At 42.8% G+C, this 72089-nt stretch overlaps 6 protein-coding genes across 7 annotated transcripts in view; 4 read left to right on the top strand and 2 right to left on the bottom strand.

Moving 5' to 3' along the window:
- Positions 1 to 4826, bottom strand: part of LOC134191235 (probable RNA methyltransferase Y17G7B.18) — an 18329-nt gene extending 13503 nt beyond the window's left edge. Inside the window, exons 1-2 of the mRNA XM_062659835.1 lie at positions 4552 to 4826; positions 2495 to 3355 (exon numbers count right to left, since the gene is read on the bottom strand). Of these exons, the coding sequence (XP_062515819.1) occupies positions 2495 to 3355; positions 4552 to 4752 (1062 nt within the window). The 5' untranslated portion in view covers positions 4753 to 4826. The remainder of the gene's footprint in view (positions 1 to 2494; positions 3356 to 4551) is intronic.
- Positions 4827 to 14264: 9438 nt separating this feature from the next.
- On the top strand, positions 14265 to 15343 carry LOC134191278 (vertnin-like). The gene has a single exon (XM_062659910.1). The coding sequence runs from the start codon at positions 14639 to 14641 to the stop codon at positions 15341 to 15343; it is 705 nt and encodes a 234-aa protein (XP_062515894.1). The 5' UTR covers positions 14265 to 14638.
- A 359-nt stretch (positions 15344 to 15702) lies between these two features.
- LOC134191186 (zinc finger protein 862-like) lies at positions 15703 to 17695 on the top strand. The gene has a single exon (XM_062659808.1). It carries the CDS (start codon positions 15703 to 15705, stop codon positions 17536 to 17538), a length of 1836 nt encoding a protein of 611 aa, XP_062515792.1. The 3' UTR covers positions 17539 to 17695.
- Positions 17696 to 20058: 2363 nt separating this feature from the next.
- LOC134183410 (ADP-ribosylation factor-like protein 3) lies at positions 20059 to 22346 on the bottom strand. 2 transcript variants are annotated; one of them, XM_062650936.1, is made up of 5 exons: positions 22188 to 22346; positions 22084 to 22134; positions 21923 to 22021; positions 20513 to 20599; positions 20059 to 20452 (listed from the first exon to the last, which is right to left on the bottom strand). In XM_062650936.1, exons 1-5 carry the CDS (start codon positions 22329 to 22331, stop codon positions 20411 to 20413), a joined length of 423 nt encoding a protein of 140 aa, XP_062506920.1. In that variant the 5' UTR covers positions 22332 to 22346; the 3' UTR covers positions 20059 to 20410. The 2 variants fall into 2 exon arrangements, with proteins under 2 accessions (XP_062506920.1, XP_062506929.1); XM_062650945.1 differs by lacking the exons at positions 20059 to 20452; positions 20513 to 20599 and adding an exon at positions 20629 to 20806.
- A 2415-nt stretch (positions 22347 to 24761) lies between these two features.
- On the top strand, positions 24762 to 38409 carry LOC134191095 (uncharacterized). The gene is made up of 4 exons (XM_062659696.1): positions 24762 to 24875; positions 37751 to 37879; positions 37986 to 38145; positions 38203 to 38409. Exons 1-4 carry the CDS (start codon positions 24762 to 24764, stop codon positions 38322 to 38324), a joined length of 525 nt encoding a protein of 174 aa, XP_062515680.1. The 3' UTR covers positions 38325 to 38409.
- Positions 38410 to 54942: 16533 nt separating this feature from the next.
- LOC134191633 (peptide chain release factor 1-like) lies at positions 54943 to 56418 on the top strand. Its single transcript, XM_062660258.1, has 5 exons — positions 54943 to 55401; positions 55532 to 55633; positions 55801 to 56001; positions 56061 to 56213; positions 56307 to 56418. Exons 1-5 carry the CDS (start codon positions 55390 to 55392, stop codon positions 56406 to 56408), a joined length of 570 nt encoding a protein of 189 aa, XP_062516242.1. The 5' UTR covers positions 54943 to 55389; the 3' UTR covers positions 56409 to 56418.
- Positions 56419 to 72089: the final 15671 nt, after the last annotated feature.

The raw sequence follows: 72089 nt of genomic DNA, 5'->3' as shown, positions 1-72089 counted from the left end.
AAACCAGAAGCAACTTTGACATGCTATTTCACAGCAAAGACTTAAAGGTGCCCGCTGAGTGGCTCAGGAATTCACACGCACATGCAGACACACCCATGCAAACCTGAAATCGTGTCTTTATCCACACATTTACTATTTACCAGTTTGAGATAGCTTGCTGTAAAAAGACAAAGCGATTTCTCAATTTTCATTGTTGCACGTGACCCAAGAATGGGTCTGGAAATTCGAAGCTAGTAGCTATCATGTAAAGATGGATGCTCAATCCACGTTGTCGGTGGCATCCAGCACCTCTCCATGGCTACTTTCACACTCAAGTTTCGGATGTCATTACAATAGTACAATAATGCTCTGGTTTCCACCCATTTCCGGGTCATGTGCAACAAGAAAACAATCGAGAAGGCACTTTGTTGTTTAACAGCAAGCTTAATTTCGCATAGTCAGACTCCTTTCCGCCGCATCATACTTCCGAGCAAATATGGGTCTGGTGAACAGCCTTTGATGTTGCTGTGTGCCGCATAGCCAGAAATCGGCTATCTAACAACCGGATTTGGTTTCTTCAACACTTCAATAAAGACCAGATTGGTATGCACGCAGTGCAATCCTATCTCAATTAGCTTCTCTTGTTTCGTAGAGAACAACTCAAAGACAATGTAGACAGCTAGAGTCATTGCTGTTTGTGACATCTGCATGTCTACAGCAGCAATTAAATGCAGCCATGGGAACGTTGACGTCGACAGAGTTCGATTTCATTCAGCCATGATCGACATCGTACGTCTAGCGTTGTGTGGTCAAGTCACAACGGAGACTGAATGCGAACGTACTGGATGGATGCAAACATAGTCGATGCTGTTTGATGTATCAAGAAATCCGCAGACAGTCCTCAGTGAGCGATATCTGGAAGAGCTGACGTCATCAAAACAAGATGAGTTGTCTTTCTGTGTTTGGGTAATCATCTCATTTGTTTTGTGCATTGCCTTCTATTGAGTACGTTCGCATCCATCCAATATGTTTGCATTCTGCCTCCGTTGTGACACGAGCGCACAACGCTACGTACGACGTGTTAATCATGACAGATTGCCTATGAGAAGGAAGCCTGTTGATGTCAACGCTCCCGCGGCCACGTTTAATTGCTGCTGTAGACATACATGCACATTTCACAAACAGCAATGACTCTAGCTGTGATTTTCTTTGAGTTGTTCCCTACGAACAAGAGAAGCTAATTAAGATAAAATTGCACTGCGTGCATACCAATCTGGTCTTTAATGAAGTGTTTAAGAAACCAAATCTGGTCTTTAGATAGCCGATGTCTGCTATGAGGCACACAGCGACATCAAACGCTGTTCACCGGTCTAGACCCATTCTCGCCCGAAAGTATGACATGGCGGAAAGGATCTGGCTGCGTGAGACCACAGCAAGCTATTATGGTAAATGGTAAATGTGTGGATAAAGAACCTAACACATTTGTCATTAGCTTTCTCAAAATGTCAAGTACGAGGAGCCAAACTGTCATGGCGAACAAGAACATGATTCATCTATTTTTCCCTTACACTAGGAATAGACTATAAGTAGTAGAACGTGGTGCACACTAAGATGTTTCCTTGTTCTGGTTCATTATAACACAACTTAAAATCAGAGCACGACTTCAAGTTTACATGCGGTGAATTGTGAGTGGGTACCTTTAACAGAAAACTCTAAATCTATTTTCCTGTCACAGGGGCGTAGCGTAACTTCTAGAAATGGGGGGCCAAACTTCACAATGTTACGGGGCATGCCCATTTTATAAACACGCCCACTTTTATTGACTTCTAATCGACTGATACGGTATAATCAGTGGCAGATCCAAACTGCAAACAAGGGCAGTGTATATACTATATACAGATTTGTCCTCACACGTATTTCAGTACACAATTTTTATGACCACGCCTAAAAATGATGGGGTAAAGCTCGGTCTAGCCTATGCCATACTACACCCTGCCTGTTATGTATGCACCTAGAACTATCGATTTCCAACATAAACAAATTTTTGAGTTGCAGCTACCCTCTAATCAGCTCTGATTGGCTGCTATGCAAATCTGCCTGACAAGAGTATTAATTGGGTTTAACCAGCAATGATTTGCATTATGAAATTCACAGATGCAGCAAATCAGTGTTGATTGACTAATTACTGATCTTATCAGCTAGCTAGACTACACAGTAGGTGCAAATAAAACACACTTGAAGAATTATCAAAAGTATTTTTTAAACTATATGTACATGACAACAGACAAGCAGGCAACAAGACAAACAAAAATCAAAGATTGAGAAATAACTACACCATTTACACATCTAGTCTTGCATAACCAGACCCTCTCTGCCATCATACTTCCAGCGCTGGTAGTCTGATGGCAGAGAGGGTCTGGCTACGTGAGACTACTACACATCTGGTACAATTACCAACTACATCTTATGTGTGTAGTGAGAAACAAAAACAATGACTCAGTATAGAACAACTTACAGCTTGAAATTTCACATTGCTAGGAAAATATCCATCTCTTTCTTTTCCAGGCAAAGGAAATCCTGCAATAGGTCCAAATGACTTCACCAGTGACAATGGAAACTCCACTTGCTTCCCGTCCACGTCACATGTCATGGGAGAAAGATAATGACGTATATTTTTCTTTGCTATGCTGATCAAGTGACCATCAATATCCAATCCAATGACTAGTTTCGGTTTGAAATCTCGAGCAATGCAAAGAGTAAAGTGACCAACATTACACCCAATGTCAAGACATTTCTTTCCTTCAAACCATTCTGGCTTCAACTTTGCAAGTCTCTCATCCTGCATGCCACCAGGATTTCTGTATCCATAGTAACGGTAATAGTTTCCATATCGAAATCGACATGCATTTTGTTCTTTAAACTTTCGAGCACTACTTACATAAGACAGTTTGCTTGTTACAGGTTTACAAACATCCAACAAAATCCTGCTATCTGCTGGTGTATTCTTTATCTCAACTGAAGAAGTTATTGTTGTTCTTATTACTGCTTCAGTCATTTCAGGCTCCTCACACTCATTGATTGCAGATTTTATTACACACACTCTGTCATTTGTCTCCTCGCGTTGACTTTCGCTAGTTTTACGTTTCCTTTTTCGTTTTTTCTTTGACTTTTGTTCTTTAGAGGTCAGCTGATCTGATCCAACGGAATCTTCAAGTTGAAGCGGATCTGTTTGTAGGTGTGGTACTCTGGGAATGTAATGATCATCTTCACGGTGTGAGCTGCTACTAACGTCAACGTCATCAACACCAGGCAATTCATCTGTCTTCAGATTCAGAGGGTCTGATATGTCCCCACCAATTAAAAATTTGTGCTCAACCTTGCAAGCAGATAAATATTACTGATAGCAACATAATATACATAATTATTACTAGTTAATAATTCAAAGCATTGTTGGGGCGAGCCTCAGTAAGAACAGACACAAAACACGGCGATTTTCATCGCAGAGAACATGCACGTATAGGTATAGCGCTAACGTAAATTTCTTTGTGAAATTATATTTTGGCCGCAGTTGCCAAGCCATCATTAGGAGTTCCAGCCTGTTTGCACATTTTCTTATTAGTCCCGTGGAAATGGCACACAGCACTTAGTTGTAAAAATGCTAACACCTTTCTCTCTTGATGTGTCAGCTAAGAACAATGTATGCAGAAATTTGAAGTAGACACAAACCGATTTGTACACCTCTGCAACACAGAACGCAAACCACTACTACTTTGTTATGTGTATCAGCACCGGCGTAGGAATTAATTAAGCAGGGGTGAAGCCCCTCGCTCAGTGCAGAAATTGAAATTTTCTGTGCCAATGACTTTTGCAAATCTGTTACGGTCTGGTAAGCGAGGTAGATTTTGCTTACTCATGACATCCACGGTAGTCCCCCTCCCCCGTTCATGAACATCTTCGTATGCCACTGCTTGTAGATACCCTGGTAAAGAAATTTGCCTGTGTAAACTTGACCGCTTCAAATCAAGCTACTAGTATTAATTTCATTCACAGCCGGACATGGACACGTGCCTTTAGACATCTCGAAGAACATGCACAGATAAAGAGCTAGCATAAATTTCTTTGTAAAAGCAACATGTTCACATTTTAGTTGAATTTTTGGCTGCAGTCGTCAGGCCACCTCTATGAGCTCAAGCCTGTTTGAACATTCTTTATTAGTCCCGTGGGACTGTGGCACACAGCAACCTGGAGAGCCATACAGCTACTACACTTACACCTGAATTGTGACATCACAAACTATCATGTCTGTGATTGACTGAAAATCAACGTTATTTCCGGCCAGTTGGTCGTACACACATCCCAACACAGTACAGTACACATAGGAAGGGTCTCCCCAAGGCTCCCCCCAAAATATAGACACAAATGTGCACAAATAATACAGTTGATTAATATAAACATGAATGACAACAACAAAGATGACAACAACAACAAATCAATTACAGACTGTTCAATAATACTTTAATAATTTATTAATGACGTAATTCTGAATGACGTAATTCTGTTTTAGCTCGAAACCTGTTCTGATTTGCGTTTACTCAGTTTTCTCTTGTCGCTTTTTTTTCGTTTCGACGCTTCCACTTGCCTTGAGCCGTCTATGCCAATTTCACTATCAGATTGCCAAAATGACCTTTTCCTACTTTTGCGTTGCTTTGATAGCACTTTCGTTGGAGATGCAGATCGAGCTTTCAATACAGCTAATGGTACGTCTTCAGACATTGATAGCTGCAGGTAGCTAGAATTCTTCTTTTCCGCCAACCTAAACGAAACGCTGCAAAACGAATTTGGATTGCATAAATTCCCGGATAACCTCAAGCCTTGTGTGTACATGTACTTACTCGCAGCCAGCCCCTCCCCCTTTTTGACTTCCACCGCAGAGCTAGAGGGTAGGCTGGTTGAGTGAGACTACTCACTGTATTACAAGCCTCAGCTTTCGCCCAGAGCCGTGTATCACCAACGCGGTAGTCACCAACGCGGTAGCGTTGGTAGACCCTGTGCATCTTTCTAAGTCTGGATTCTTCGTGCAAACAGGATCCGAAAGATTTCTTGCAAATGGGATCCGAGCTGCGTGCTGATACCGACAGCTTCAACCTCTTCATCGATAACAATGCAACGTCTCTGCGCTTACTCTAGCAGTTGTGCGGCCGCGCTCTTTACGGCGACGCAGAGGTAACATTTGCATATTGCCTTTCACTGTGCCAAAATTTGAAATGCACCGAAACATGTCACAAATCGCTTTCCAACTATTTTTTGCAGACTATAGAAAATAAAAGAAGACAACAGAACAAGTTTGGAGTCGCTGCGTTGTTTCCTCTCTTTACTACAAAAAGGATCGATCCCGTTTGCACGAAATTTCTTGCAAATGGGATCCGACATGTTCTCCTCTACAGATCGCTTTTCAACAATTTTTGCAGACTCTAGAAAATAAAAGAAGACAACAAAACAAGCTTTGGAGTCGCTGGGTGTTTTCCTCGCTTTACTACAAAAAGGATTCCGATTGCACGAAATTTCTTTAATTAAACGTTTGCACGATCTATTTGTAATTTTTTTAAATTTTATTTTCCAATTTTGATTTCAGAGTTTGCGCTCTCGTGTTGTTTTGCTGTTGTTTTGCACTCGTAGCTTCTCAATGCAGACTCCACCTCATTGACTACACCCAAATTACTAGTTGATTGAGTGCATCATGAAAAATCCACCATCTAAATGCACATAAGAAGTAGACGACGTAAGTACATGTGTGCACGCTGACTATCATTGTAGGCAAATCCCTGAAGTCGTGTCAGAGATTCTAGAGGTTATATTTTGGAAGGAGTCGATCTACTAAGTGGTCTACACGTGTAAGGGGATTTCCCGAGAGGCAATTACACGTAGTCTCCATCTACGTAGATGTGTTTCGACAACCCAATCAATTGTAGTATAGAAATAGAGTGAGTTGCAGCGATTGTCTAACGCGTACGTACAAGCTAGATACGACATGTTGTAACTCTCCAACCGCAGCTAGCAAAGACTACTTACTGCGTGTGTTGACAACTTGTCTAGATTTAGAAGAGTGGGAGAGTAGGCACTTCAGTTGGTTTGTAGAGCTCAAAAACGCAGCCTTGATGCAATCACACAAGAACACGGGTGAAAAATCTTCAAAAACTAGCTACTCTGTAGTAGATAAAATATAATTATTTATATAATGCAGTCTCCACAGTTGTCTAGTAGTGCATGCGGTAATCTGCGGTAATCTCATATTGATGCAGTCTCATATTGCAATCTCATATTACAGTCTCATATTACAGTCTCATATTACAGTCTCATCGCATGGTCTCATCGCATGGTCTCATCGCCTCATCTCATTGTCTAATTTTGACACAAATGGCACGCCATACAATAGTCTCACAAAAATCATTTCTAAAATTACTCTAAGACTGACACTATTCGAATTCTCTTGTCAAGGTTTACTTTTGGATCATGGAGGCAAAGGTGTTTTTTCGAGACTCCCCTCCAGACACCAATATAATATATTAGATCCATTTCATTAAAATAATACAAAATATTCGATAATACATACGTATAAGTCTATCTATTACATATAGAAAATTTAATAGTCTATGGATTCATGTTTAGTGAATAAATATATAAAATAAGAAATGATGTACTTTGTTCTATCATTTGAGAATATTTTGAAATAAGTTAACAGATTTCAATATTTTTAATTTTACAAAAAATGTAATAAATATATGATATAACAGATAATAAAAATATTTAAATACTTAAATATGATCCTATTATAGGTAACTAACCTTTCATAAATTTTATGTAATCGTGTAGAATAATATTATAATTAGATAAATTTTTCAATTGTTACAATACACATTTGTTTTCGAGTACTATTGTTTCAATCTACAATTTTATAAATAAAACAATTAGCCATGCAACGTTTTTACATCAATGTCATTGTTTGTGGTACGTTTAGAGTTTTGTGATGTTTTCCGTAACTGCTACAGTTGTGTTATTGAAATGACTTGAGCCTTCAAATTTAATTTTTGCATATAAATAGTTTTTATAATATAACAAAACTTCTGTTCAGTACACATCAAATAATTCTTTGCTTTACCTTGATGTAGAAGCGATCTCAAGTGGCTTCTCTTCACGTAGATATACTCAATCTGTCTCTAATCTATATTTCAATTTTGTAGCAATGGCGTCCAAGTTATTGAATAACGTATTTATGTTACATATACTAGTTGTACGGATATGTAGGCGCCTCGCGTTCGTGAGTAACACATCCGACGGAGTTTTCAGACCGTCTACTGAAACGCCGAGTCCTAGCTAGACAATACGTATTTGTTGAAACCCTAGCTGTCATGGAAGTAAACATGCAAACTTCCTAGTAGCATGAATTACGTATATAGGCCTGGTTAGGTAGTCGTCATTTTGCGATCGTGATCAAGACAATTGAAATGTACAGTCTAGGTATGCACTCAGTTCCGTTGAAACGACAGTGGCATGGTATTTACTGACATAGAAATTGATATCAGCAAACATTGACTATCAAGAGTGTTATTAGATGCAGCACAGTGTAGTGAAGGATTGATCACACTGCAAGTACGGGACGTGTGAATAGTTGACTGTAGGTGGCATTCAACTCCTGAAGGTGTTTCTTGGTTGTCACGTACACACAGTCCCTAGCTACAATACAAAAAGATGGGGCGACGAAAGTTAATGAAGCGTTTTTGCCGTCGTTTGATCACTTGCATGAATTGTTCCCAGACTCATCTGTAGTCGGACATGGAAACGATTTTTAGGGTAGGTCCTATCATGAAACGTGGTTGTGGGGAGGAGAAATTTGAGATTTGTGTACACACACACACACACACACACACACACACACACACACACACACACACACACACACACACACACACACACACACACACACACATCTATATATATAAAGAAGAGGTGTCTGTCTGTGTGTCTATCTGTATGTCTGTGTGTCCGTCTGTTGGAGCGTTTCTCAAAGACGGCGAGTCTGATCTCAGCCGAATTTGGCTCGCGCACGCCGAATTTATTCCGGTCAAAAGTGAGACTGTGGTCGTCTTCCTGACTTCTCCCACGACGACGCCATTTCCCGCCGATCGCACTCGCTTCCGCTTGCGCGCGAATATCTCCGGAACGGCGCATCGTATCTCCACCGAATTTAGACTGCCCGTTCCCGACGTCGGACGGTACGCGCTGAGCGTGTCGTTTCTTGCGGGCGACGCCGGGAAACGAAAGATGTTTTTGCTGATATCCGGGTCTTGAAAAAATACGCCCACAGTCGTTTGCCAGTCTACGATCGTCGAAGAGCTGCCGTGTTTGATGCACCTGTTCCCCGAAACGCCAGCAACGTCTTCGAAGAGACGACGTTCAGCGGGACTGTCGAAATGACGAGAGTCGGTACGAGTCGTGACTTCGTTAGATACGGGGAACGGATTATCCGGTTGAGTACTGCATGTGACTTCCAGTTCTGCTCTGATAGATTCGTCCAACTGCACGTGACTTCATTTCGGACAGCGCAATATTCGAGAGTGCTATACGATTCGTCTAACTGCACGTGACTTATTTTATTCAACGGGACAGTGCAATATCCGGGAGTTCTATAGAATTGCACGTGTATACGCGACATTTTTATTCACTGCAATCATTCATGGCCAACATCACCTATGATACCATCAAACGCATTTTTAGATACTTTCTGCTATAATCTCTACATATAAAGGCGACCTGTCTCTCCTTCACTTCTGTGTTGTATTGGCTCTATGACAAACGTGTGCGTCAAATGCGGCGCTATGAAGTGGAAAGGAGAAGCACCTGGCATGTTTTGTTCCCCGGGCGAAGCCGGGCATTGGAGCTTGTATATATATAAAGGAGAGGTGTCTGTCTGTGTGTTCGTCTGTTGGAGCGTTTCTCCAAAATGGCGAGTCCGATCTTAGCCGAATTTGGCTCGCGCACGCCGAATTCATTCGAGTCGAAAGTGAGACTGTGGTCGTCTTCCTGACTTCTCCCACGACGACGCGATCGCACTAGCTTCCGCTCGCGCGCGAATATCTCTGGAACGGCGCATCGTATCTCCACCGAATTTAGACTGCCCGTTCCCCACGTCGGACGGTACTCGCCGAGCGTGTCGTTTATTGTGGGCGACGCTGGGAAACGAAAGATACTTTTGCTGATATCCGGATCTTGAAAAAAATACGCCCACAGACGTTTGCTAGTCTACGACCGTCGAAGAGCTGCCGTGTTTAAGTTAGGCCTATCCATGGCTCCGCATGAATTTACAGTTGCTCTGAAGCTATGGCTTGGAATTCCGATTATTTCTCCTTCACAATCAATACGTTGTTCCTGTGGGCGTGTAATTGATTGTTTTGGCGACCATCTTCTTGGATGTGGTCACGGTTCTTTACGTTCTAAACGCCACGATGCACTGAGGGACATCATATATCACGCATTACTGGTGGATAACGAAGGCGCTCAGCTCGAGCAACGTTGTGGTCCAGACAGCAATAGCCGCCTTGGACATATCTTTCATCCAGATTTCGCTGATGGACGACCAGGTTATTTCGGCGTTTCGATAAGAAACACCATGCAGCCGGCGTACGTCGCTAAATCCGCCATTTCTGCTGGAGCCGCTGCAATGGCTGCTGAAGAAGAGAAAGACCATCGACACGACAGCGAAGTCAATGCAGCAGGAGGTTACTTCTACCCAATAATAGTGGAGTCTTTTGGTTTGTGGACGTATTCCAGTCTTGCAACTTTGAAGGTTATCGCGTTCAAGACCACAGCAAAGAGCAGAATAAGTTTTAGTACGGCAGTCAGTAACTTACTGCAACAGCTTTCAGTTCGCTTATTTCAGATTAACGCACGTATGATTTGCACTAGTTTGCGATTTGACACTGAGTTTGACTTTTGGGATTTGTCAACTTTGGCAGGGGACGGGTAGTTGTTATCTGCAATAAGAATATACATATATATATATATATATATATATATATATATATATATATGTATCCAAATATATATTTCAATACAACCAATCTACGACACAGGCAAATCCCATGAACTAAAATTACTGTCATAATTGTCTAACAACAATCTACTGAGAATCATGCGTGCATTATACGACCACAACTTGACTGACAATTGCTGCAACAAATTATTTAAAGACTGACTAAAAGGAATAGTATTAACAGAAACAGTTTTAGATGCTATAGTCTTCAATGTATCCAAGCTGACATCCGACCATGACCCAAATGCTGCAAGTGGAAAGAAGAGAGCACCAGATGAAAACACTTGGATGTCGTCCTTCATACACTTTGAAATTTCTCCTTCTAAAGGCGCAAACCGGCGTTGCTTGCTGAATGTGACACAAATCTTTGCTGGAGCGAATTACACACGGTTACATCAAAATAAGCCGGACAGCCAAACAATAAGTTTGGATGATAGACATCGCCAGGTCGACTATAGTTCCCTGAAGAAGATCTTTGTTTGCGTAGGGTTCCTTTATCCTGTACTAGCAAATCTTGAAAAATGACATCTCTCAAAGCATCATGACGTCTAGAACGTAAAGAAATCTTCTGGCAAGCAAGAAGATGATCACCAAACTTAGCCAATACTTGGCCACAAATGCAACGGACAGCTTTGGAGGTGAAGAAAACAGTGAAAGATCAAGCCAAAGGTGAACAGCATCGTGAACTCATGATGACTCATGGCAAGCCCGAGATTGGGGTTGGAAAAGGCTGTAAGCCATGCTCCGGCATGAGGCTCAGAAATAGTATTCAACCTGGCTTTGCCTCTAATAGAACAAGACTTCTTCAATAGATCAAAATCCCATTTGTCCACTTGGCTCCAAAGAGAATGGTGAGAAGCAACCTTTATGTCAGTGTCCATCTAAACATTTTCATAAGTAGTAAAGAACGTTTCTTTAGCCTGCGATTCACCATTGACTTTGAGAGATAAAATTTATTCAATTGAGGAAACGCCAAGAAAACGACATACCAACGTTCGAGTGGAATTACAACTCCCAATAAAAGCTAAGCACAAGGCTTTATTAGCTAATCGTAAACCAAGACCACCATATTTTGTTGGCAAGGATGCTTGCTTCCAAGCAACGTCTGACAAAGAAGAATGAGACAGGAGTTCAAAGGCACGACGAAGACGTTGATCAAAAGATGACAATTGACGAAGCGCTTCACTGGTGGCACAGTACGAAGGAGATGATTAATTTTGGGAAGAGATAAGCAACTTCGAAGGAGTTGAAATTCAATTTGAGGATCATCAATATCCATGAGATGACTTTGTGCATTGATCACTCTTGAAAAGCGTTTTTGGAAAGCTGATTCAAAAAATTCCTCGTTTCCATAAAGGGAGATCCCAGTAATTCTATTCCTTCTTCTTGTTCTGCCACACGTTGAACTTCAGGTGGAAAAACTGGAAATGTTTGATCTCCAGTAGCCCAGAAAACTTCACATTATTTTAAGTTCAAGCAAAGACCATATTTTGGACCCTTGGATAGCAGAGAATGCAACAGAGAGCCAACTGAACTTCTTTCACCAATAAAAGTTCCATCGTCTAAATACCACAGTTGTAAACGAAGAGCAGCCACTTCTTTGGCGATATCATCCAAAAGGTCCGACAAGACCAAACTGAAAAGCAGAGGACCTAGGGATCCCCTTGTTGAACTCCTGCGTTAGGAAAAAGACGGCGTTTACCAAAACGAAGTTCTCCTGCACAGTGGTAAGACCAGACAGCCCATGGAAACAAATCAGGTAGGTCCTTATGTAGTCGATGAAGAAAAGCATTCCTATTACATTCGTTAAAAGCATTCGTTATGTCAACCTTCAAACAACAAAGATTTTCTTCTGCAGAATGAGTATCAATGAAGGATCTGACTGTATGCACAGCAACTTCTAATCCTTCCCGAATCCCCACTCCGACTTGGCCATAAGGCAACAAGAGCTCTTCAAGACGAGGTCTAACAGATAGGCAACATAATCGACTTGCAAGACGCCTAATTGCTTCACCAACTGCAATGAGTCTAAACCCACCAGACTTCTTTTTCAAGGCAGTGAGAGGTGAACCACAAAGCCAAGGAGCAATGGTAGCGGGCAGTTTTCCTGCTATAAGATTATTAACGAATAATGTAAGGCTATCCAGACATGATTGACCTGATGGGGCTATTGTGCCACAAATAGCATCCAACAAGTGTTGTGCACGAAGCTGTAAAGCACCAGGGCTGGACCCTCTAGGGAAAGCTTTAAGACATTCCAAAACCTGTTTACTTTCAATTACTAAAGGTGCAGGCATCTCCATATGCCCATCAGGAAGCGAATGGTCCCGGTGACGAGAAAGTAACCCTGCAAAAGCTGCGGAATTGCTGTAGTCTGCACATCCCTCTGAAGACAGAAAACGAACAGCATCACTATATCGACCTTCATGGGATAGTCTTATTGCACGTCGTGCGTTTGAAGAACTAAGAGCCGAATCACTGCTATTGTTGTTGTTATAGCAACGAGCATCCAAACGAGCAGCCAACCACAATGATACCAAATCACCATTCTTCCACTGTTTAAAACGAGACAAATGGCATTCCTAACATTATGATGTCTTTTCTTCCCACCACGAGAAGGAACGCGAAGCACGTACAGACTTTGCGAAAGCAAAAAGTCTCATGAAACCCACAGCACCATGACTAACGGACAACTGAAACTCCTGTGAAAGAACTTCTGCCAGTAATGGACGAACAGACTTGGGACATGAACAACAGTGAATATTGGAAGAGACATTACTTCATTTATCACTGCATCAAAAACCTTCAAATCGATTTCAGAAGAGCTCAGGGTTGCAGCCACGAATAAACCATTCAAAAGTATATCAGACTGTGATGAAGAGGAAGAACGGCTACATGTGTGTGTTGAAATTTCAGACTGCAATGGAGGGTGTAGATGCGCACAAGCCTCGGAGTCACCATCACCACAATTGGAATCAATGACTTTCATTCAACCAAGAAGAACAGCTGGATCCATCAAACCACCGCACCGACAGTTACCTTGACCACGAGAGCGACGACAATACCTCCAATGCCAAAAGTACGCAAAACCACATTTGGAGCACAGAAAACGACTATTGCCAGTCAGATAGGCAGCTGATGGAAAGACTCCTCTCGAAATGTGTTCTAGATTAACGTGCTGCCATTTAGCATTGTCGGATGAAAACTTCTTTGAGCAAACTGGGCAAGTAAGCGCCAAAGAACTATCATCGTCCTCATCTTCGTCATCCTCAGCACCATGCAACTGTCAGCGTGTCGTTTCGTGAATTCATCACGAGAGCAGCCAGTGGTCAATTAGAGATCAGAAAAACACTTTGTGAAGCGTATCGGAAAGTTTGTGATCCCCAGACAGCGTTACTAGTGAGAGAAATCCAAAAAACGGCGCGCCATGATGAGGTAGTCCCCATACACACACACACACACACACACACACACACACACACACACACACACACACACACACACACACACACACACACACACACACACACGCACATACATACATACATACAGTGTTCGTCAAATTGGTAGCCCGGGCGCTCCGGACAACCACATATATTGGATGGGCAACCAAAATGCATCTGCAGGTAGCCCGAGACAACTACGCAATGTTTGGGCAACATAGCTGTTCTTTGCTAAGATCCAATAGTTTCTGTTGTCGATAAAGCGTCATACTGTTTTTTCCTAAATGTCTAGTTAGTAGTCGTGTTGTTCTATCTTCGTTTCTTTGTAATCAGCAAGGGTGAAGGGTGTGAATACTAATAGCATCTATTGTTCTCAGTATCAGTTGCGATACTGGTCTAAGTAGGTCATGGGGCAACAAGTAACAACAACTTACGGACAAATAGCCTTAGCAGGTGGCATTCATTTATGAAAACGCCTACCCAGTGGCTTAATTACTGCTGTCAACAGTTGCTGTCAGCAAGCATATTTCTCCTACTTTTCTAGATATTGATATGTCATTGTAGAGGGCATGTAGATAAATCCTGTAGATAACATAAAACGTTTGATTTGTTCACAGTCACAAACTGGTTCTTACTGTAAATACACTGTACAGCTACCACGACAGCAAGGTCAGATTCCTAGAAGCTGACGTGACTTCAAATTAATGGTTTCCTCTTGTGAGCTTAATGGTTGTGGCTAGTAAGTAGAGCAAGTATTGTAAGTTCCACAGCTGAAGCATAGTCCTTTGTTTTATGAGTATTTGCCATTCTCTGCTCTTGGTTGGTTTTGTTCTTCTTCTTACTTGAGACTGTGTAACTAACATTACGTTACAAGAAAAGCTCCTAGTAATTATCACCCACCAGATTACAATTATATAATAGGCAACCTGATATCACATGTAGACCCATGATGCTCCCTCATGTGGATGACTCAACCGGATGATGACTGTGACTCAACCGGATGACTAGAGTCTAGGGTATGCACTGAGTATGGGGCATGGAGAGATAATGATCCAGATGGTCTATGCCAAGTACACAATCTATATAAGAACACAGTTTCTAGCACTAGGATTAGAAGTAGTAGTTGTTAATGTTCAGCAAGCTCAACACGAATGTTAGTAGTGCGGTATGGCTGATTTTTTTGTTTTCAACGCCCACCATTGGTAGCTTTGAAATTGATCATGTTGCTACTCAGTTACTGCCAAAGGATGCTCCTGACAATTCAGTACCAGTGAAAGTGCTAGGAGATGGTAACTGTCTCTTTCGGGCTGCAAGCTTTCTAGCTTATGGCAAAGAGGACCACCATGACCAACTTCGTGCTGCTGTGATGACAGAGGTAGATGACAACGTCGAGCACTATGCTGATCTGTTTCTAGGCCATGCGCGTCAAGCCAGTGGTGACGGTCAATGTGTAGATCTACTTTCCCAAACTCTTGGCGATGGACCAAGCCACACGTTTTCCTCATTGCTGATGCAAAAGTCTTCTCTTCGTGATTCATACGTTGCTGGCGTAGAAGCAGAAGTGAGATTATGTTCAAAGTTGGGTACTTGGTGTGGCATGCTTGAATTAGCTGGCTTGGCTACTGTCTTTGGACGCCCAGTACGCTCTGTCTACCCAACAAAGTTTCGCTTCGCCTGCCATGCTTTCATGAATGCTACATTTTATCCTCGTCAGCTAATGCAACAAGAACTGCAGCAGGAACAAATCCCCGCAATAATCATGTGGTCTTGCATGACAATGTCGGTGGGCAACTCACCCAGTCCAAACCATTTTGTGCCTTTGTCATCCCAATGACGGTCTCAACTGGAACCAAAGGAAAGTCAACGACCGAGTCCTTTGCTAAACCAAGGAAACGCCTCTCAGCAAGAAATAAATCTTCTCATCCAGTTTCAAAAAAGACAAAGCAACAAACTTTGTTTGGCTTTGCAGGACTAGAAACAGAACAATCTCATGTGAAGATTCCATCACCTGAACATTCCATCTCATCACTTGATGAAAGTAGCCATGCTCTACATGACCAGAAATTGCAATTACTAGCAACCTCGCCTACGGCAATAACACAGGCAACAACAACAACAACAACAATAACAACAACAACAGCAACTACAACAGCACTGTGATTATTAACATCAGGGTGTTCTCTTTTGCCAACTATGAAAGGCAAATATGATGTTAAATATGATGCTGTAAAGCGACAGAAAAAGTTTGTTTCGACATGGAGAAATCATTACCCTTGGTTACAAATATGCGTGGAAGAAAAGTACAATGACGGCAGCGTTCGTCCTGATTTTATGCAATGTAGAGTCTGTGTAAACAATCCACTCATTGCCGACAAACGTAGTGCATTTTTTATTGGCTCGACGAACTCTAGAATAGATCCCATCAAGAAACACAACTTGTCAAGACAGCATATTGCATGTGTACGTGCTGAAGAAATGCGAGCAGGACCAGTGAACGTCGAGATTACAAAGATCGAAGCTGGCCTTCTTTCTCTTCATAGCAAAGAACGGCAACATTATCAGTATTTGTTTCGCACAGCATACGCTGTTGCAAAGAAATGCAAGCCTTTTCTTGACTATGAGTACATTTGTGAGGTACAGCAGGCCAATGATGTTGATCTAGGTAAGAACTATCTGCGCGATAAGTCTGCAGCCTTGTTCACGAAGTATATTGCTGATGATCTAAGGTGCAAGACTGCTGATGATTTAAAGCAGTGTCGCTATCTCTCGGTGATTTGTGATGGATCAACAGATTTGACTGTAGTGGAACAGGAGGTTGTCATGGTTCGCTACATTGATCTTACGACTGGTCGACCAGTGACTAGGTTGGCTGCATTGATAGAGTTGGAACACGCTCACGCAGATGGAGTACATACAGCGCTAAAGGATGGTTTGCGAAGAGTTATTAGTGAACAACCCGAGGATACCCTCAGGCTCTGTACGCATGGGGCCAACATTGTTTGCGGGAATTTCGATGGTGCTGCTGTCATGATGGGTGATCGCAACGGTGTCAAAGCAAAGCTGGTCAGAGACTATCCTTGCGCCGTTGTAATTCACTGTGTTGCTCACAAACTAGAGCTTGGCATTCTTGATGCAGTTAAAGCGGTTCCATATCTTGCAGAGTTTGAAGCAAGTATTAAGGAAATTTTCAAAATATATCGGTATTCACCTAAACGGCAACGAGAGCTGAAACAAGCTGCATCTACTCTTGACGAAGAGCTCAAGTCCTTTTCTGATATCAAGCAAGTTAGGTGGGTTGCTAGTAAAGAGCGGGCTCTCAAAGCAATCCTGCAGAACTTGTCATCTTTAGCTGCCCACCTGGAGCATATGGCTGCTGACGCCGGAAACAGTAGCGAAGAGAAGTCTAGAGGTCGAAGTATATTAGATACCATCTTGAGTCTCCGTTTTATCTTTTGGATTCACATGATGCTAGATTTTCTTGCGATTGTGACTAAAGTCTCAAGAAAATTCCAACAGAACGACATTGTTTTAATTGAAGTGCCAATCATTATTGATGATTGCATTGATGCTTTATCAGACCTTCTACAGCAATGTGGAGATTATCGTAAGAAGTTCAATGCTATGTTCAATGCACATGAGAACACATGTGGTACTTTGCAACTTAGTTCTCAGCGATCAACCAGAGGTGGCATCCATGCTAACACTGTTACCACTGTCGACTTAGATGACGACGCAGAGAAGTTTGTGAAGGGTGCTTTGTCATATCTGAAAATGCACTTTGGTTGCTTCAAAAATCCAACCTCGTCACATTTCGCAGCATTAAACTTTAAGAAATGGCCATACGATGAAACCGAGAGAAAGAGCTTTGGTCATGACGACATCAGCGGTTTAGTTAAAGCTTTTGAGTTAGCAATGAAAAATGCCAGCTGCAATGTGGAAAGTGTTCGCAGTGAGTGGGGGATTCCACCGGAAACTGAAACGCCGTGTAGTCTCACTTCGAACCTCTCCTATACTTTCGGTCTACACTGATCTATTGAAAGGTGAATTCAGCAACCCTGACGGTGACCTCTCGAATATTCTGCACCTTGTGCACATCATGCTCACTATGAGTCCCAGCACTGCTGAATGTGAACGCAGAATTTCGGAAGTTTGACCCTGATCCCGCCATAAATGCTTGGATTCTTGGGTCAACTGGTTGGCGACACGTTCATGGCCATCGTCTTCCCACAAAGAAAACAAATGTGAAAAGTAGTGGCGGCTCTGATGGATCAGACAGTAGTTAGGTCTACCTTTATCTTGCATATTGCAAACTAGCTGCTAAGGCTTAGAGCATAACACCTCTTGCAGTCACTGAGCAGTAACAGCTATTTCAGATCGTCTCAATTCTTAGTCTAAATTTCAAAATTGGTAGTCTATGTGCTTTTCTCATTATTAAAATTAAAGGCAGCAACATATGTAGATGTCATTATGGATACAATTAGACATAAATTCTTAATACCCAAAATATTTTGGCTATTTTAATTGGCTAGTAAATTAAGCAGCTTCTGCACTTTTAGGACGGGCAACCTAACATTTTCCCGGCTACCAACACATGGGTACATGGTAGCCCAGGGACAACTAACAGGTGTAGCGATTTGACGAACACTGACCATTCCAGACCCTGATCCGATAACTCCGATGGTAGAGCTCGTGCAAAAGCTTGGAAAAGGTAGATTCTTTACCAAGCTAGATTTAAGTAAAGGATACTGGCAGATTCCCGTCGCTGAGGAGGATATAAGCAAAACAGCTTTGTTACCCCTGATGGATGTTATGAGTTTCTAAAGATGCCGTTTGGGATGATGAATTCAAGTGCGACGCTCGTCCGAGCAATGAGGAAATTGTTTCAAGGATGGAAAAGGGAGACTCATATGTGGACGACACCATAGTTCACACACTGACGTGGCAGGACCACGTAATTGTCCTTCGTGAGGTATTGGAGCGGGTTCTAAGGGCAGGCTTGACAGTGAGACCGTCAAAATGCTTGATCGGAGCTGAGGCTTTAGACTTTATTGGCCATCACATTGGAAAAGGCATGACCGAACCAAACGAAGAGAACATCTCTAGAGTACGCAGTGCACCGCGACCCACAACTAAGAAAGACCTTTGAGCATTTATAGGTCTCGCGGGGTTTTATAGAGATTTCATTCCCAACTTCAGCGCGGTGGCCGTACCTCTGACTGATCTTACCAAAAAGGGGCAACTCAACAAGATTGAGTGGGGGGAACCACAAGAGAGAGCATATACATCGCTAAAACATGCAGTGACGAGCAGACCTGTGTTACATCTTCCCGATCATGACCAGCCATACATACACGTTGCGTACGTGTTGATGCATCAGAGGTGGGTGTCGGAGCCGTCTTACTCCAGGTTCACGACGGCAAATTGTTCCCAGTCGGATATGAAAGCAAGAAGCTCACCGGAGCCGAGCGAAAATACTCGGCTATTGAAAGAGAATGTTTGGCTGTTGTTTGGGCAGTGAAAAATACCTATGCTACTTGTATGGTCGCGAGTTCACTATCCAAACAGACCATCAACCTTTACAGTATCTAAGCAAGGCTAAGTTTATCAACGATCGCGTAATGCGCTGGGCTTTATACCTTCAGGGATTAGAATGCGGATCGAGGGCATCAGGGGACGAGATAATAATGCCGCCGACTTTCTCAGTCGTTCGCTTGACGACGGTGACTGGGAGTGAAGGTTGAAGTCCCGAAGTTTCAACTTGGAGGGGAGTGGTGTCACGTGTCAACAGGCGACTATTTTATTTTTGGGTTACTCAAGTTATCATAACGTTTGGGAGAGGGGGAGGTACTTACATTGACTGAAGCGAAGTGACTGAATGCCGGTGCCGCTTACGTATATATTCTGCTGACTGGTATATTAGAGGTATAGTTGTTGTACAGTGGTGTTAAAGTTAGTGGTGCGAGTTATACGCCTATATCTTTTGTCTATTGCGTGCCTTCCGCTGTGCGTGTGTATCGACTCTAGCTTTCCTTCAAACGACCCGTAACATAGTCTATACGTGTCCATTTGTGTGTACGAGCATGTGTTTCAGGAAGGCAGACGATGATGAAACCGTGATAGACAACCTTACTAGGCTCTAGAGTCCAGCCGGCCATTTCCCTGCTATGAGGCAAAAGGAACAAAGTCCGTGAAATTAGTATATAATGCATAGATTGTCATGTCATCTTCATGTCAAAAAATCACTTGTTTCCTGCAGGTGGGCAGACGCAACAGTTGCACTACGAAGATTTTTGATTTAATTTAATCAAGGAGTGAACTTAATGGGTTGTGGCACTAGAAAGTGAACCTAATGCGCGTACAATTTTAATTAAACAATTACCTATTGGAATGGGTGATGAAACTGAGAAATGCAGGCTTAAGCTGCCAGTGTTCTGGTCATTACACAATTGCAACACGTCTCTTTTGAATTTGCATCATGCCTTGAAGAATGACAGATAATGACACGTGAAATTATAGATGCATTCCAGTGACATGACAGGGAATTACATAGTGAGTTGTAGCTAATATATTGTCAAGTTATTACCCAAGGCCCGGATATCCGGGCTAAGGTATTTTGTTTCAATGTTACACTGACTTCATGAGACAATCCACAGGATATTCACTTAGAAGATAATGGATGTAGCCTGAGGAGAATCATAAATGGTCTTGAATGTTCATGACATGAATATCACCAGCATGACACATCATGACAAATACCAATCACAGTTCAGGTCCCATATGAACAGTACAGCTAAAAAATGTTGTAGCTGTATGTGTTAAAAGTTTGCTGTAACCTACAATATGACACTTAATCCAGTCAGTCTATAGTATCATTATCTACTGACACCCTTGAGTACACGTGTCACTTCTTTTTTACTTTCTTCACTATCCACTCCATGCCATCCTATATCGAATAACAACCTGCATATCAGTTGCCACAGGACCAATGCCAAGATTTACTTACTCTCACTCCTTCCCCACTAAGAGCAGAGCAAGGCTGAATTTGCCAAGCACGATCTCGAATTGTATGTAGTTGCAATCCTGTACTGATCTAACAAATGCAGTACACAATTAGCATATTACAACGATTTTTCTGCATGCCAATAAGCCGGGGCTTACAAAATCGGTTTGACCGGGTCTGGTAACTGTACTGGCACGGCTAGGGTAGCACATGTAATGCTTGTGTCATGGTGATTTGGTGGTCTCGGTGATATGGGTTCAGTCTCAGAGCCCCAGACACAAATTGGCAGGAGATTACCTGCCAAACAGCAAATGTAGCCAGTGATTTGGTCCTCGGTGATTAGGGATCAGTCTTGGAGCCCCAATGAAAAGCAAATGAGGTGACCTAAGACACTTGTTCAACTAGATGGTGCATTCAGAGAATTGCCCTTTTTGATAATGTGGATGCCAGTAAAGTGATATACAATTTTATTGTAGCTAGCTAGTGAGCAAAGAAACAAATTACCTCAGCCATTCTTATTGGAAGATGCTTACTACAGTTATGTTTCCTGTCTAGTTATTACCTTCAGAGCTCAAATTTACTCAGCACACTTACCACTACACTCACTGCAATACCATGGGTGACTGGGTCACTGTGATTAGTAACACCAACATATGGTCGTACAAATTCTCATGGCAGTAACATTCCACTGTGTTCTTGTGATAGGATTGTGACAGTAAATATGTGCAATGCAAAGGAATAAATAGACACCTTCCAGAATAGTTTCCAAAGTGTCACTATCTTGCAAAGTTGGTAATTTGGTTCACAAGATCTGGTAAGGCTCTGAGACTGAGCCCATATCACTGGGCATACCAAACCACTAGCAGAGGTAAGGGACGAGCTGGGTAGGTGAGGCTATCATCTACCCATGCTTCAAAGTAGAGCACAAACCGCCCACATGGAAGACAATGCAGTAGGTGCAGTAAATGTAGTATCAATAGCATAGCATTGACAAATTATCAATAAAGAACAATGAAGAAGAAAAGGAGGAAAAAATGGCCAAGGACAACGCTTTAATAGAGTAATACTATTGAAACAAAACACGCATGCTAGGTTAAAGGGGGTAATTTTACATTATGTAATTAATGGTTACAGTTTGAATTGTTAAAGTTCTGTTGCATATTCATGACATTGCTGTATAAAATTTCAGTGGAGCATTTGCACAGACTAATGCTTTCAGCATCTTGCTCAAAAGCAGTTGCGATTTGTAGTTTCCACTCAGTATTTTATGGCATGCTGGAAAAATTCAGATATAAGCCCCAGCCTTGTAAGCATGCAGCAACACAGTGATACTGTACACTACACAAAAACATATAGTGACTAGCCAGAAAAACAGTTTATTACAGTCCGATATTCATTAGGTCCACAACTCACTTCTGAAGCTGGAGCTGCACTGAAGAGATCCTGCTTGTTAGCAAACACAAGAAGAGGCACACCTTGCAGTTTCTCATCTTCTAACAAATGTGCAAGCTCCTAGTAGGTACAAATGCAATCCATAAATTTGTTCTCGTAGTCTAAGCAAGTTGTTCTCCTACCTCCCCTGTCTCTTCAAACCGTTTCCTATCTGCACTGTCAATCACATATATCTATTGAGATTCCGTTGACCACAAGAAACAGAAGAAGCTGACAATTTACTAACCAATATATCTGTACAGTCAAAATAATTTCTCCAGTAAGGCCGGATCTTTCTCTGACCTAAGATACAAACATTCATATTAGAATTGGACACCATAAACATGTAACCATCTACAACACTCATCTTGTACAGTTTATCAAGCCTCATTCATGACAAAAGTGAATGGATGGTTACGGCTTTCATCCAAAAGGTTAGTACAATCACTGCCACTACATCGTAATTAAATGTAGACAACTGAAGGCACAATTCAAATTCCATACAAGAATTGAAAGAAATCTTAATAATTGATTGAAGACAAACATTCTCACCAAGGTTTATAAATAAAGTATATCCGGGAATCAGAGGCATGCTAAACACACCGACAGAGATCAGATGCTGTGGACAAAGTGAGTTTCTGTACGTCTCAGTAATGTTTTAGCCAACCCGACTATTCTCAAATTTCAAGTCCCCTTTAAAGGAGTGAACCCTGAAGCGATTTGCTGTCCTGAAGGCTACCTGGTATCTAAACTCACCTAACCAAGAGTTACGCCAACATCTGATAGCTTCACTAATCAAAAAATATAAGAGTACAGGAAAACAGGCACATTTTCCGGTGTTACTGTTCTTGCAGAAGATTTTCAACAAACACTTTGTCATTCCAAAAACAACATCGTGCAGACATTTCACACATATAAAAGCACTTATCTGGGTATTTTCTATATAAAATACTAGCAACAAGAAAACATACTGAAATAATCAACCAGGTTCCTGTTTAAAGACAAGTTTGAATCGTCCATGTGCTAATACTGGCCCTTTAAGGACTGTATAATAGTAAATACATATCTAGTAAAAGTTGAGTGTTTTCTTGCAAAATGCAGTCTGTCATAATGCCTCAACTCAGTAGGATATCTATCGACCATTGGCATGTCAACAAATGTGTCCACGGTGGTGGGCATAGCAGAAAGTGTTCTTCTGTAGCTCTGACAACAATAGGCTCGATATAGCTCCATATTCGCTTTCACATGCACACATTTCAAGTATGGACATGTAGAATAGGCAATTTCTGTCTGGACCCACTGCTACTGGCAGTGCTCCATCAAGTAGATATAGAGAGTAACTGACAGCACACACTGAACTCACGTTTACTGCCTTAATAGTGGCTAGCTTTCACATTAGTCAAATAAACCTTATTCAAGACTGTGCAATACTGGTGGATTTATATCCTACTATGATCAACTCATCTGATACACATTCATCTGTAGAGGTGCTAACCTTATCAATTACAAACCAGGTGTCAGACCAGTACCTGTCACAAATACTTGCAGGTTGTTCTGCTTGCTGAGCTTTGGCAAAGACAAAAGAAAGCAAGCTGGATATGTCCAGTACATGTACAATGTCAAATTACTTGCATGGTCAGTAAAACACAAACCGATTTGCCGATGACTGACTGTTATATGGTATTCTTCACTTGCATGTGAACCAACAAGAGTCAATTATGTCATTCTGCATTTTTCTCTATGCAATAATTATGTCATTTTGCACTTTTCCCTACACAATACACTACAATTAAGTTTGAAACAATTAATAAAAAGCAGTTACACAGTTTCAATGGCTTACAAATCAGAAAATAAGCAGATTCTTTAGACACAATGTACATTGACTTATGGTTTGTCTACCAATATACCGTACATGTCCAAAAAAGAGCCATGGGCACTTTTGTTTTATAAAAACATATACCAAGGATTCCAAAACAGCGCCTGGGCAGCAATACGGAAAATGAGAATTTTATTGAAGAAAATCTGTTCTCAATAATCGCCCAGGTGGTTTGAAGGAAACGCTGGAAATTGGCAAAATTAACTTGAGTACCTTGGGATCATCTTGCAATGTACTGCATACTTAGTCATCATTAACTTAGGAGTGTGAGTAGACAGGACTGCCCTCCTACGCTTCTTGTCAGGTGTTGTTAGAGGTTCCTTCTTAATTTATCTCTCCATTTCTTGTACGTAATCTAGCTCTTTCGGTCAATACCTAGCTGATGTGACGCAACTAAGGCTGATATTGCTTCCAAATTCTTCTTTCCGCCTGCTGACACAGCGCAACTTCTGTTCCACAGTGTAAGACCACTGTTCGGTTGCCATACTCGTACATGTACACTGTAGTATAGTAACTTACGTTACTAATACAGCCTCGGAATATCAACCAACTTTGGGCCATGAGGTCGAATTGCACATCACAATCTTGATTCTTATTAGCGACCATGGGTTGTAAATGAGAACGGTTTCCAAAAGATCACCCAGTAGGTAATCGTTTGTCTGGGTGCTGTTTCGTAAACTCCGCGGTATCATGTTTTACATGTCCAAATGACCACAGGAACCATCATTTGGGCAGAAGTGGTTACTGTGTAACAGAAGCAGCATTGTAGACAAACATCCCATGTTGACAAAACGCAGATCAAACCATGAACTTATGCTGCTCATGCCCAGTTTACACTCTAAAGGCTGACAACAGCACTTGTGAGCACATATGTCTGCCACGACCCAACAGTCCCCTAAGTGTCTGGACACCTGTCTCGAATTACAGGTATTTCCCATAGATGCCATGGCACAACAGCAGTATCCTCACCTGGGAGGTCTAGAGAACTTGATGACATTCAACATGGCGGCAGAAGAGTTTAGTTTTTATGCTTGTGACCACGATTCTGATTCCTCAAAGGTAATTTAAGTGTTAAGTGCAGATAATTGCAATTACTGGCATAGAATTCATGTAGTACAGTGTGCCCATGTGATTGCCACAGCCAGTAAAATATTCCGGACTGTGTATTGAGGAGTGCGCTAGCACTAAAGTCTGTTCGATAATTGGAGAGAATGTGGGAAAAACCCGTATCTCATGGAGTGGACGTCCTAGCTGGTTGATTCCAACATCATTGGAAAGCTCACAAGGAGGTTCCAGATCAGTTAATAAATATTGTGATTGGTTCTTTATTACGACACAATTGATAACTTCCTGTATGACATGGGCTTGGCCCTGCCCTCCTCTTGCATTTACACCAGGTGTCAGGTAAGTTCAAAGTCACTGTTATAATGCCAACTAGTTGAAGTACTTCATAGCTCAACGTTTCTAAACTGGAACCATTTATTTCACTAGCAGAAATTAACAATGCCCATATCTGCTCTTCAATTCCTTATCTATTAATTAACCGCAGTTGCCACGTCCTCTCCAATTATCGAATGACTTTAGTAGGGCTGGCACAGGTAGTTAATATTAACCCCAATTTTTACTTTGGGATAGCATAGCTCTGAAATGCTTCCGTAAAATGCCACAATTTCTACACCACCCCGCATGGCTACACAGGAGCTATGATCTTTGACTATCGCTTTGGCGCTAGCACGTTTGGATGACACTGGGACAACGTTTTTTACTGTAAAATTTGCCACGCTGTTTGCCACGTCTTCCTCTGCATGTGACATAAAGTCGCATGCACCGGCTAACTTGCCAGTTTCATGAGATCTTCACCGTTCTCAAGTCTCTCACAAGATCTTCGCTTCTCCATTCATTCCGTACGACTCGAAACACTCGCCGATTTAGCCTACTCACGAGACCTGAGTGCCGATCGACTTGCCAGTTTGGATCTTCGTTTCGCTCTCGGGATTTTCGTGTCACTCACAGGATCTTCGCTTTCCCGTTCTTTGCCTGTTAGTTGAAATGTCTGTCGATTTACTCGCGAGATATGAGCGCCGATCGACTTGTTGACAGTTTCGTTGGATTTTTCCTGTTCTCTGCGTGGGCCCACAAACAGGATCTCCGCGTCCCTCACAAGATCTTGGCAGAAAACGTGCACGTGATAGAGACCATTCTTTCTAACTGGTAGAAGAGAAAGTACAAGTCCTATTTGCATGGGACTGGAACGGACATGCTGATTACCATATCATAATCAAATTAGCTTGTGGTATGAAAGTCAAAAGGGGAGGGGCTGACTGCAAGAGACTACTGTATTACATTGCCTGGTACCAATACAATTAAATCTTAAATATACTAGAATTTTAAAAACTTTTTCTCTGAAAAAAGGAATAAATGTAGGGATTGTATAAAAAGTAATAGAAACAAGATTTAGATAATATGAACCAAAGTCAGACATCATTAGTGAATCCTTCCAACCCAATAAATGTAAAATGTAGGGAATGGGGTTGGAAAGATTCACTAATGATGTCTGACTTTGGTTCATATTATCTAAATCTTGTTTCTATTACTTTTTATACAATCCCTACATCTATTTCTTTTTCAGAGAAAAAGTTTCTAAAATTCTAGTTTGGTGAATTTTTAGGAGTGCGAAAGTGCAACCTACTCTATTAATTAATTAAACAAAGATTCTATAGCGTAACGAAAATACACATTTCCTATATCATACTTGGTATACACGTATAGTCACACATCTCGAGCATGTGGTCTTACGCTTACAGTGTTCTCTACTTGCAAAATATGCAAAAAAGCTGTACAGTGTTTGTGTATAGATAATCATGCAGACGTTACATTTACAATAATATAATAATAATATTTATTTCTATTGCATCACACACAGTAATGCAGTTCCCCACTTCTTATATAACTTACCACTAATAAATGAAGCTGTGTTCTACTGACTTGAGAGCTACGAGCATATGTACATGTATGTGGTTGTGTGTGTGTGTGTGTGTGTGTGTGTGTGTGTGTGTGTGTGTGCGTGTGTGTGTCGGTGGGGAAGGGTGTGGACGACAGACTAATTTATAGGCTTAGTACATCTGACAGGCAGGCGCACTGGGCTAGCTTGCACTTGTACTGTACCATTTGAACACGTAAGGGTAGGACATAACAACCATGAAATGCCAGTTTCAAAAGCGACAGCTTCTTTGTCGTCATCATTGTGTTGGTGTTAGTGGACACTCACGCACATGCCGACATTTGCGCACATACACGTGACCACTAGCGCGTCTGTACGCGTGCTGACTGTCTTGAACAAAAGCTTCTACACGCAACCGGCTTGCACGCACGAAGTCTTTGATTTGCGGCTTAGAGAGGTCGGCGTTTAGACACAACAATACGGTAGCTCTAGTCAACTCACTTTGTGCACAAAATTTCATCGCCTAGGCCTAACAAATGTACATCACATTCAACGTCGACATTTCGTGATGGAAGCGAGCCGAATTTGCTTTTGCCTTCTGCTTGAAAGTGGTGGTGTTCCAATTACGGCAAGGAGAGGTATATCGCGTCTGCAATTGCGATGGCATTCAACGTCACTACTTCTAGAGTAATACGCACTTCCGTTTGCTAGTGCGATTCAAAAGCATGATTCTTTGCCTAACTGTAGGCTTTAATTAACTAAGACTGTGTTTCCACTAGCTGCACCTTAAACTAGTTTAGCTTAAATGCGTTTAAAACTAAACCAGTTCAAGAAAGCGACTGTTTCCACTAGGAACTTGCACATCCAGCATGTGCTAAACAAACCATCTAGAAACGCATTAATTTGAAGTATTGGGCTGGTCTGTCATCTAGTCAGGGCAATTGTTGGTTGTTACTGATTCAGCATCTGCTAGTAGGAATTTGCATGAGGATGACCAAGGACACCGTCTTCTCTCTCTCCGTAGCTGCTGATTTCTTTCCCCTAGCTAACGACCCTTACATCTTCTAGGGCAACCCTATCCCGACAAAATAGTCAATATCATCAAAACAACGTTGTCAGAAGCCATCTAAACAAGCACGCTACTGTCACGTGACAGTTAAACCTAAACCACTTTGCTAAACCTACTTCAAAGTACGTTTAAGAAACAGGTCAATTCTTAAACTAGTTTAGCTTAAACCACTTGGTAAACTGGTTTAGGCACTAGTGGAAACGCGCCCTAAGGTTCTTCAACCACAGCACGTGTCAAGAACTCTTGTCACCTTGTCCGTACCTAGACAACGTACATCAAAGGGTACCAGGAGCTTGTGATTGGCTGCCTGGTTATTGTTTGATAACAATTGCTTACAACAATTACGTGTAACGTAGGTAGGGTAGCAGGTTCAAATCCATTCTAAAAATCTTTTTTTCGTAGATGTTTCTTTTTGCTATCATCAAAAGAATACAGGTCGGTTTATTCTACATTGTTTCGCACAGTTTTAGCTTTAGATATGCCGTAGTCAAGGAGTTATGTGAGGAGGAGGAGGAGGAGGAGGAGGAGGAGGAGGAGGAGGAGGAGGAGGAGGAGGAGGAGGAGGAGGAGGAGGAGGAGGAGGAGGAGGAGGAGGAGGAGGAGGAGGAGGAGGAGGAGGAGGAGGAGGAGAAGGAGAAGGAGAAGGAGAAGGAGGAGAAGGAGAAGAAGAAGAAAGAAGACAAAATCCAGCAAAAACTCCAAAATTGACTAGCATTTTTCTAGTTCTGAAGACAAGCTGAGATCAATTCCGAAGTAGTCAAGCGTAGTTGAACTTATAAGCTTTCCTATTTGTCGTTTTCAAGATATTTAGAAGTGTTTTAAGGTGATTTCTGGAGGTCTAAAATATGACCATGCCCACACAACCTTGTCAATCCTACATAAAGGGTACTACCATAGCCTGTGACTATGAGTTGTAACAACGCATGTGTAGAAGCAGACTCAGAAACGTGGACTTGTGTGCAGCGAGATCGGCAAAGGTGCGTGTTACCCTCGAGATTGCACATGCTCTATTCATTGCCACACCTATGAGACATAACTGTTTGCAACAAAAATAATTTCATCATTTTAAAAACCAACGACACTAATTCATATCAGACAGGAAGCAGCTGGCTGGCAAAGGCAAGACTTTTAAGGCAGTCTATCTAGAGACAGTTGGATCTTTTCTGGGCTATAAACAGTGCTAATACTAATTAAGTGTCCACAACACAGTTTAAGATTGAAAAATCAGACTAGTCTACATGTTATAATGGTTCTTCCACAGATTGTTTTTCCATTACTTGTGATTTGAGTCCGTGGATTAGATGACATTAGAATTCTCTATAGATAAGGATGTAAGTAAGACAAAATTATGAAACTAAATTAAGTACTAGTAAAAGTAAAGTTGAATCACATGTTTCAAGACTAGTCTTTGGTCATGCTGATTAGACAGTTATTCACTATTAACTAAATTAAGTAAAGCTGCATGTACTGATCCTTGTATCAGAGAGTAAATACTGTCAGTACAGGTACTACTGCAGTGTTACTGAATTATACATGTACCACAAAACTACTAGTAGTGCTTGTAAACAGTTCCCACCTAAGCTTCCCAATCCTCAATAGAAAACTCTCAACATCATCACTATTGTTATGACTTTCTCTGCAATGCATTACTCTCCCTTAGCTATGACTTGAACTCAGAAGTCAATAATAAGAATTCGCCCATCAGGTGTCCCATCCTGTATGGTCTTTAGTGCACCATTACGGCTATTAGCTACTCCACAGAGGTCCACAACTAAACACTTAGAAGTCCACAACTAAACATTAGCAGCCATCTAGAACTTCCTGTTTAAGGTCAATAAAGGACTACTTCTCAGCCTTAGTCTCTGAAATGCAGTTGTCGTTTTCGTAGTTTCTTGTAGCAGATACAACCTTGGAATTAAATCAACTGTACCAAAATGAAATGGCAGAACATGTGGTTTCGAATGACACTAACCAGATGGGGAAGTATAACCTATAGGGCGGATTTTCACTAGAGCAAACATAGAGTGTGTAGTAGATGGAAGAGCAACAAGAGACCATCGAAGAGAAATTTACAGCAAGGAATTTACAGCAGACCAGTTTACGACGTGGTTTACCTTTGGAGAACATCATGCATGTGACTAATCCATTTCACAAGACCGGTTGGTGAATTGTGCACCTCTTCTGACTAGCCCAGAATTCTAACCAGGACTTTGCGGCAACCAAAACCAGTTTTAATAAAACCGCAGCCACAAAACCGCAGCCAGAAATACGCAACTCTAGGTAATGCTCCTCACTTCCTGGTCTATTTCCTGCTTTGTAGAATGGAACGTCTGGTCAGGGACACTTCTGTATACGTCTTTACTTAAATCACCTGCTGTAATCTCTCCAGTAGAGAGATAATTTGCGAACCCAATTCATAATGCTTCAGACACATTAGGCTTGCTGGTGACGCAGCTGTCACTCCTCTTGGGTATATCTGACACTTCATTAGGATTAATTAGGTAAACAAGCTTAGAATTAATAGGATATTCACTGGTGACTGACGGAAAGACTCACATTTTTAGTGTAGATATGATTGCAATACAACACCTGACGTTGTTAAGTGCTTTTACATAAACTTAGTGCAATGTATTTGTACAACCTAACCCCATAAAGAAGGTGTTTCCTTTCATACCCAACCTGTTACACTGTTTCTATAGTGACATCTGTCCCATTCCTATGTAAACATGCTGCTTAGGCAGCAAACAAAACTGCTCCTCATTAGGACAATGATGGTCGGAACCTCCCCATCCACCTAGGAATGCTCCCAACCATCAAATGACATTCGACGGTAAAGACGATCCTAGCTAGAACCCTGTCTAAGCCAATACACGACAAACACCGACCATACCACTATCCTCTGGTGTAGAGATAAGGCACATCGATCATATCTGCGACCTGCAGCTGCCTGCCTTGGAGCACATGTGACCTGTGACTTGTTCGTACAACGTAGTCTATTAAATTCAATTATCAAATGAAGAGCGGCGAGTAGGCAGCAATATCAACTGACACTGGTTGTGCAGCTAGCTGCAGCTGTAGTGGAAATAAAAGTTATGCACCGAGAGCAAGACAATTCTCTTTTACGGCAGGTTTACAATTGCATTTGTAGTTTGCTTAGAGACTATGCAGGCATCTTGTCTGAAAATTCTCGTACGTGATCAGCCAAACGACAAAAGTGTTTGAAAATGTCTGATGTCCAACCACTATTTTGAGCACTGCACACGCATGCATGCAGGCACGCACGCATGCACACACGGATGCACGCACATGCACATGCACGCACACACACACACACACACGCACACACACACACACACACACGCACACACACACACACACACACCATGCAGGTGCACACACATGCATGCACGCACACGTATGCAAGACACAAGTGTGCACTAACAATACTAACAATACAGACTAGCTACACACATAGCTACATCTACAATCTACGTCAAGTCACCAATAAAAACTGCCCTTGAATAAAGGCCTCTTAATTAACCTACTACCCTTTACATATAAACCACAGCCTTTTAATATTTGATATTTAAAATTTAGCACTTAATAGTATTCATCTGTCGTTAAAGGAACATTACGGCCACATGTGCTCGTAAATTACGCCCCAGCATACACCTTTGGTTGTTGGTTACCAACAATCAAATTGAGATATTTGACGCATTTGCAGAACGAGGTATGCCTACGTACGCTTTCAACTGATTAAAGGATAAATTCTATCAGACGCATTTGTAACTTTCTTGATCAAGGCTCCAATATCTCAAATATCTACCATAGATCGCAGCTTGCAAAGCGTGCTGTTTGGTTCAGTAGCTGAAACACTTATGCACAACTTACTCATACTTATCAAGTGGGCAACGCTTTTCTAACGTGACGCTGAAGAGGGTTTTCTCGCCATCACATGTAACATCATGTGACATCAACAGCAGTCGGTGAAGCGCGGTGGACGCTGAAACAGATCCAGACGGCGAAACAGATCCGGACACCAATACCGCTCGCCTCTTTATCCTTTTAGTTGTGTTCATGTGTGACAGACCACGTATGAACAGCTGTTTTTACCACACACCGAAGGGGCCTGGTCGTAGAAACTGAACTCAACTGTAACTTCGCGTAGCAGTTCTTGTCACTTCCATCAGCGCACGCAGCCATTGCTTTTTGCTGCAAATGTACGTTAGCGTGCGTCTCTGAAATGTTGCATTAACGCAAATCTCCGAAATGTCTCTTTAATTACGATCTATATGTATATAAGATCAACACAGTTGCACATGGTACTTTGGCTAACATCCTGCACATAAGCAGCCCTCGAATAACAACGGCATCTAGGCCACAACTTATACAGACTTAAGCCATGGTGACTCACAGTATGGATTGCAATGCTCAGTACCACACATATCCATAATTAAAATGATTGAGTACAGTATACTTCCAAGAAGTGACATATCGCATAAAGACAACAATACCTGTTGAGTATCATTCTTTATCGTTCTTCTAATCATTAGGTAAGATACAATCAAAGTTGCTGCTTAAACAATCCGGAGAAGTCCATAGCATCTAGTGCTCAACATAGTGCGCAACCGAAAGCAAGGTTCAGTGATTGAGAGCGTTCGAAAGTGTTCGAAAGCGTTCCTGCATAGGGATGAGGGATGAGTGCCTCGTAAACTGTTAGAAGACAATCGATGACAGCGACCATTGCCTTAAACGCCAAAGTATCTCTCAAACACCGATACTCTTGAACGCTGCCAGTCGGAGATAAATCGTACAAAAAGGTCTGTCTCTAGACGGTCTGAAAGTAGCACGACGGTTGCCACTGTGCTTAGAGCGACGGAAACAACAGAGAGACCATTTCCAGGAGCATGACTGCATCAGGAAGGCTCACATGATCTGATCACGCGCCCAAAAAAGCTACACTTGGCGAACGAAGTTCTTGAAACATCCCGTCAGTTTTAAGTTTTAAAGTGTTCTTAATATTCATTCGTCGGGTTTGCTCTCAGGCAGTGCCCAGATACCCAACTTGGTCACAATAACTAATTGCAGTACTGCATACGAAGTACACTCTGTCTGTGTCAGCTGTAGTAATATTTTGAACTTCCAGTAACGACACAACATTTCCTACAGTGATCCAAGACAGAGGGGGCACGGGGTGCTCGAGCACCCTGAGCACCCCTCTGGCTACGCGACTGCAAAGCTACATAGAAATTTAGCTACGTAAATTTTACAGCTAGAACTGCCCAGCAAGCGTGTTAGTTGATTGATTAGCAAGATCTTGCCGTCGCTTCTCACCACAAAAAGTATTCGTCATTCTAAAATTCAGTGCAGTATTCCGTACTTTACAATGGCATGCAACCAAAAGTATCCAATGCATTACCGCTGAGCCTATGGAAATAACATGTTGCACATGTACTAGCTGTTACAGAATTTCTGAAGGTAGAAATCTTCGTGGAGGCACTTAAGATAATAATTATAACTAATTGAATTAGTGTTTGGGGACTATTAAAGAATGCTATTACATGCGTACCACCTCTTTGTCAAACAAGATGGTGTTTCAACCAGACTTCCACATATCACATTGTGGAAGTTGTCCGTTTCTTGCTACTAAAATCATATCTACCTATTTCGATCTACAGGATTTACCTTTTTTGTCTCCACTTCCTCACGTGCTCTCTGGTCACAAAACTTCATGCCTTTACTCTGTCAGAATCCTGAGACCCAGCAATTGTTCTACGAGACGCGTTAGATATACACCTGTTTACACTGGCAGTCGAGAACGGATCTAGAGTTCTAGAATAGTTCCCAGTAGCAGTGTAAACGCTCTGTTCCCTGGCGTTCTGTTCCAGAACAGAACCCAAAGAAGAGTGGTTCCAGAACCATTCCAGAATAGTTCTAGGTACAGTGTAACTCTCCCGCACCCCAGAACAGTACTGACGCAAGCGCAATTCTTCTTGTAGTTTCCCGGATATCGCTATGGCAGCGTGGAGTGGTGATGAGACGACGAAACTCATCAAATTGTGGGAGGAGAACTCTATACAGCGGCTCTTTGAGTGTAGCCATAGGAACAAATGTAGACGAAAACTTTGCTAGGGACACGAAGGCTGCTGGCTACACTCGAAGCTAGAAACAAATTTCTTCCAAGCTGAAGAAATTAAAGTATGAATATCGTAGAATAAAGGATGATCACAACCAGGAAATAGTTGAAAAGCAGTGACTCGAGACATAGTAACGTGCGTTATCTAATCAATCACATGACGGATACAACAAGAAGCGTGCGTTACGTCTTTCTCTCCTAAAGGTCTGGGAGTTCGAGGACATCAAGGCGTCAGAACGGCTAAGCTGGATGCAGTGTAAACGGGCGCCAGAACAGCTCCCAGAACAATTCTTAGAACTGTTCCAAGGAACCGTTCCCAGTGCAAACGAGGTAATAGACATGGCTCTCGAAATCCCAGTTAAACTCATTATCTGAGATATGAGCAGTTTCTCAACTTACGCTGCTGGTGTATTACGTGTACATGCCATTGTATGACAAATGTCCCAATGCAAGCATCAAAGCGGCACATGTTTCAGTACAGAACAGCTATCTGCCTGCATACTGAGAAAGCCATTACAAAATAGTCTTGGTTTGCTAGTTGTCATTTGACGACCTAGGTTACAACGTTAGTCGTCAGTTGTAAAATTTAACCCGTCAAATGACGACTTGACAACCTATTTTTCGAGCCCTGTTTCTAGTACCCAACGTCAATGCACTTGGAACAAAAACCAGAGAAAACTATGATGCATTGCAAACTATCATATTCTCTAATATTGAAGATAACTTGGGTATTTCTTTGCAGCGCGCTTTTCTGCAGTACCCATAATTTCTTTGTTGTTGTAACTTTCATCTAAGAGAAACCTTGAAACTGTCAGTCACAACTTCTGCCTATGAAGTAGGTATAACAAGTCAGACAGCCATTCATCAACATCAAATGATGCGAACAATTCATCACATAATGAACAATCAGCATATGGCTCAAAACAAAGAGAGTTCCACAGTTTCACTCTTCTTGCTTCTTCAGATGACAATGCATATGGCCTGAAAACTTGCAGCAGTTTGCTCGATGAAGAATCCAAGAATGATACTTCCATTAAATCGATGCTGGAACCCCTCTGCCCGCTAAGATCGCTCTGAGTTCCATCTGCCCAACACACTCACAATGTCTCTATAAATAACAGCACTATTGTGCCTCGATTGACATCAATGTGCTAACACTGCCCCAGCTGTTCCAGAAATGGCAATGCAGATATAACTTTAGACTGCTTTCATACCCTTTGACGCTCTTGAATACTTGCAAAGAGCAAAAATAAGTCTTTTCATTTAGTTAGAAAAATTACTACAAGTATGATTTTTGCATTGCAGTGGCTCTTTAAAGTTTGTTTTACATCCAAAAGTTAAACACATGACATCATCAAACCAACATCCAAAAGTTGAATAATTACAGCATCAAATGTATAATGTCATCAACATATATGTCATAGTCATCACTCCTGGATGACAAATTTTCTACAAGCCTATGTCATAATATTGTCTCTGAGCTAAACAGCTCACCGTGCAACATGTACACTGCATGCCACTGTCATCCCCACAGTATTTTTAGCATGTCGCCCATCATTTTGATATGATGTCTAATCTAAGGGCAAGCATCAGTTCAAAGTTCAAGCATAATTGGCTATAGATGACAATTCACTTCTACTGTTGCTGCTTTGGCATCGTAGACACTGATACCAAGCAGACTGATGCATGCAAACAATACAAATACAGCAACAACTGGCTGCTTATCAGCAACGTTGGAAGGCAGATTTTACCTCTGATTGAATAAAACTGCTCACTTCTCTAGTAAGCAGCTCAGCTACTTCTTCCACCTGCCACTGGAGTAAAACTTGACAGCAGTGGTGTGGCAAAGATACCAAGTGACAAAAACAATGTTCACATCAGCAATAAAAAAGAGTTGTCAAGTTGTCATTTGGCAACTAACTGAGTTAATGTGATGACCAATAATTATACCAGCGAGTTTGCCATCCAGACAACTAAATTTAGTAAAGTCACTCAAGTTATGGTGGACCCAATAAATTTTGTTTTTATGCTGTAGAGTAGAACAGATTAAAGGGTAACTCTCACCAAAATCAACTATCTCTCAGATGAAAGCTGTCACTTCATGACGCAACCCTTTGCAACCGTTTACTGCAGAAGTTTAACGTAACGGAGAACTAAAGCATTGAAATTACCTGCATAGGCGTGTTTAGTACCTGTATATGGCATGAGTGTAACTCTGATTGTTGGTTAGCAAGGAAGACCGATATCTGTGCACATTTCAAGGTAAGGACTGTAAGACATATGGTGTCAAGTTGTGATTTATTGACTAAAGCAAACTGGGACCCAAAGTTATCACGCAAGTATCTACTGTGTCAATACAACCTCAGAAGGAGAACTTTCTTAGATTAGTTCATAGATCATGTCTCGCTGAATTTTGGGTGTGTTAGGAGCACTTGGTATAGTTAAACCTAAAGTAGTTACTTCGAGAGAGTAAGACTCGTTGCCGATTCTCTGCTTCTGTGGCTGTCTGGACAGTAGGTTTCCTGCAGGAAGATACCAGGTCTTGTATCTTTCTTTCAACAAGTTTTAGTATTAGGTGAGAGTTGTCCTTTAAACTGAGAGTGATATTGTCCTGGGATTTCATTTACTTGCCAGAAAAATTAGTATAAATTAATTATTTGATATTTATGAAATATACGTAAAACTCCTAGACTTCTTAACGACTGAAACATTTTGTGAGGTTGCCAAAATGATGATGACGTTTGCCATAAAATTTTGAACACTGTCACATATTGCTGCTGAGCTTGAAGGCAATACTTTGACCTAGAACTTAGAATGTTAGGTTTCAGTGACACTTTTCTGTCACAGCTGCTACTGTTTGCTTATACAGTCAGACCTCACTAATCCGAACCTTGCCAATCTGAATTCTCACTAATCTAAATTACCTTTGCCTCGCATACCCAGATCCTATTGGGCAGCCTGATCCGGGTGAGGTTATCTAATAAAAAAGTTTTCAGCAAATACACATACCTGACTATTTCAAATCCTGACTGTCACATTATTTAGAAGTACATGTAGTCATTACAGTGGTGTCCTTTACCACAAACATGACATATGTGTAGCAATAGTAAATGCGCCAGTGGTCTGGGTGTTTGAGGTATGGTCTGAACTTTTAAGGCCACTTTTAAGGCTACCGTTTTGGCATTTTTGGTAATCCGATCAACTTCAATAATCCGAACAGGACTTGGCACGGGGGGGGACTGTTCGAATTATCAAAGTCCTACTGTATGCATGAAGGCACGGTTGGCATGTGACCAACTGCCACTGGAGTACTCAAGCTACAGTACCAGACACCTAGCCAATATAATAGCCTACTTCCATTCACTTTAGGTGCATCCCAAACTTCTAACAAAAATTCGCACATCTAATATTCCACAACATTGACAGGCAACGCTTAGATGCTGACACTTACCTCCAATATCCCATACATTCAGTTTAAACCCCTCAGACTGCACGGCTTTGATGTTGAAACCCTACATCAGTGTCCATAGCAACGGCACCAACATGTCCACCAACAACCTAGACCCTTTACCTGCGTTGGTGAGATATGAGAGACGTCTTCATTCGCTAATATCTTCAAAATTGTTGTCTTGCCGGCGTTATCGAGTCCCAAAAGAAGAATCCGCAACTCGCCTTTTGGGGCTCCCTTTAGTTTGCGAATGTACGTAAGTAGACCCTGATCAACATAAAAACACAGAAGTACATACATAACTTCGCAAACAGCTGCAATTTCAAACTCTACCATCTAGATTGACTTGTTGATTGCAATAATTTCCAAGGCTGATAATCCGGGTGTCACACGAGCACACGCTACTTTTCTTGTAGGCGAAATTCTTGTCAGACAGACAGTTAACGTTTCGGAACTAGACCTGAGAGCTGTACGTACTCTACATTGTGCTGTGCACGCGTGGGTTCGAATCCCATCCTCATCCCCAATGTGATATATTCTTATTCTATCTAATCTACTACGTTGGACCTCCACAGGTACAACACTACCCCGGATCTGCCTTGGAGTCAAAACTACTACAACTCTGGACACTGTCAATCCAGTTACCGTTGCAAACAAGTAGTTGCGGAATCCCGAATATAAATGCGAAGCCAACGATGAAACGACTTATTCGATTCAAACCGAGGCTGTACCAGGGTACCTGTAGACATTATATTTTTTATTATATAAACATAACTGAATATGATGTTGCAGTTAGTAATTGGTGGAGAAAGCAGGCAACGCTGTCGCCTGAATTGAAGTATTATGTGCGGAGACTAGTGAACCACTACGACAATGCAGAGGAAAGTCTAGCTGACAAGAAGGTAGATTACTAGTAAATTATGCGCAAACAGAGCCAATGTTTAATTAATTAATGTAGTCAATTTAGTTAATATGGTAAATATTTATATATGTCACGTAGCGAAGCCTCTCTAGCTTGGTTCACAATATTGACGCTGAGTTGGGGTCAACATCACCTTGATGTGGGCGTTTGACGTTGACTTGTTCACAATATTTGCCTGACGCACAGATCAAATGGTCCTAAGCTTGAGTCCAGCGCACTCAACATAAGCGAATACCCCTAGTATATGTGACTCTTCTGCTGCTATTTCTACTGGGTCAAAGACGCAAGAGAGTTCAAACTGCTGGAAAGAGACAAAAGTGGATTAGAAATATATTTTAGCGATGCAGGCAGCAAAGACAATTTCACGGACATTTTCCTTCAGTTCTGTAGTCATTTTAATTAATCATTCAACCGGATTTTCCAGTACCCTCATGGATTCCACCAGCGCTTAATTAATTTCATTCACTGCTGGTCCCGGATATCTGTATAGCTCGAGGAGGAGTGCTTTTGATAGGTTAAAAATGATCACGTGCTTGTAGTTGACACTGAGTACTTCCGGTTGTTGACGCTGGAATAGAGTTTGGTTCAATTCCAGTGTCAACATCAACGTCGTGACGCTGGGCTCAGCGTCAGTGATGCTGGTGTGTTTACAATATTGACGTTGACTTTGGCATCAATCAACGTCAACGTCAGGATTAATATTATGAACCAGTCTTTAGTCTGTAAGAAATGGCCAAGTTTGGCTAAGGGTGGTACACTTTGGTGTGGCATAGGGTGTGGTACCAGAAAGGCATCTTGGTGTCCAATGGAAATAATACACCCACGTAGACATACACATTTACACGAGACTGGTTTGAGACATACCTACTAAATCTTTGCTAGATCAGCCTCTGCTGCCACCTGTGCCACCATAGTGCCAGTTGGCCACCCCTGTAGAATCTTTCACTGCTTGCAGAACAGTTTGAGACCTTTCCTAACTGTGTAGACCTTAAACGTACTCTAGACCTAGGACCCTTTGTTTGGTGCTGTTATTGGTATTATTTCTAAATAATTGATATTAGAAATGGTAATTTTTTAATATACTTACTTTACACTAAAAAGTAAATTTTGTGAGCAGGATCTATATCTATTATATTATATTCCTCAACAACAGTCAAGCTCTGAAATCTTGTTATACTGATAACTATTGTATAATAATTGATTACTTATTCCTTTTGTTTGAGGCAACAATTTGCCCCATCACCATGAAAATGGTAACTTTATATGTCAGTTTCACAAGTGTGCTAGTCTGCAGTCTTTGTGGTGTTAAAGGAGAATCTCACCAAATACTAAAACTTGCTGAAAGAAAGATACAAGGCTTAGTATCTTCCTGCAGGAAGCCTACAGTTCAGCCGGCCACAGAAGCAGAGAATGGGCCACGAGTTGTTCAGATGATTCCTTGTATGACTTACTCTTTGTCCTCATTTGGAAGTAAATATCTTAGGTGTAACCGTACCAAGTGCTCCTAATGCACCCAAGATGCAGCGAGACATGATCTATGAACTAATGTAAGAAAGGTCTCCTTTTGAGGCTCCATGGTTCTATTGACACAGTCGATACTTGCGTGATAAGTTTGGGGTCCCAGTTTGCTTTAGTCAATATATCACAACTCCCCACCATATGTCTTACAATCCTTACCTTGAAAGTGCACAGGTTGTATTGTATTGTATTGTGGTCTGGTGTACACATGTATAGTATACGATAACTGTCTATTGTTAAGATCAACCCTTACATCCTTTTTCCTCAGAAAATGGGAAAAAGCATATTACAGCTGCAAGTTGACTATGTACTAACAGAATATTAGCATCTTGCAGAGCAAAACACAACACAACTCGTACGATATCTAAAGTCATACATTAGTCGTTCAAATAGCCTTGTTGTTTCACCACACAACCACTTCTAGTAGTTTATATCTGCTGTTTGGGGGTGGTATGTTGTGTAGTCCCTGGTGGTGATGGTGGTTTGGCTTGTTCTGCAGATTTTGCTTTCACTGTTGTGTCTTGCACTGTGGTATCTTTCATGTTGTGTTTTCGGAATAGTAACAAGTGTAGAATCCTGGCTCGTGTCTCTGTCACATGTAGGCACAGGGGGTGCTGCTTGGGATAGGCTTAGATGTTTCCTGTTTCTGCAATATTACTGTCTACTTGGACTTGTTATTTTATATGATCTATATGGCATCACTCTTATAACCACGGCTTTCGCCCACACCTTGCCTGACCGTAATGGCTGTACTCTCACTGTTGCTCCTTTCTTTAACTGTGGCAGATCCTTTGCTCCCTTGTTATATGTTGCTGCCTGTTTTGCCTTTGTAGTCTTCAGTTGCTGCCATGTATTCCTTTGTACTTGTGGCTGTAACAGTTCTGTAGTTGTTGGAATCAAAGTCCTGGTTCTGCGACTGAAAAGACGTTGAGTTGGTCTGGAATTCAATCCTTCTGATGGAGTATTTCGAAAATTAAGTTGTGCTAGAAGTGGTTCTGTTCCAGCCAGGAGTGCCTTCTTGAACAAACGTTTCACTGTTTTCACTGCATTTCTAGCCTTGCTATTTGCTTGTGAGTGATAGGTGATGTGGTTATATGGTTGAATTACCCGTGTGTCGAAAATTCTTTGATCTCTTCAGACAGAAACTGAGAACAGCTGTCTGTTATCAATATGTCTGCTATTTCGTGTCTTGCAAACTGTTGCTTTAGTTCTTTAATAACAGACCTTGACTTTGTTGTAGATAACCGATCAACTTCTATGAAGTTGCTGAAATAGTCAACAGTGACTAGGTAGTCCTTGTTGTTCAGTGTAAAGAGATCAACAGCCACTTTTGCCCATGGCCTATGCAGAACATTGTTTGAGATCAGTGTTTCTTCTGTTGTTTGTCTTCAATTGAATGGCATATCGTGCATTGGCTGACATACTCTTTGACTTGGGCTGACATTGCTGGCCAATACAAAGATTCCCTTGCATGTCTTTCACATCCGTTCACTTCAAAATGTGAGCTATGTATTTTTGTTAGTGTATCTGCTCTCATTGGTGGTTGTATTATTCGATCTCCTTGAAATTTAAGACCATCTTAAGTTGTCAATTCATCACGCACATGAAATATGGCTTTACACAGGCAGGCAGTTCTGCTTTTTCCTGTGGCCATTCCTGCATGACTACTTTCATTAGTTGACACATAGTCTGATCTGTTCTTGTGTGGTGCTTTATTTCCTGGATCTTCTGACTCAAAATTGGAAGTGTATGCATCACGTCTACTACTCCTAGTTCCTCATGAAATTGTAAAACATCAAGTTGCTCTTCCAATGGCTCTGTGCGGGAGGATAATATATTTCTTGAAAGAGCATCGCTTTGCCGCTTTTATAGATGATGTTCATGTCATATTTCTGCAGTTGTAGCAACATTTGCTGAAGGCATTTTGGTGCTACTTCCAAAGGCTTGCGCGTTATTATCTTTAAGGGTTTGCAATCAGATTCCACTGTCACTTTTCTCTCTTAAGTATAATGATGAATCTTTCAAAGGCAAATATGATAGCTAGTAACTTTTTCTCTATTTTGTACATAGTTGCATTTGGTATTCATTAGTGCACGGCTTGCGTATGCTACTGGTTGCCCTTCTTGTAAAAGAGTGGCTCCAAGTCCAGCATCCGAAGAGTTACGATGAATAATTACCTCTTTCTTGGTATCAAAGAATATCAAAACTGGTACACATCCCTTTGCCTGCTTGAGCTTGTTAAATGCTGCTTCTTGCACATAAGACCATTGCCAATCGTTGCTTTGCTGAGTGAGCTGGTGTAAAGGCTCACACATGTCTGTCATGTTAGGCATAAACCTTGACAAATAGTTGACCACTATTGCCTTGACCTTCTGTGGGTCAGGTCGTAATCCTTCTCTTGTGTGTAAGTGTCTCATATAGGATACACTAGACAAGCGTAGACGAAATTTCTCTGTATTCAGCTTTATTGTGCTAATAAAAGTTGTATCAGCATGAGCTTCCTCATCCGTTGCTCCATCTCCCACTATTACTCTCTGTTCGCGTTGACATTGCGCTTTGAAAATCTGTAATAACTTCTGCGTAATAACTTCTGCGCAATAGGGCTGACAGTGACGATCTTGGTATCGTTCGAAACCGCAAGTTCCCGGATTTTCTGTAGTTAGGGTAATGACGGCGTATGTATGACACATGCGGTTTGATAAGACTTTTGCATATCAAGAGTCGTTAGGATTCTTAACTCATTAAGAAGGTTTGGTCTTGCAACAAGAATGCTGCTAATAGAGGAAGTAGCCAATTAACAAGGTCAGTAAACGGTCCTCTGCCTTGACATCAACGCACAATTCCTCTTGTTTCACAAGTAGCTGCTTGATATTTCTGACTCTTCTCATTCTGTTTCGTCTTGATAGCCTGCGACTTCCTTTACTGTTACCTTTGTATTGTAATATAACATCTTTGTATTGTAATATGACCTCTAGAATGTACAGTTAATGGGATATCTCTTAACATCTGAGTGTGGTAAACAAATACAGCTGTATCATTAGTCACTTCCGAGCGCAAAGTCAACGCGAACAGAGAGTAATATGTCGTCTGCAATGGGCAACACACCAGGAATACCATTAATCGCTGTGTTTAGTTTCATTTGATTATCTCAGGTGCTAGGGCTATTCCGAAAGGCACACGGGCCCACCTATATCTTCTAAAGGCATTCCAAAAGTAGTCAAATCCTTTGATTATCTAATTGCACATGCCAAAAGCCGTTTTGGACACCAGCAACACTGTATACCCTAGCTTGTGTAAGCTCTGGCAATATGTTATCCATTGTTGGAATCGGAAAGTGACATCTCTTCAATGCTCGGTTTAACGGTTTTGGATCCAAACATATTCGTAGAGATCCGTTTGGCTTTTCGAACTGTTACTAAGTGTGACATCCAATCAGTTGGATGAGTCACATGCTTGATTGTACCCATAGATTCTAGACGTTCCAACTCTTATTTCATTTGATTCTGCATTGCCACTGTCATTTCTTGCAGTGGTAGATATGGCTTTGAAACTGTGGGTCAACATCTGGATGAACTGTGTCTGGCTGTAACTCTTCTGTTACGTAAATCAGGTTTTTCTTCACTTCAATTAGGCCCATTTGTTGAACAAATTTTGCTCCTTGGATTGCTGTTGGAGCATCCTGCACCACAATAAACTCTCCAACCTAGCGTTTTCCGTTTTTGGGATTTCTCACTCGTAACTGGCATTTTCCCAATGGTTTGACAGTGTCCTTGTTGAGCATAGCCAGTGTCTGGTTAGTAGGTATGATTTGCTTGCCTCGTGGAATGTCTGATTGCCTCACAACATTGCAAGTCGCTTTGGTATCAAGTTGGAAACGTCACTATCAAGTTGGAAACGTACCTGACATCCTTCCACTTACATGACTGCAAATAGTTGTCTCGGGTATGTCTGTTCTGTCACTGTGTGTACTTTCTCTGTTTCAGGTTGTAAACTCATAGTCATCATCTGCTCATCTGACTGACTGGCCTGTGATTCATCTGTACTGTCATCGTAGAGCGTCTTCGCACCGGACCTAATCATGATTAGTTTGGCGTTAGTGCACTAACGCCACTCATTCACACCAGTCCTAATCATGATTAGTGTAATGCCATTCTAACGCCATTCTAATGCCATTCTGGTAAAGAGTAGTATTACAACCGCATTAGTGGCGTTAGTGGTTACACGTGGCTCGGCACATGAGGTAGTATACAAGAAGAGCATGCCGCCGATGTTTCTGATGTGGTGTTGTATGTTTAAACGTACAAATGCAGCAACAACATGGCGACATATACGGAAGTGCAGGCAGATGTCTACTACGTGCGTGCCTGTACATGTGACAACTTCCTGCCGTCTCTGAAGGAGCTGCCTAATTATAGGTTAGTCCAAATGTCGGTGTGAACACGCTAATAGACTTGACATACCTTCTATTTAGCCTTGTTCTTTTGTCGACATTTCCTTGCATAGTGGTTCGTTTTCCACACTCTGCACACTTCTTACCTTACGCCGGACATTGCACTGGACCATGCTTGAGTCTGCACTAATCACAATCCTTGTCCTTGTCCTTCGCTGTCTGCTTGCTAGTCAACTTCTTCTTGCTTGCTGTTGCTTTCTGCTTGCTTTTGCTTTCTGCTTGACTTGGTGGACGGTTCTTCATTGCCCATTGCCTTCAACTGAGGCATTGTGCTCTCACTTGTTCTGCATACCTTGATGCATGTTTCCAGCGTCAACCCTCGTTTCTGGAGTTTTTGTAATGCATTATCCTGTTCTCCGCATACCAATCGATCTTTCATAAGCTCTGCTTCCTTGATTCCAAAATCACAGCTTCTAACTAACTATTTCAACACAGTGAGATACTTTTCAAACGATTCTTGCTCACCTTGGTCTATCCGGTTAAAGAGACAACGCTGTTAGGTAATGTTTGTTTCTCCATGGCATTGCTTGTTCATGAGTTCCATTACCTTGCTTATCTTTGTTTTGTCTTCAGGTGTTTCGAATACCAGTCTGTTGTATACCTTTAGTGCCTCTGCCCGTAGACACGTAACAAACGTAGCTATGTCATAAGCATCATGTTTTTGTCTAGCTTTGCTACAACTTCATAGGCTTCCCACAGCTGCTTCCACTCTTTCCAGTTTTGTGAAAGGTTACCCTTGACCTTCAAATGTCCTGGAGGTGAAATTCCTGTAAGTTATGTCACAACGCCCTGCTTCCTCTGGAGGTTGCTCCACAACAGCTGCATCTGCCTGGGGTTTGTACATCCTCCTTGTGTTCTGTTCACGCTCCTGTCACCATGTATTGTATCGTGCTCTGGTGTACATGTACACATGTGCAGTATACAATAACTTCTATTGTTAATATCAACCCTTACACAGGTATTGGTCTTCCTTGCTAACCAGCAATCAGAGTTACTTATATGAGTTTTAAACACACCTACACAGGTAATTTCAATGCTTTATTTCTCTGTTATGGTAAATATCTGCAGTAAATGGTTGCAAAGGGATGTGTCATGAAGTGACCGCTTTCATCTGAGAGATTGTTGACTTTAGTGAGAGTTCTCCTTTAACACTGCATGTTTTTATATTAGTTACTAGCTCACTGGTCCATTCTTCGCACGGGCAGATTAGATTATTAGTTTTTAGTTAATTAATTTATCATTGTGTACATTCATGAAGTATATCTCATTCACAGAATTAGCAGACGCAGACAGAATTTTCATAAAGTTAATTAATTTAACGTTGTATGCAAATTTATTTTGTTGCAAGAGTATGCCATTCTGAGAATTTATACATGCATTTTTCAAATTCACGTTATCTCGTTACATGTATTTTTACTCCATTCTGAAGAATTAGCAGTGGGACAGAATTCTTATGAAAACTTTTGTTCAGAGTTACATCCCATTCAATGATTTCTCGTTCTGAGATTCATTATCTCAAAGTAGAATATATGCCGTTGCAGATCCCGTTCTCTGCCTGGGCTGATTGCATTATTTCTTGTTAGTTAATACCCCATTGAAGACAAATCAAAATATAACCAAATGTCTTGTTTCGAAAATCCCGTTCAGAAATATATACATCCGGGGAATGGGAACTTGAAAGTCACGTGTAGTTACTCACCCGTATATAATGCAATCAAATGTCTTGTCTCTTAACCATTGCCAGTCCCATTAGACATTGTTGCTTCGAAGACGTTGCTGCCATTGCAGGGAACAGGTGTATTGAATGGGGCAGTTATTCGACTCGCCTTCATGGGCAGATCTCATCTCGTACTCGAAAGACCCAGATACATGCAACAATATTTTGCCTTTTTCAACGTCCCAGCAATAAACGACACGCTCCGTGAGTACTGGCAGATGTCAGGAATGGGCAGTTTTAATTCGTTGGAAATTCGATAGGCTGTTCCATAGAAATTTGCACGTGAGTGGAGGCGGGTGTGATTGGCATAGAGACATCACAGATCACAATCTAGTGCACGTTCCCTTTTACTCTAGAAGCGGAAAGAAGCTTGCCTGTGCATAGTTCTATGCATTGTAAGTTTCTAAGACATTGAGAAAATGGTGCTTGGTTTCAGTGCCATTTTCGAGGTTTCTAGCGAGTTTTTTCCTGCTTGAAAGGAGCTGAGGCGACATCGACGGAATGTGACCTAGTACGACAAAAAGGTCAAAATGTAATTATATGCGAGACCTACATGAACAAAGGCCTAAAAATGTGGTTTGACAGTGACTTCGTTTTGTCACTTTGAAGACGTTCCAGGCGTTGTAGGGAACAGGAGTATCAAATGTGGAATGTGCCAGGTATTTAACGCGCTTACTTGAGCAAACCCAGATAGTGTATTTTGCAAGCACCCGGATATATGAGATATCTTGCCTTCTTCGATGTCCCCACCAATAAACAACGTGCTCTGTGAGTACGCGAGCCAAATTCGCCGGTGCTACGACCCGCCTTTTATGGAGATCTTATTTTATATAAAGACTAGCTCACTGGCCTTTCTTCGCAAGGCCAGATTAGATTATTAGTTGTTAGTTAATTTATCTCGTTCGTCAGTTTGAAACTCGTTAGTGTGACCTGTTTCAATTGAGAAGAAAATGAGATCCCGTTTTTGGCCAGGCTCCTTAGGTTATTGATTGTTAGTTTATATCTTGTTGAAGACAAATAAAATTGTAACCCGGTGTCCATTTGAAAATCCTGTTCAGAAATGTATATCCGGGCAGTAGGTTGTTAAAGACAAATGATAATGTAGGTAACCAAGCGTCCCGTTCCGAGAAATTAGCAGCTATTCTTCCTTCTTGAATTAGCTCACTGTTTGCTCTCCGAGAACGTCAAAGACAAATGGAAATGCGACCGAGTGTCCAGTTCCCTGAAATTAGCAGTGATTATCATGTATCAGGGCAGCAGGTACTGCGAAGTCACTTGTTATTTCTTAATCACCCATATATAATGCAATCAAAGGTCTTGTCTTGTAGCCATTTGACAGTCCCGTTGTACGTCGTCATGTCGAAGACATTGCGGCCATTGTGGAGAACAGGTGCATCGAACGTGACAGGTATTCGATGCACGTAGGTAGGTGGTTTTTCCTGTCCCCAGCAATAATGACACTGTCTGCGCATAGCATCCAAGGTCTAGAATGGACAGTTTCTATTCAGTGGAGATCTGATGCAACATTCCAGAGAAATTTCCGTGTGAGTAAGGCGGGTTCAATCCCGCAGGAAATTGCGTCTTCGCCGCAAGAGGTCTTGAAGATGACGACAACCTCACTGTTGAGCTGCATGGATTTGGCATGCACAATCAAAGTTTGGTGGCACTGCGACTCGCCTTTCATGGAGATCATATTTTACATACGAACTTAAATGTGTGCGGGCACACACACACACACACACACACACACACACACACACACACACACACACTCACAATTTCTAGGTGGGGCCTCCTGTGCTGCTCAGAGTTTCTGCTCGCGCTGACGTACCCCAGATCTAAGGGCATTGACTCTGGCACAGCCTCGGGACTGGACCTCAAGCCCACACGTACCCGTGCTGCATGATGTTCTGCCAAGTCAGCAGTCTTGTCTACCCCCAGTCAATGACCTGGTACTCATTCATACTCCTGAGTCAAGAGAGGCAATTGCATGTGAGTTTAGGCTTGTGGCCATACTGTACTTGAACTCATGATCCAAAGGTCTCGGATGTTCCATTCTCTAAATGCACTCTCGAACCAATTAAGCTACAGACGCCAAACACACAGACACCCACACTCACCCACACAGACACACAGAAACCTTGTACCTTGAACCTTGAATTGGCCATCTAAATACAATATGACAACACACACACACACACACACACACACACACACACACACACACACACACACACACACACACACACACACACACACACACACACACACACACACACACACACACACACACACACCATCATCATCATCATCCATCCATTTGCTGCTTGTGCTCTGTGATTATCATGAGGGTACAGGAGATGCAGGCCAAAAACGTCAAGTCTACACTGCTCGAGGTCGGTCTCAACTAAGTGCTGGTGATTATAAAGACCTTGTTGTTTGAAAGTCTGATGACAAAACTGACTTGGAATCCTTGAGGTGGTAGAATGACAACACTGGTGACTAATCAAACCTGCCTTATTAAATGCCTGAGATGAGCAGCCATTGTGGATACGGGGCATAAAACTCATAGTTTTTACGAGTCTTTGTTCACGCCGTTGTTTTCTGCCATCCCTGAGAATCTTGTCTTTGTCTTCTGCTTCCTTGTTGAAATGCTCTGCACTAAGTTTGATGATGGAGCGCCAAGAGTTGTGCTATTCAGCTTTCTCCTCCAGGATTCCAACAAGTTACGCTGTTTGAGGTCACCAGATACAACATCCTTCCAATGACACTTCTGTCCACCAACGTTGCGCTTGCAACCAACAGGAGCAGACGCAAGAAGTTGCTTGGGTAAGTGATCATTGGACATCATCGAGAGATGTCCAAGAAAACGGAGACAATGTTGTAAGAGAATGACATCGCACACGCACACACACACATGCACAGGCACACAGCTCTTTTGTATATAGACTAACCCTCATCCGCCCTATGGGTGGTAGGAATTGCGCTAACACCTAGATAGGAGCTACCTATAAGCGAAGAAAACGTAAAAATTAACTTTCGGCAGTCGACTATTATTTGGCACATAGAGTAGCCCCATCTCACAATCTCACAGTAGGGCGGGTCCACGTGTTACTCTAGCGACAAAATGTACACACATGCACACACACATGCACACGCACACACACACACACACACACACACACCACACACACACACACACACACACACACACACACACACACACACACACACATGCATGCACACACACACACACACACACACACACACACACACACACACACACACACACACACACACACACACACACACACACATTTGGCAAGTTTCAATCTACTCAGCTGCAGTGCTTTAGAACGTACAATAGAAGCACCCTATTGCTTTAGTCAAACTCTGACTGCAGCGGGCGCATCTTGCATTATACTATACCATTAGAGGATGGCGTGACCAGCGAGCTCACGTCACATCGCCCTGTCCTATGGGCGGTAGCAATTTATCTTCACACGTATTACTCTATGCATCTTACACACTCCAGACAGCACAGTTTGGATTCCCCGTCTCAGACTCTTCCCACATAAAACGTCATGATCTATTCGTGGAGAATGATGCCACTTCCACAATGAAGACGCACTTCCGTGACATACTATATATATATATAGATATATATATATATATATATATATATATATATATATATATATATATATATATATATAGATATATATATATATACACCGTATTACCTCGCCTAGAACGGCATGCCATTATAAGCGAATTTTACCAGAATCCGCTACAACTCCAGCTGGTACCTATAATGGTGAGGTGCCATTATAGAGCGAGTTAAGGTAGTCACAGTAATACGAGGCCTATCTTTTGATATTAATATTGCGGTAATGGAGGAGACAGGTGTCAAACTAACGCATTGATGACAGATGTCATGAAACAGCTACTTGCTTGCGAAGAACCATTAGTAGATGACGAACCATCAGGTCTGACAGATCAAGACAGTGATGATGATGAGGAACACGAAGAAGTAGAAACTGATTAGTGCTAACCGGTAATCTCTATGCATGGCATGTTCTTGAAGACTTAGTAGTAATTAGTAGTACCGCTTAAGAAAGATATTAGACTTTGTTGGATGTGCAACTTGAGGCACTGGTAAAATTCCCTCATTTACGGTATCTGTACGGACAGACGCATGCACGAACACGTGGCCCGGTGAGCCAGCTTAAAACTTCTGACTGCAGCGGGTGCATCTTGCACTCTACTCTAGACCAGAGGATGGCATACAGTGGCTGGCGAGCACACGTCACATCCGCATACTCGGTTAATTGAACACACAAACTCCGGCGCATCTCATTTCAGGATGCCAAAGTGTTGTTTCTGGCTGTCGGAGGCAGTACAGGCAAAATCTGACTTGACCATTCATCTCTGACAGCTGATCTTGACCTTTATGCGTGTTTCGCGACGATCAGAGACCGGCGTCGTGTCGATTGGCACGTTACAGACATCCATCCATTCATCCAGACAGCCGGAAGCATGGGTTGGCGTATTATAGTATAGAACTAGCTCACCATCTTGTTCTCCGCACAGGCAGATTAGCTATTGATATTACAAATTATTAGTAAAGTTTTTATTATTATTAGTTATTAGTTAATTAATTTATCTTTGAATGCAGTCATGAAGTATTTCTCATTCACAGAATTAGCAGCTCCTGACAGAATTTTCATAAGTTAATTACTTTGTAATTGTATGCAAATTTATGTTATTGCATGAGTTCATATGCATTTTACTCTGTTCTGAAAATTAGCAGCCAGACAGAATTCTCATTCACTGATTCAGACTTATATCCCGTTCAATTATATCCCATTTTGAGAAATTAGCAAGAATCTAGTATCCTAGTGCATGCAAATTTATCTGTTGTTGCATGAGTATTCTGTCCTAATTTATCATGATTCATCATGGAGTGTATCTCTGAATGAATTTTGTTCAGAGTTATATCTCGGTCAATGGTATCCCGTTCTGAGACTATTGATTTTTATATAGCTAGTATCCCGTCGAAGACAAAGAAAATGCAATGGATTGTCCTGTTTCCTAGAATCTCGTTGATTGGATTATTGATTGGTAGTATCCTGTTGAAGCCATTTTGACAGTCTTGCTGAACGCCGCGTTACTTCGAAGACGTTGCTGCTATTGCGAGGAACAGTTGTATCGAACTTGGCATCTATTTGACGCGAATCCAGTTTGGAAATATATCCAAGCAACAGGAGCTTGGAAGTCACGTGCAGTTATGTACTCACCCAGATAATCTGTTCCCTGTATATATACCAAGTCACGACTCGTCTGACTCTAACCATTTGTCAGTCCCATTGAACATCGTCACTTCAAAGACGTTGCTGGCATTGCGGGAACAGTTATCAAACTTGGCAGCTCTTTGACGGGCGTAGACGGGCAAATGACTGTGGGCACTTTTTTCAAAACCCGGATATGCGCAAAAACATCTTATGTTTCCCGACATTGTCCACAATAAACGACATGCTATGTGCCTACTGGTTGGGCGTTATGGAGATATTCGCGCGTGAGCAGAGATGAGTTCATGGTGAGTTCCATCCATGTGTCGTCCTGGGAAAAGTAAGGAAAACGACAACAATCTCACTTTTGACTTGGATGGATTTGGCATGTGCGAGCAAAATTTGGTGAAGATCAGACTTGTCATTCTTGGAGATCCTAATTCACACACACACACACACACACACACACACACACACACACACACACACACACACACACACACACACACACACACACACACACACACACACACACACACACACACACACACACACACACACACACACACACACACACACACACACACACACACACACACACACACACACACACACACACACACACACACCACACACACACACACACACACACACACCACACACACACACACACACACACACACACACACACACACACACACACACACACACACACACACACAAGTGCAAATGGATAAGGAGCTGCCGTTTGTGATAGTTACGCCCCCAGCCAGATGGCTAGGTTTCTGTGCAAAACGCAGGAGCTATGGGCCGTGCTGAGCAATCTTCTGGAGCCTGGCCAGGTACTCGCAGGAGCACCGACTGCGACGCCAACTGGTGTGGGCACTCGAAGTCCCACCTGCACCCCAGTGGCTGATGGGCTTTGTTGCAGTTGGGGGCCTTTGCCACTCTAGTCAATGACCAGGTACTCATTTATACTCATGAGTCGAGAGAGGCAATTGTGTTTGAGTTTCTTGCCCAAGGAAATTATGCCTTAGCTTGACATCACTGTGACTTGAACCTGCAACCCTGCAAGGTCCCGGCTGTTTCCATTCTCCAAACGCATTCTCTAACCAATTGAGCCACACACACACACACACACACACACACACACACACACACACACACACACACACACACACACACACACACACAACAGCTCTCCTTTATATGTAGATATTATTGACTTGGCTACCCCCAAGGTCATGCAAGTCAATCATATCCCATAATCCAGCTCTTCCATGTAATAATGGTTTGAAGTATGTTGTGTTAGGTTAGAAGGTCAGTGGTTGTAATTAGATAACACTGCAGCGGTGGTAATACAATCTTGTTGTTGGATCATTCTAATAGCAATGGTGACTTACTGCCACTGTTACTTGGTGCCTATAGCAGGGGTGTAGTAGGGCAGGTAAATACCATAGCAACATTACAATATGCTTGACAACATACTATAATATTCTAAAATTAAAATGATAATAACTAGACCATGTAACATAGATCGTGCCAGTCCGCTGCTTTATTGCTGCAAGCAATCTTTGCATTTTTCTGTACAACTTTCAGTGAGACCTTGTGCTAAGCTGTTTTGTGTACTTTTGTAGGAGCCAAGGGTACAAGTTAGTTTTAAGACTTTAATCTGCTGTTATTTGTTTCAAAGAAAATTTTTTGTAGTGTTTTACGTCCCAAATTGTTGTTTTGAAACTCACATGTATTCTAGAGGATGTCCCGTATGTTTCTTAACACAGATCTTGGATGCCATAATTATACTGCTACACACTGGATCATCGTCATAAACTTTGTTGTTGGTATCAGACCTCGAAACAATTGACAGGCTGTGTTGTACTGTCTAGTTCTAAGTTGAAACCTCACTCTGCCACTACACAGTGTTAACAAATACTGTAACAGTAAAGTAGCAGTTCCACCTCATTGCTAGTTGCGAGTGTGCACTGTCGTCAACAAGCAGACTTAAAACTCTTGATGATACAGAGATTTCATTGAATGAGAATGTTAGCAACCGTTTAGATTTTTAAACCAAGTCTTGGACAATTAATTATCTTATTTTGCAAATATTAATTTGTTTCTGTGCAGGATCCATAGGGGCGTGATAAATTTTTGAAAAGCTTGTTTCCAAACTGATAACTTTCATATAATAATTAATTACCTTTCTCTTTTGATTGCATGCATGGTGCCACAATTTCCCCTTTGCCATGGAAACGGAAACCTTAGGCAATTGTTTTGCACAGTTTAGTGGACTTTAGATCTGACCTCAAAGTAACTGTGTATATATCGTCTCCATTTCCTAAATATTGTAGATATTGAATTTCATTTACCCAGTACAGATGCTGTATTTGATACACCTCTGTTCTACTCTGTCAAAGTAAGTCTACAACGTGTTATATAGATGTATATGTTAGATGTGTTCTCCGCATCCAAAGATGCTTGCATTGAGACAGAACATTCACCAGTCGTTTTTTGACGCGAACCCTACTTACTGCATGGTCAATATATAAGGTAAAGAAATGCTAATACAAGAATAGACAAAGAAAGGCGTCTCATGATAAACATGTACTTAGAATATGCACGCTGGATTGTTCTGCACTTCTGCAAACCTCCCGGAATTAGCAGGACAAGAGGTTTCGTCTGGCTAGAGAGGACTATGATGTACACATTAGGGAAGTCCTATACCGTGCACATTTCCTGCTACAATTAAGGACTACAATTCACCCAAAGCTTTGAAAATGTTGCTAAAAGCAAACGATATAAAATTATCAGAGCATCTAGGTGGCTTTCTAGAGGCAGCTGTTGAAAACTGTTCTTGTACAAGTTCAGCAATTGTTTCTTTGTCGAATGTTTGCTTGATGTACAAACAGTGTCTTTCTGCAGATTGACATTCTGGCTATGAGCTGAGTAGCTCACGCCTTAATTAATTAAAAATTTGAGTAATTAGACATTTTAGAAACCGCTTCATTTTGTACCAACTGCAAAGCAATTCAAAGTCCACTACCTGTATATCTCGTTTACTACGTTAGCACCGCCCCCTTTCTGCTCCTCGCGCGCGCGTTAAGAGGGCTGTGCAAGAGACTACAGCTAAGCATGCAACTAAACTATTTAATTAATATCATTCCAGCTGCCAGAATTGCTGCTATATACGACACTAACACAAGAAGGGCCCTTGATAAAAAGACTTGGAAGACATCAAAGAGTTTCAGAATTGTTTTGTGTAATATTTGTTTAATATTAGGCATGCGCACAAACTAATTAGTTAAATAACCAGAGCGTAAACATAAACTAACTTTTTAACTGTAAGATTTATATGTAGTGGTGCAGTAGTATATTCCACTGTTTTCAGTTACACTGGAAGTCTAGAGAACGAAAAAACGTGCAGCACATGCTTGTTGCTATGGTAATGCTTAGCGTTTTCCCATGGATAGATACGAAATTGCACTTTGGACACTTATTCAAAAATGAAAAACAACGTTTCCTTTAGCTGCATAAAGAACAACTTTCAATGTTCAGATTTAAGTTGTACTTTTGGATGCAACAAAAGTAATCGCTTTTCAAGGGTGGGCCCAGGCACCATTTCAATTTAATTGCATTTGATTAATTTTGACTTGTAAAGAGTGACGTAAATGTTCAGCAAAGTTTTTTAAATATTACATGGACAATGCTACATTCATTGCATGAGATCTCACGGTTTTACAAACAATACCATTCTTATGTAATTTGGTAAATTGAAGTTAGTATGAACTATTCACAACAAGTCCTAGTCAACGCCTCACTAAATTAGCAGCAGTCTAGCTGGAAGAGCTTAAACTAAATAGTTTACTGGCGAAAAGCACATATTGAATCTGTTATTAATTGCAAGTTTATTTGTTGCATGAATACTATGCACTTTTGTTGTTTGTGGAGTTATGAGGTGTCTTAATTGAATTTTGTATTTGTGCATTTTTGGTATGATTATTGCACTCAGACTCAGGATTACAAAGTGCTGAATAGGACAGTTACTGAACTTGGTCGCACTGTGGAGCTATACAAACAGCTTGAAATGAAACAGAAAGTGAGACTTACTTGACAATTTAAATAATGTAGTTACTGTTAAAATAATTTCAATAAGTGCAAACACTTGTTAGTAGCAATATTTGCTGTTGAGTTTACATACTGGATGTTAGACCAACTTGGCTTTTTAGGAGCTGCATGAAGTACAGACCATGACAACAGATGATGATGTTATGAAAAGTTTGGTGGAAGAAGACAAACAAAGACTTGTTACTGAAGTTGCAGAATTAGAGGTACTACCAGTAGTATGTGGTATGTTTGAGAAATTTTTTCTGACCATTCCAATGATGATAATAGTGTTTCTTGTAGCCAAATTATATGCATAAGAATTGATGTAAACTTTTATTAATTTGCTTTTCATTTTGTTAATTGTAACTGCAGTCTATTGTTTTTTCACCAGGCTAGTGTATGTGAAGCATTAACTCCTTGCGATTCAGCAGATAACAACAGTGCTATTCTAGAACTTAGGGCTGGTGCTGGAGGTGAAGAGGCTGCTTTATTTACAGGAGAGATATTGATGGCATACCAAAAACTTTCTGCCCAACTCCATTGGAGCTTTGAAGAACTCCATCGCAGTGAAAGTGAGAAAGGTGGAATCAAAGTATGTAAAATTGTGTTGTTGCTATGGTATACAATAGCATAATGCATGTTTTTCTGAAGGAAGCTTGTGTGTCTATTGGTGGGCATGGTGTTTATGGGATGTTAAAGTATGAGTGTGGAGTTCATCGAGTTCAGAGAGTTCCTCGGACAGATGGATTTGGAAGAATTCACACCAGTACCATGACAGTTGCTGTGCTCCCACAGCCAAGAGAGGTATAATGATCAGATGATTGAAAGAATTTAGAATGTTTATAGAGTTTTGAGAGGTTATTTGCATTGATGTATTGATTCTCGCTTGATGTACAGATTGACTTGCAGTTGAATTTAGCTGATTTGAAAGTGGAAACATTTAGATCTAGAGGGTATGGAGGCATCTGTTTTTGTTTTGAATCATTGTTGTGTTTTTGATCTTGCTTACTAATTTCTTGTGCTATATGTGATGTGCATATGTCTGCACAAGTCTGTATATCTCAGCAAAGCTGCTGGTCATCTGTTTTATATTTGTGTTTCTATACCCACCAGCCGACTTGGTCTTTAGTTTGGCCATCTGTCTGTTTGACTTTGACATTCAAGCCCAAGCCCTTTAGTTAATCTATGACTTTGTTGGTTGCAAGGACTTGTTTGCTTTCACAAAGTTCTAGCATATATGTACAAGTGGAGTCTGTCTGTCAAATAACATTTATTTCAAACATACATCTATAATACAATGCTAGCAAGGTAACTATATAAAGTTCTGTAAATGCGAGAGTTTACTTGGACTAGATTTTAAAAACAAACAAACATGTAACACTTAAAAGAGAACAATGCAGACTACCCGGAGCCAACTTAGTGGCTGAAAAACTGGGTAGAGCAATCTACAGTACAGTCAATGTCATTTGTCACAGCTGGGAGTTTTCTCATGATGACCTTGCGTTGCACTTCTGAAGTTGAGTTGTGAATCTCTTTCTCCAGATGTCCAGAAACTCAGCAGCGTTAGGTCGACCAAGTTCATCACGTGACTTCTTGGCTAGCCTTTCCAGAAAGTTTTTCCCACCTCACCCCATCGTCCAAAATGTTCTATAACTAAAGGAATAAAACTGACTGTTGATCCACCTGGTAGATTTTCCTTTGCATATTTTGCCTTCTTCCTCTCTTCTCTTCTTTCTGCAGCAGCACCATCTGACTCAGATGACCTTGGAAAAATATCAGAGCTCCAAGGGTGTGCCAGAGCTATATCCAGGTCAACGTCGCAACCCTTGTCGGGGTCAAATGCCACAATGTCTGGTCTATCATTTGAATTTGAATAGTGATGTCGTGGCTCTCTTCGGTGGTGCACATTTAGCTCTTGAAGACAGTCAGACCAATTTGATGCTGTGGCTTCATGTGACCAAACTGGCCCACCACCAGATTTACATGTTAACAGATGGTACCCACGGCCATGTAGGGTGGCTCCACAGTTACATGTGGTCATCCAATCGGAAAGGTGGATGGACAACCCCAATCTCAAGAAGGTCGCCAAAAAAAATTCGCTTGTATCAAGTGCGAACACTTTTGACGTTCGGATTGCGTTAAACCAAGCTCCAGCTCCCTTCCCTTTTGAGGAGCGAAGCCGTGCGACGTCACGAGCTGTGGGGGCTTCACTAATCAACTGCTCTGCCTCATGTTTAGTGATAGTTGTGTATAGCTGATGTTGAATCTTTCCAGTACATGAAGGGAGGGAAGAAACAGTCTCTCCTACAGGAATGGACTGTGTCAATGCTTTACCTAAGGCTTGACTTGGTGAGATGACAAGGCTGTCTGTGGCAGGAATAAGAGAAGGGAAGCGAAGTGCTAACTCGGCTGTTGGATGACACCAAGAAGCGACAAAAGCAGGTTGGCTCACGGTGGCCAAAGAAGTCATGCGAAAACCACCTAGCCTAATAGGCAAAACGGCTTGGTGCCACTTTCGATCCTCAATCAGGTCAAGTCCAAGAATGCGGCAAAAATGTGATTCGTGTCTGAGAATGGTGTGTTTTAGCAGCTTTTGTGAGTAACTCAGGACTAATTGAGCGTGCCAGGTGATGCAGGCAGGGAGCGCGAGAGCCTCTTAGGAGCAGCATAGCACTTTGCACGTCTCCCAATTTAACAAATTCGTCACACAAAGAAAAGCTAGACTCTGATATATTTAAGCAAGAGGAGACGACATACAATTTTGTGCTGATGGGTGTGCCCAAAATGATGATTCCATCATGAGACACTGATGTGTTGTTGAAACCTTCTAAGGAAGCAGAACTTGAAGGGCAATAGATCTCACACTTGTGGTCGGTGATGGACAAACCAATAGCGGAAAACTTTGTTTCAGCGCTTGGAAGGCAGGTTGCATGTCAGAATGATGGCCCATGATGAAGACGTCATCCAGGTCGGCGAGGAAGCAGACCTTTGAATGCTCGTCTTGCAAATTGATGAGATTGGAATGAATTGCTGAAGCAAAGAGAATCGAACCCAAGGGGTCACCTTGATGAACCCCCTCAGCAGATGCGATTATGACTGGAGTAGAACCTTGCATGAAGACAAGTGAACTAACTTTCTCGTACATCTGAACGACGTGATTATAGACGTCTGGAATGATTTGGCTACCTGCTTCATTATTTGCTGTCTGCTAATGGAATTAAAAGCATTTTTGACGTCAGTTTTCAGCACCAGCCAGTCTGGATTATGTTCGAGGAGAAGCTCAATATGATGGGTAATTAGCTCAGTGCCACGCTCTGTCGCCACACCATGTTGGATAGGGCTGAAAAATCTTGAAAACGCTTCCTTCTTCTGTTGGCATATAGCTCGAGCTGTTAAACGCTGTAGGACTTCACCAACTGTGATAGGTTGAATGTCACCATTGGATTTGGGCAGAGCAATTAGCCGAAATGAGGAAAGAGAGTAACTGCAGCAGGAGGCAATATGTTCTTGGCCATGGCTGAACAAGCAGATAGAAGGCAATCTGCTGTGAACTCATTTGTTAGTAAAACTTTCAAATGCTCAAAACGCCAGCTTGAAAGGCCAGCCCCCGAGTCTCTTGGTGCTCTTCGAATAGCATTGCACAACACTGAGCTGGACAAATTAATTGTTTCTTGAGACGTGGACGGAACATCTAAGTCATTAACTCTTGACGGATGCTTAAAGGCTAGCTTTGTGGTGGTGTCTTCAGAGGCAGGAGCGAAGTCTTTGCTGGTTAGTACTAACCCTAAACGCTCTTGAAAGCTCTCCACGTTTCACCAGTGTAAGGGCAGCAGCTGTCCGAGCTCCCTCGATGTCATGAACGGTCTTCTTTGTTGATGACTCATTTAGATGAAACAGCTCAGACCACTGTCAATTAAAAAACTTTAGGTACCTTATTTTGACATCACGAAGACCATATTTCCCTCCTCTAACCAAAGGCGTGAGAATCATGCGAGGGATAAGAAAAAGCAACTTCCATGACACTTCATCACCAGGGTTGTTGTGTATTTCTTGAAGAGCGATTGCACAGCAATCGTGGCAGAGAGCTCTTACTGCCGGGTTGATTGTTTGAACAACTCATGGAGGTGTGGCCTTGAGGATATCGTTAGTGTTTAGGTCCGCGATGAGACTCCATGCCGCAGACCCATCTTGGCTAGCAAGGTGACTAGCTATATACAGGTGCTGTAGGCGAAGGCGGCAACACAGAGACTCTTAGTGGGACATTCTTTTCGCCAGGTGTCAACACGACATCGATCTTGTCTAGGACTTAGACCACCAACAGACGAAGATTTACCATGACGGCACTGAGAAACATGTTGATTCAACTTCAGATATCACCGTTTACAAAACGTGCATTGAAGAAGGTTCAAGCGGGCGATGAAAGCACCTGGGAGGAGGTTTGGATCCTGAACATCACGGATATGAGACAGAACTCTCTTCAGCGTATCCGACACATGACAAGACTCATATGGACACTTCTCTTTCGAGGACATTGATAGAAAACGATCATTCCAAGGAGAAACGGCGAAGCGCGAAATTTGAACGCTTTCCTACCAACATCCGGGGTCTGTCTGTCTGTCTGTCAAAATTTGTTCCTTCTGCAAATATCTGAGTATTCAGTATTAAGTCCATGTTGGAGAGGTTTGAAGTATGTTGAAAAGCTTTTTTTGAGTTGCAAGCAGATTGGTTTAGTTGTAATATCCCTAGAACTCATAGGTAAGGTGATGAGACAATTATATAAGTTGCAGCAAACAATTAATAGAAGCAAGCAAAGAACATGTCATTGCATGTAATACGGTTGTCCGTATAGCAATAATATGTGGCCAACGTGCCAGCCAGATGGACCTGGGCTTAATCCTCTAGGATGTCGGTGAATAGTTGAGAGAAGATGTAGTTTTGAGAGGCTAATCGTTTTCTTGTTTGGATTTAGTCCATCGTCTAGGTTACCCGACGTACGTCACTGGAGAGACGACAGCGACTGCCGACAAAGACAAATTTCGCTATCGAAATGTTTACGTCACTAAACGACGTAAAGAACAAGCCAACAACTTATAGCGGTAGTACAGACCGCTACAGATCACTTGCGATCGTCTCTGACAGCACACGAAGTACATAAGACAGACTTTTTCGCCAAGTCTTTACTTTACGCCACTGGTGTTAACAATTACAAATTGCTGAACCCCGGGTATCAACCCGCAGTGCGAGTTGAAAATAATAAAATCATGCCGTATAATAGTAATTACCGGCAAGACTACCGAAATTAACAATACAGCTCCTATATGGGGTTATGTACTTGATTTAGTTTTAACGTTTTTGTTGGGGCACCGTTGTTGTTGTCACGATCAACAACATCCGGTTGACTGTCCCGCAACCAAACTTTGAAAACATGCCATATCGCAGAAACGACCGGCAAGGCTACAGACTTCATATGACTTGACTGAATCATTGACAACGATGTACGGACTTCTAACACGGCCTTTCCCTCCCAACAAAATATTTGTAGATTTGTATTTGTCATTTTGTGTTTTTCGTTATTACCAAATTGCAAAATGGTGAAAGGAAATGGAGACGAGAGGTTGCACAGCTAATTCTAAGCTAAACGCAGAGGAGGTGAAAGGGTGATGATCAGTTCGTTGTACGGGGTAACGCGACACAGATCGCTATTTACAGGCATCTACGTGGTCTTGAAGGATGTTATAGTGGGCAAATGACGACACCACAGGCGTACCAGTCGTCCATAATTCTCGTTTGTAGCGAGACCGCAATCTTGTTAGCGATCTCACGGGCGTCCGCCGTCGACTGCCGCGCCCAGTAGACGACGACAAGCTTCCACACAACAAACGACGCAGCCGGATAAGTGAATAGGTTCGGTAAGAATAGAGCAGACCAGAGAGTGACGTTACCGGGAACTGGCAGTCTGTATCAAGCGGCAAAGAGCAAACCGCAAAGATCGCGCCGACCGAATTCTTGGTATTGGTCGGCCGTACCACAACCGCACACCGAACACTGCAAAGTAGGCAAAATGCCAAAGCGATGTTGACGTTCGGACGTCGGAAGTACCATGTACAAGAACTTAAAAGCCATGTCGCGCGAGTACGGGTTTTGGGAGGCGAGCCGCCTGGACAGCCCACCACGCCGACTCCCAGTCACTGAATGGCGTCGGTAATCTCCACCGAGCAGTCGCCAGAGGGGGCTCGTCACGGAACTGGGCGATGACGTGATACGTCGAGTGGCATTGTAATGGCGTAGGTGGTTCCAGAGTCAATTTGATGGTTACTTCAAGCGGTCGGGATGGACTTTGCGGGAGTGCAAACCACGTGCTCGGCACCCCTTAGCGTGCTGTAAAGACCACTTGTCGTTGATAAGACGGAATTCGTTTGAACAGTTCTGAAATAGGTCTCTCCATTCTCCGCCGTTTCTCAGATCGGCGACGTTGTTATTCCTGCGCGAGCTAACCTAACAGAGTTGAAACATCTCCCTCTGTCCCCTGTCACCCAAGGGTTGCCACACAGAGGTTGCGCTACGGCTTCGGTAATGGTGGCAGGTGCTCTCCTATCAGCCCCGGCCTAACTGTAGTATGTTGCAAGGATCACAGAATAGAATGTCGGCAGCAGTCCCTGCGCGATCGGCGAACGGTTGCCAGACAACACCCACGATGGTCCGTTTACGGCTCCGCTGCACGATCGAGCCAGTACATGGCAAAATATTTCCACTTGGCTGGACTATCGTCGAGGAGACGAACTATCTACTCCAGCTGAAACGCGTCGACCTTTTTCTTGACAATGATGCCCCCGGAGGCCTCTCTTTTCCACCGGACGGCAACAGATCCGACGATTAACATATGCACGGATGTCCGCCTCAAACGAATTTCCAGATCGCGGTATTCAACCGATCAAGAAGTCGCCGAGGCGGAGGGACAACCTGTGCAACATACCAAGGTTGCAAGCGTTTTGGCGACAACGGTCTTGCCGACGAGAGAGACTCTCCGATTTCTCAAAGCTCGAAGGACGGCGTTCATCTCATCAACAGCCGCTTTCCAGTTGTCTTCACACAAGTCGTGAATTCGTTTTGACGCGGATACCTAAAATACGAAGGTTACCACACGTCCACTGCAGCTCTAATAGGCGGTCAACACCGGTTTTCCAAGACCCGAGAACGAGTCCACGGGATTCAGCAACGTTGAGTCGAGCACCGCTTCCGAGTTCGTACGTGCCAATGCACTATCTAACGACATCGAGGTTCTCGTCCGAAGTGACAACGACATTGGTGTCGTCGGCATACTGACTGACCTTGAGACAGTCATCTGTCCCAGGCAAGGCGAGTCCCGACTCGAGACGACCGAATCAAAGCAGTAAAACGTCGCAGACACAATGACATACAAGATAGGTGACAGCGGACATCTCTGCCGTACTCCACGACTAGGATGGATACGTCGCGAAAGGCAGCCATTTATAATGACGCAGCTGGAGATGTCCGTGTAATGGCATTTGACGCATCGACGAAAGTTTGGACCAAATTTGAATCGCTGTAAAGCTGGATTTACAATATGCGACGCCTGAGCGTCGCGTGCGTCACGTCGTACTAAATTCAAATTGTAAATGACTCGACGCGACGCGTCCAAATAGAACCGAGTTCTATTTGAGCGTCGCACCGGAAGCTGAGCACGTCGCGTCGGAAGTAGCACCTTGATTTCGACCAATCAGAGCCTACTAAAAATGCGTGCGTGGCTTCCGTGAGTGATGATTACTGATTTCGGCGCTGTACTCGACGTTGAGCAGTCTATAGATTGTGTAGGGAGCTGTCCTTGCTCGTGGATGGTCAGCTGCAAAATGTACAAAAACTAGCGCGCTAGAGGAAACGCACGGAAATGGATTTTGAGCAAGCTGGGGGTTTCGGCAGATTTCTGCCAGTAGAAAATCAAAGCGCGAGTGGTTAGTTCATGAATTCATGCAGCGACGTCTACAGGGCGCTGAAATCATATTGTAAATGGCACAACGCGTCACGCGCGACGCGTGCCACTCCCACGCAAGTCGACAAGACCCGACGCACGCGACGCGACGCTCAAGCGTTGGCATATTGTAAATTCAGCTTAAGACACCGTCCAGGAACGAACAAGACACGCAATCGAAGGCTTTCTCCTGATCAAGACTAACCAAGGCAGCCGAACGATGAGCCGCGTTGCAGTAGTCGATTACATCGACTTGCAACAGACGACAGTTGTCTCGGCTGATGCGACCGGGTACGCTGTACATCTGATCCAGATGGACTGCAGACGCCAGCACCGATGTAATCATGTTGATCAACAGTTTGGCCAAGATCTTTTAGTCCGCGGTCAGCAGCGATATTGGACGCCAATTTCGAAGATCGCGATGATCATTCTTCTTATACAGAAGACGCGTAATGCCAGTTTTCTGACTGGGACTTAGTTCTCCGTCGTCGACGACGGCGTTAAACACCTCCAACTCGTAGTCGCACAACAAATCCTAAAACGCTCTATAGAATTCCACCGGTATCCCGTCTATACCTGGTGACTTGTTCGACTTCATGGATTGAACGGCCCTTGCACTCTTCGAGCGATAATGGCGCGTAGACAGGCTGTCTGTCGTCGTTGTCATTCAAAGTAGAAGTCAGTGAGTCTAGAAGAACTTCCTCATATTTCAGTGCCGTAGCCTACGCACGAAATGAGTGGTCGTAAAGCGTTACGGCGACATCCAGCATAGCAGACGGTGTCTTGTGTGCAACGCCGTCGTCGAATTGCAACTCCATTATAGACGATTCAAGCCTTCGCATTCTCTTTTACGATAAGAAGAAACGAGATGCTTTTTTTGCGCTCCTGAAACCCCTGGATACGCGAACGGATACGGTCCCTAGTTAGGGAGACCCGGTCTAATTGTCTCAATTCTTCTTCACAGCAACAAAGAGAACAGACGGCGTCGGAATCCGTTTGTCCCTCTGCCACGAGCCTTTGGAGGGTCTCCATCCGCCGTTGAAGCTGTATATGACGCAGGTTTCGCGACTTGCTCTTCGCCTGACAGAAGTCGATGGTGAAATCGCGGACGTACGCCTTGCCCACGTCCCACTACGCGAGCAGAGACGCGAATCGTTGGTGCTCATCAAGCCACGTCTGCCAGAAATTGCGTATAATCTGGCAGTAGTCAGGGTCGTTCAGTACGGACACGTTCTTGTGCTAATATTCGGGTCCCCTAGCGGGTCGGTCGTGAAAGGCAAAAGAAGCTTTTACAAACGAATGATTTGATCACTGCCAAGGACACACGTCGGAAGCAGTGTGATAACGGGCTATGTCATTGGACACCAGAACGTAGTCTATACGCGACATATGACGTGCATTGGGTCTTCTCCACGTAAAACCACGGGTCGTCGGGTAAACACTAGGATATACGTCACTCGGGCCGTTGGTTTCGAGCAGGCTGTCGAATAACCTCGTCGATATCGCCTCGTTAGGTTGGGAGGCAATGCCGGACAGTCTGTCTTTCGACACATCTAGTACGATGTTGAAGTCGCCCGCCACAAAGTGATGCGATAGATCTAACGTCGGCTCAAAAACGTCCTTAGAGAACGTCCTGCGCTCTATTTGTGATTAGGACAGTAGACGCTCGTGAACATGTATTCGACTTCTTGAATAGACAGTGTGACCGGCAATAGTCGACTCTCTTCATCGCGCGCTATGGACATCAACCGTGCATCCAGCGAAGGAGACGTGAATATGGCCTCCCCACGCTCTTGAGCAGTGCGGTGGTTCCAATAGCACGCGAGATGACGAAAGTCTTTTTCCCACTCGTTGCTTTTCGATCGAAGCACAGTGAGTCTCCTGTATACATAAGACATGAATGTTATGAATCACGATTAATTGTTGTGATCGAGTGTCTCTTAGCCGGTTGTCTCAAACTGTTTACATTCAGACAAGCAATATTCACGACAGCCGTAATCAATAGAAAAATATATAGGGTGGAACAGATCCGGAAGTGATGTAACATAAGATAATCAACGAGGCGACTGGGCGGGAGTACGTACTCCAGTGGCCTTGTCTTTCGGCTGTGGAGAGCGTGATCTTGATTTACGCCCTTTCCCCCTTTTTCCTCGGTTTCCTTTCTGGCGGCGATCTCGATCTCGAAGGCGAGTTAGTTCGTCGGGAAGCACTCCTAGTTTGGCGTTCGGGACGCTTCGTCTTTTCCGAGGGGGTAGAACATTCTACCGGCACATCAATCTCGCTAGTCTGAACACTCGTGTCTAACTGGGTCGCTTGTCCGTTATCATAGACTTCTGTCATAGACACCACTGCTACGCTTTCGACGTCGACTGTCGATGGGACTACTACTGAGCGTGTAGCGACAGCACTAATGTTATCGCCGCCAGCGGTCTTGACTTGTCAGTCCGGTTGGTATTTTCAACGCCGGCGCTTGGTCGGGGTCTTTTCGTCGTCAGGATCAGGTTCGTCCAAGCTGACGTATACGTCGTCATTGTGTCATAGCCGCGGGTGACAAACGGTTTTTCAGGAGGCGGGACAGACTGCGGTACGGATTCCGAGGCCAACGCTTGACCTCCGACCATGGCGATTTCGACGGCAGTCGCCCAACAAGGTATTCTCTCTGACGAGAAAGGCAGGTCTTCGAGTGCTTCCTCACTAGGATGCTCGGCAATGTCAGCGGTTTCTTCTGCGTTACTCCATACCTCGTCGTCGACCTGATCCGGTGCCACGTAAGCGGGTTGCTCGCTTTCGGCTGCTGTCGTCTCTATCATGTCGCGAGTCTGGTTGGGGGCAGTCTTTCAGTAAGTGGGACATATCTCCGAACCGGAAACAACGTTTGGTATACTAACCACAGTGGCACTGACACGGAGTGGCATTCGGTAAAAACCGATTACGATCACACTGGGTAGTTGTGAATCGGGTTTCACGTTTGACAACGTGAAGGCTTTTGCTCCGGTCTCAATCTTTGATTAATTCTTAAGTGAGTCGACGCTCGCTTTCTACGATGGCGTAATTTGACAACAGATGTCACGTGACAACTGTCTAACTCACAAGGTATGACACTGATAAGACGGCCTTCGATCTCGAGACCAGCTGTCATGACAAGTTGTTTCGCCTCGATAGACGTGAAGGTCACCTGATACCTGTTGTGAATCGTTTGCGTGACACAACAAATGTGTTCACGATCTAAATGTGGCACTTTGAGGAGAGATTCAGTCACGTCATCAGGACGTACAGTACCCTCAAATCCGTCGAGAAGTACGAAACGGACCGAAAGGGGGCATGACACGGCCGCAATGTTGTGCTAGCTGCTACGTGGCACGTCTAGAAAATTCTAAAACTTTTGAGAAAACGTTCCTGCAACAGAAACGGGGACAAAACAGAGTACCGGCTAGTCAAACCAGTCGACAGGGAATACACAACAACCACTGGATCTATTAGGGATACGACAGCGGCGGCCAACAAAGACAAATTTCGCTATCGAAATCTTTTCGAAACTAAACGATGTAATGAACAAGCCAACAAGTAATAACAGTAGTGCGAACCGCTACAGCTCACTTGCGATTGCTTCAGACAGCACACGATGCACACAAGACAGACTTTTTCACCAAGTTTTTTATTTTACGTTACCGGTGCCATCGTATGTACGACTTGAAGCCTATCTCGGCAAGAGACAGGCCCGCTCACCCACAACGACACTACTTTTCGAGACTGAACGCACCCGTATTTCGGTCTCTGTAGGCGATACGCTACAACTCTCCACCCATCTATACAACGCCGACTTCAAACAACTTGTTGCAGACTTCCAGAGACGAGCAGTACAGATAAGTCGTTTGTCAACGATATCTTTAAGACCTCGAATATCTGCCCACCAAACAAAAGAATCGGATCCAAGAGTGGTGCGACCAAGTCCCTTTGCTAGAGTTCAGTTGTGGAAATACGATATGACCCTCATACGAGAGCACTTTGTCAGAAAGATCACCGACATAGCCAAAATGGTCAAGGTAGCCAAAAGTGCCAACCAGACCATGTTCCTACTGACCCCCATCCGATTCCTGGACGTATTGAACTAACTACCTTGAGTCGGGCACCAGCTACTACAAATGGGTCAAACCTACTACTGCCGATTGTAGAAAAGCTGGTTCTCCTACGAGTGGTTCGATCGACAGTCCCGACAAACTGCAATACCCTGGACTACCCGTCTATCCAGGCTGGTACTGTAAAATAATAAACCAGTAACCGCTGACCCTAGAAGAATGAAAATCGTGCAAGCGTACATTCCGAGACCGAGAGATGACCACCTTTGCCGATTGGTTGCGATACTACAACGATGTCGATGTCGAACCCTTTGTAGAAGCACTGAACAAGATTAGAAACTTTATCATCAGTATGGAGTACACATTTTTAACAACGCTGGCTCGCTCCCTTATGTGTCCCTACAGTGTCTACTCCGAGGCACCTTTAAGCAACACAAAACACCAAATGTCTTCGCCCTTAACAACGAGGACTACGACATGCTGAAAAACGCGGTTACCGGCGGTCCAAGTCTGGTGTTTACGAAGTATCACGAGGCCGAAGTGACGCGCGCATTAGATCCCATCAATATGACAACGTGCGCCTTTGTCAAAGGTTGTGGAATTCGATGCCAATGCCCTATACCTCTGGACGATGTTCAATGAAATGCCCTGTGGACCAGGAGAAGTCCGACACTACGACAAACCCCAGCATGTCAAATCATTTATCGATAGACTGCTCGCATAGTTTGGTTTCGCAGAGGAAACATCCGAGTCCCACCACAACTTCGCGAAAAGTTCCTAGAGATGTTCCCTATTCCTCAACCGAGAGGTTGACGAGGTCGACGTCCCCCAAGACATGTTGGACTATCTACAACACAACGGTAGAAAACGTATAAAATCGGAAAAAAACTCGTTACCATGTCTGTCAACAGGATGCTCCTGATGTTCTCATGCCCCGATGGTACATCGAACACGGGCTAGAGGTCACCACCGTATATCGCACGATCGACTACAACGCCAAGAAGATATTCGAGTGGTTTGTGAAACAGGTCACCGAGGCGAGACGCACCGGAGATGTGGACAAAGAAAAGGCCTTATTGGCAGGAGTATTCAAGCTGTTTGGTAATAGCCTATGGTAAACTCATCGAAGCACTGGAGCGCAAGACCAACGCCACCTACACCAAACGAAAACGTCGTCGATCGAGCCCTGAGAAGCGCCTGGTTTGACGCCTCGGAGTACGAGGAAATCGGCGAAGCCTACGAGCTCCATTCGCGAAACCTCGGCTCACGATCAGACGTCCATTCCAAGTGGGCATCGCGGTGTACAAACTCGCCAAATTGAGGATGCTCGAGTTCTACTACGACTTCCTCGCTAAGTACGTGGCTCTATCTACCAAGACCCTAGACGAAGCGGTGCGACCAGAACTGGTGCATGACTTCAGAGTCATCGCCAAGAATGGCTGGCTTGGCACCGATAGAGCAATCGAACCCCATGTCTCTTCAAACTAATGTTTGAAGGATCACTAGCCATCGCCTTACGCAGCAAATGCGACTTCGTGGACGATGGAGCCTGTCAAAAGAACATGCCTCCGCCAAAGGGATGAGCAACAAGCACAATGATATCACCTGGTGGCACTACGTCTCGACATTCTAAGGTCGAAACGACCATGCACAAAATCGAGCCTTCCGAATGGTGGGAGGATGTATGAAGACGTACATGCAAGATAAACTCGGTGTCAGCGCCTACTATGACGTACGCCGAGTCTTACCCGATGGCATTCACACAGAACCTATATACTAGTCGATATCAAGTTTTCCTCGACGGCCCATCTTCTACGCAACCATTTCAAAAGATGGTGTTGAAGTTGAGGGAAAGTCTTGTGGAGAGTCTCCTCGATATCGGAAACATCCAAGACAATCATTCGTCTGTGACTTGACTTAGCGATAGATGGATCAACAATTCGTTGCTGTTCGGAGTTGTAGTTTGACAATGAGTTTGAAAGACAACGCTTTCAATTCGGACAACTGTTTGGCGAGTTTATCGTGTATCGTGTATCTGTGAATACATCCTCTCTAGAACCAGTTCTAGATTACTGCAGCCACCGACATCCATCTGCCACGACTGAAGAAAATCTTCCATCACCCAAGTGGTGGGCCTCCAGATCAAGGTTCGCACATATTCGCATGGCGACACAGTCATGACTGGTATATATGGGTTTATATAGATTCTTATATTAAAGTCTCACGCACAACGAGTGGTGGTTGTGGTGCCACATCCGAACAAGGTCCTGGAAAGTCGATTTTAAACTTTTTATAGTACTTTCTACTTAGCTTGTCCGGAATGGGAGGACGCATATCGGTGACGAGGTCGTCCAATCGGTTGAGTTCAAAGAAGAGAATATTCTCGTGGAGCTCTTTTCCTCAAAGACATTCTTTCAATGTGTTCAACTCTTTCTGGTAGTTGGTGTAGGCAAATCGACAGGCATCCGCCTACTTGGGATAATTCTACTTCATGGTATGTGCGTGCAGTACCACACCCAACCCGGCCACACTGAGCGCGATGGGATTCACAAAGACACCCACCGTGGCACTCCTGGCGCCTAACCCTGCCGAGGTCACATGAAGCGCCAGGTCTTTACGTTTGAAGGATCTAAACATTTTTCTATAACACCAACATCTGTTGTGGTAGGTGAGCTACTGTACAGCTGAGTGAGCATACGGATTTCACTCTCTGACAGATCATCGTCGATGTGATTGAAATCACCTGGCTATATAGATATTTTACGTTTTTTTCAAGCCATCCAAGTCTCTTTGAATGTCTTTATTAGTGCACCAAGAACTGTTATATCATACCTCCGTATGCAGCCAAGTTCGTAGCCTCTTGGACGTGAATGGCACTGAGTTGTCGACCGAAGGTGCACCATAACGGCATGGCCGCAAGTGGCAGCCATGGTCAAGACTTTATTAGGAGAAAGGATATACTGGTCTGTAATGAGATCTGTTCCATTGGGATGCATTCGACCACCCAACCAATACACTCCTAACTGTCGTTGAAAATGTATAGGAAGAGAGGAAAGAGATTTACTACGATAACCCACCACTTGAACAGCGTCAAGAATTCTCAGGGATATTTTCGCTGTGCTATATTATAAAATAGTTATTTTTCTAATAGGGCGCAATTTCTTGACACTTCTCAAGAGACTGTCACACAAACGTGCATATACAATAGAGTATTTGTCTAACAGGGCGCAGCTTTTCGATAGAGCACCGCACACAATTCTGTGGCCAAGTATGTACTAGAGATGCTATTTGTCTAATAGGGGTCAACTTTCCTGTATAGACAGTGGGCGCACAATTTAGTAACAGAAGAGTAACCCCTTATATATAGAGAGCGGTTGAAATAGTGCAATCTCCATATACTGCTAAGTACTCAATACTTGCAGACAGTCATAGAAAACCGTAGAAATAATCACTTATAAGCAAAGAACAACACGAGAATTGTGATTGACAAAGGAGAATTTATTACTGATCAGAGTCGTGGGTACCCAGTGGTGTGCGCCACTTATATGGTTGTATGAGCTCTATTAGTGTATCTTGCGTCACAGATGATACCACCTGAAACTCCTCATATTTTTGCAGACTCAAGGGACTGCTCGAGTATGCAAAAATACGGGGGAGGGGCAGGTGGTATCATTTTGACGCCAGATACATTACTTGTAAGGACCTTCCACCATATTGCAAATGTTCCGTCTCAATCATGTCAGGACCAGCTGTTTTGTTCCGTTTCAAACATCGAAACGCCCTTTCCAGAGGATGAATGTCAACAAACTACCACGTTTCTTCGTCTTTTCTATGTGCTTTCTCATAGTTTGCTCAAAAGCTGACCGTTCTCTATCTACAGTATCCGGAGACTCGCTGCTTATTATCTCACCAAAATGCCTCTTCTCTGTTTTTATAATTTTTCTTCCGATTCGGCTTGTTCTATCTGCGGGCACTCTGCTTAGCCCTGTTTGGCTGAACATTATACTTCAGCTTCTTCCCAAAGGATTCGTGGTATTTGTCATCGATGGCATCTACCAGACTGCTGCAAAGTAGGTAGTTGTTCTTGTTCCGCTTCCTACTTTCAGTTTGCTTCTAAAAATTTTCTTGATTCACTCATTCGCGAATAGTGTTCCATGACGTAGCCTTCCAGCGTCATATCACAAGCAGTAATTCTTCTTTGTTACCCGTTTGGCTTTTCTTCAGATCTTCATCTCTTCACGCGTCTTTCCACAGTAGTTCTTCGCTCTTGAAACGCAACGGTTAGCAGATTTGAGCATTGCACTGCCTACATATACTGTCAAAATAAGACTCAATGGTATGCTTGTGTTATCCGGCTCATTGCAGGAGCTGCTTTCTCAGGAATATCAATTTTTCTCAGTTCCATATCCAACTCCATTTGTTATTTACACAGGTCTTCTACTTTCGCTTTTCTCCACAACAAACGCCTTCTGTTCGACTGCCAATGATCACACACGTTTCCCATTTTAACTGCGATTGAGGTCAACTGACATAATAATAGACCAGTGATTCAACAAAAACACTCAATCTTTAAGTATTTCAATTAGCAAAGAAGATCACTTTATAAAAAATTGTGAA

The sequence above is a fragment of the Corticium candelabrum genome, chromosome 1 (assembly GCF_963422355.1).
Source record: "Corticium candelabrum chromosome 1, ooCorCand1.1, whole genome shotgun sequence".
NCBI lineage: Eukaryota > Metazoa > Porifera > Homoscleromorpha > Homosclerophorida > Plakinidae > Corticium > Corticium candelabrum.
This window is presented reverse-complemented; position numbering and strand designations above follow the sequence as displayed.

Bases quoted from the DNA above. Each gene is read 5' to 3' on its own strand.
- LOC134191278 (XM_062659910.1), top strand. From the start codon at position 14,639: ATGTTCAGCAAGCTCAACACGAATGTTAGTAGTGCGGTATGGCTGATT.
- LOC134191186 (XM_062659808.1), top strand. From the start codon at position 15,703: ATGAAAGGCAAATATGATGTTAAATATGATGCTGTAAAGCGACAGAAA.
- LOC134183410 (XM_062650936.1), bottom strand. From the start codon at position 22,331: ATGAGGCTTGATAAACTGTACAAGATGAGTGTTGTAGATGGTTACATG. The intron at 22,135-22,187 runs GTTAGTAAATTG...GAATCTCAATAG, and splicing joins TTGACTGTACAGATATATTG to ATATATGTGATTGACAGTGC. The intron at 20,453-20,512 runs GTAAGTAAATCT...TATTCGATATAG, and splicing joins TTAGTGGGGAAGGAGTGAGA to GATGGCATGGAGTGGATAGT.
- LOC134191095 (XM_062659696.1), top strand. From the start codon at position 24,762: ATGGCACAACAGCAGTATCCTCACCTGGGAGGTCTAGAGAACTTGATG. The intron at 24,876-37,750 runs GTAATTTAAGTG...TCTACCATCTAG, and splicing joins ACGATTCTGATTCCTCAAAG to ATTGACTTGTTGATTGCAAT. The intron at 38,146-38,202 runs GTACCTGTAGAC...ATGATGTTGCAG, and splicing joins CAAACCGAGGCTGTACCAGG to TTAGTAATTGGTGGAGAAAG.
- LOC134191633 (XM_062660258.1), top strand. The intron at 56,002-56,060 runs GTATGTAAAATT...GTTTTTCTGAAG, and splicing joins GTGAGAAAGGTGGAATCAAA to GAAGCTTGTGTGTCTATTGG. The intron at 56,214-56,306 runs GTATAATGATCA...CTTGATGTACAG, and splicing joins TGCTCCCACAGCCAAGAGAG to ATTGACTTGCAGTTGAATTT.